Source organism: Arvicola amphibius, chromosome 18, assembly GCF_903992535.2.
Source record: "Arvicola amphibius chromosome 18, mArvAmp1.2, whole genome shotgun sequence".
NCBI classification, from domain to species: Eukaryota; Metazoa; Chordata; class Mammalia; order Rodentia; family Cricetidae; genus Arvicola; species Arvicola amphibius.
The window spans coordinates 28,269,426-28,341,514 of NC_052064.1; the positions used below are offsets into that span (position 1 = coordinate 28,269,426).

The window sequence follows — 72,089 nt, forward strand, 5'->3', positions numbered from 1 at the left end:
AGATAAAGAGCAAGAGTGGGTGGAGTCAGGGAGACATCATGCAGCTGCCGAAGGAAGACACGCTGGAACGTTAGGAAACTTACCATTAGACCACAGCCTCATCGTGATACACAGACTGATAGAAATGGGCTAATTCAAGATGTAAGAGCTAGCTAGGGATACGCTAGAGTCATTGGCCAAACAGTGTGGTAATTAATATAGTTTTTGTGTGATCATTCAGGTCTGGGCAGCAGGGAAACGAAAGATCAGTGTCTGCCTGCACTTTCAAATCCATGTGTAAGCTTTTCCAAACCTACTTTCCAATATTTTTGAAGCAGATACATTTAAATGGCTTCCCGCTTCGGGGCCCCTTATCAACTCAGGGGCTTCCAATTTCATCCGGCACCTTTCAACATGAAATACAAGGAAAACGGCAGCTGGGGACTCAGGCTGACACTGTGCCAGCAGCTGTCATTATCTTGTCACAGTTCCTGTCACAATCCCCACTGTAGAGGCCTTTACTGTCTACACCCCAGAATTCCCATCTGTAAAACAATAAAGGTCGAATAGGATGGGGGGGGGGGGATTAGTGGAGGGATAAACCTCATAATCATGCTGGGAGTTAGACTTCTAATCTAGGCACCCTGTGTTTTCTACCAACCATGAAGACACTACCAAAACCTAAGCAGGGCCTACAGCCTCTCAGGATATCAAATGACAGGGTTTTAGTGACTAAGCTTAGACATTTGACCCTCTTTCTATGATAAAACCATCAATCAAGAAGGAGAAGCAGCCGGAGGGAATCTTGAAGTATAACTGCCCACTGTCTTAAAGCAAGAGGCAAAACTTAACTCTACAATTATCCCGCTGGCAAGGCTAAGGTCTGTAAGAATTCAGGGAAGAGAAAAGGTTACTGCCATGATGCCTCCTCACGCACGTTTTTGGAAAGAGGATGGCCCTCAAGCAGGACAAGGTGGCAGCACCTTTGGCAGGCACTTTCTGAATAGGGCTTGCCTGTGTTTGCCTATATCCTCAAGTGCTCCGGGAAAGATGGCTTGATGGCCCTCTCAATAGAAAATGAACACCCAAGAACAGATGCAGGAGTAGGCAGGTTTTATTTCTTACTAACAAATTAAAGAATTTGGCAATAAATTTTCCCAGCAGATGGATTGGAATACTTTGGGAAATGCTAAGGGGTTGATTTTGAATTGCTTTTTAGAACCTCAAGTTATAAAAATAAGATTTTGGCTAATGTAATCGTCTTCCAAATGCAGCAGTATTTATTACAGGCAGCAGCCATGGCTTTAACTTTGTTCTAGAACAATCTATGAAGCAGTAGTTAGCCTTAATCAGGAATTAAGGTTCAAATGGTTAAGATAAAACTGGACTGAATGTCTTTTTAGTTCTACAACACAAGAGGAATAATTAAAAAATAAACATATGCCCAAGACAAAATAGGCCACCCCCAACACAAAATGGAGCATGCCCCATCATGATTTTGGGGTTGTTTTTGAGGTTAAAAAAAAACCCAGTTACTTCTGCCTTTGAATCTCATCTTTCTTTAGAGAATCTATTTTATTGTTTACATTGTCCATGGTAAAAAATTTAATAAGCTTTCTCTGTAAGACTTGAGTCTGTATTAAACTCAAACTCATGATTCCTAAGAGCCCTAGACAAATTCTTGACCATTCTGGTTGACTACTGATCCAAAAAGACACAACTAAACATTTTCTTTACCCTTTTACTGTAGTGGGCTTTCTTGGACTGCCAGTCCCCAAATCATAACCGGGAGACTTATTATTAGTTATGAATGATCAGCCTTACCTTATGCTTGTCCCACTAGCTCATATAACTTAGTTTAACCTGTTTCTCTTCATCCACATTTGCCTCTGGGATTCTCCCTTTCATTCTGTATGTCCCACTTTCCTGCTTCCTCCATGTCTGGCTGGCTGGTCCCTGAGTGTCGTTTTCTCTTTCTCCCTCTCTCCCTCCCTCCTCCTCCCCCTCCCCTTCCCCCCTCCCTCTCCCCCCCCCTCCCTCCCTCCCTCCCTCTCTCTCTCTCTCGCTGGAGCCTAGATTTCTCCTCCTACTTATTCTCACTGTCCACCAGCCCCGTCTATCCCTCTACTGCCTAGCTATTGGCCATTCAGCTTTCTGCTAGCCCAATCCGGTGCCTTAGGCAGGCAAGGTCAAACAAATGATACACATCTTTACATCGTTAAAAAAATGCAGCATAAACAAATGTAACATATCTTTATATACTTAAACAAATACAGCATAAACAAATGTAACATATCTTTATATACTTAGAGGAATACCCCATTCCACAACGTTTCTCTTTCCCACTGGATATACAATGGAGTCATTGTTTTTTCCTTTGGCTCTTTCCTTAGATCAATCATCTTGCTTATTAAACTGCTCTGTACCATCCTTCAAGGAAATTGCTTTCATGGGCTGTCCAAATATATAACTATCAATCTCTGTTCAAACCTAACCTCTTAATTGGCTCACTAACAAAGTATCTTGTAAAAATCCATTTTAGAAGCCAGAAAAATCATTTTAACAGCTAGCAAGTCTCTTCTTCACAACAATATGCCAGTTTATCAGTTACAAGTAGACCTCCCTACTCTCTGATGTTGATAATGCAGAAAATCACGTTAACTAAATCTGTAAATGAGCCACAAGTGGTCTACTAGGGCTGGCTATTACTGGTTTAGGAGCCACCTTTTCCCAGCCTTCAGAGAGCCTAGCTTGGCAGTTTGAAATAAGGGACCTTAGTCCCTTCTCCAAAAAAGTTATCGGAGATGTTCATTTTGGGGCACTCTGAGGGTAACTATACTTTACTATTTACGTTAAGAGATTACTGCTCCTAAGAAAAAGGACTCGTAAGGAGAAAGTATGATTGTCGGTGCTCTTGAACGCTGGAAGCACTCAGATGCGGGAACCAGACCGAGAAGCACGCTGATGGCAGTGATGGGCAGTAGCACCCCTAGTCACAGGAGAGAGTTCCGAGAGGAAAAGGATGTGAAGCAGATGGTAATTGGTGGTTTTGGATGCTGTCGGCGCGGAGAGTGTAAGTTGTCCTCCCTGGGGGAGAACATGAACGAACAGAAAAGCAGGCAGAAGAGTAAGGCGGGCTGTAAATAGACTTGAGGACAGAACAGGGCTTTGGAGAGCTAGGGGGAGCCACCAGAAATCTGTGAAAGGAGAAATGATGCATTTTAAAGATAATTATTCTAAATACCGCTCAACCCATTTGTTTCCCTGCCCTTCAACGATGATCCCCGATGTCCCAGACCCCTTAGTTTGCAGACTTGCTGAACTGGGATTCATACTTGTGCCAAGGCTGCTGGTACGTCATCTGGTCACTACCTGCAAGCCTCTTACTAAAACAGAAGACTTCTTCATTCCTGCTTTGACTCTAAGCTTGTTAGGGGTTCACAAAGTAATGGTTTAGGATTCATCTCAGCTTAAATTTTATCTTGAGTAATGCGGTGACTATTTTTGGTTGTCAATTTGACCATATCTGGAACTAACTAAAAACTAAGCAACTGGGTACACCTGTGAGGGATTTTTTTTCTTAATTAAATCATTCAAAGTAAGAAGTAAGACATGGAAAGATATACCTTTAATTCAGATCTTTTGAAGACAAACCTTTAATCTGGGCCATGCCTTCTGCTCACAGCATATATTAAGGACATGGGAGAAGGAGGCTTGCTCTCTTTAGCTGCTTGCTTTTATACTCGCTAGTAAGTCTATTATTCCTTCACTAACATTAGAGCCTACTTCTTTAGGATTCTGGTATGTACCAAAGACCAACTGAGATATCTAGCCTCGTGGATTGAGCAATTACTAGATTCTTGAACCTTCCATAGGTACAGAACCATTTTTGGACTAGCTGGACCACAGCTGTATGCCATTCTAATAAATCCCTTACCTATATCTCTATCTCCACATGTGTATCTATATCATAAATATCTATATCAAGAAGAATATCACAGCCATCAATCTATGTGTATATATCTAGATATATTTCATTCTATCAATTCTTTTCCTCTCTAGAAACCTGACTAATACAGATAAGTTGTAAATTATTGAAATCACACTGGAATCAGTATTATAGCTCAAAAAGAACCATCCAGGCACAATCAAATGATAATTTTTTGTGCCATATATCAGTGGTGTCCAAAGGAGAGGGCAATGATATCTCAAGGACAATATTGGAGAACCAGGTAGGGTGATTGATACCTGTAATCTTAGCACTCAGGAGGCAGAGGCAGGAGGATTGCCTTGGGTTCTAGTGCAGTCTGGGATATTGTGTGAGACCTTGTCCCAAAACAATAAAAAAGATAAAAAAGGACTTAATTTCTAAAATAATTCTTCTTCTTTCTTCTTCTCCTTCTCCTTCTTCCTCCTCCTCCTCTTCCTTCGTCTTCTTCCTCTCTCTCTCTCTCTCTCTCTCTCTCTCTCTCTCCCTCCCTCTCTCTCTCTCCATTTCTTCCTAACTGAGGTTCAAACCTAAGCCCTATGAGTGCTAGGCAAGTGCTATAGCACTGATCTACACCTCTAGCCCTATGTACAACAGACAGATTGTGCATTAACTTACTTGGTGTGTGTGTGTGAGAGAGAGAGCCCTTGAGACATTTTGTAGCTCTCAGGGTTCACAACTCATCGATGATGACTTTTGTCTCTGGTAGAATGCATGACATCTTCCAGCACAATGAAAGCCAGCAGTAGAGATGATCCTTCCACGTCAGTATCAGCTGATTTTGCCATCGTCTATGACCCATCTATGTGAGCTACAATAATGATCATTCTGGCAACACAGGCACAAACATGGTGGGCATAACCAACCACTTTCTGACTGGACTTAAGGAAGGCCTGCTCCACAAAGTGAAACCCATATTTAATACCACTATCAAGCCAAGAACCTATGGCTAGAAATATCACAGGTTCTAGGTGAGAACTATTACTCTTCTGCTAAATGTACCTAGTATTAAACCAACTCCTAATTGCTTATACCCATAGATTAAAGCATCACTCAAGTGTTTTCAAAGATGATGATCAACACAGAGATGCACAGCTAGCCGAGGTACAAAAAAGATTGCCGAATATTCAACCTTAAACAGAACAGACACATTGGACCCCTTTCTCCAAAGGGCCATGAGGGCCGCTGCAGAAAAGGGAGAGGAAAGAGGATAAGAGGTAGAGGAGGCGTGGCTACGCGGAAGCTGGGTCTTCTACACCCAGTATGGCGGCTGCACATAGGAACTCACGGTAGTTACGACAGCATGCATGAGACTGGTGAAAGACCAGCCCAGACCGTGTCCCAACACAGAGAGGGGATCTGGGTGGGAAGTTCCTCATCTACCCATAGAGGAGAAGTGTTTTCCCCTTGATAGCCACTGAGAGTGGTGGCTCAAACTAGCCAAGACAGCCGCACATCCAAGAACACCGGGGAGCACACATTGGCTTCCAAGGAGAGAAAACAAGACAGAAAGCCAGATGGGAAGGGAAAGGGGATATGGGTGTGGTGAGAACTGGAGTGGAGTAGGGAGGGTGAATATAACCAAAGTAGGCTGTAGTTCTCAAGGAACTAAAAAATAAGATTTTTGCTGATAGGACGCAAGACTGAAGAAATTAAGAGAACTGTTCACCCAAGTGTCCTCTACTAAAGCGGGGGAGGAAGGGCGAGAAATCCAGGAATCTGAGGCAGGAGGATCAAGAGTTCAGTGTAGTGGCATTTCATTTGTATTTTAATACATAAAGCTTGCCTGAACATCAGAGAGTAAAACAGTCCCTCTGGTCAGCCTTATAAACCAGGCAGTAGTAATGCACACCTTTAATCCCAGTAGCCACACTAGTTGCCATAGAAACCAGGAAGTACATGCTTTTAATCCAAGTGGTGCACGCCTTTAATCTCAGCAATAGAAAAAAAATAGAAGATGGGAGGAGACAGCTCTCAGACACAGTCTCATTCTCAGATTCCTTAGAGGCAGGATCGCCATTTTCAGACTGAAGTCAAGGTAAAAGCCAGTGTCTGGGTGCTTTGCTTTTCTGACCTTCAGGTTGAATTCCAATTTCTCTCTCATCGTGCTTCAGTTCAAAGCCAGTCTGGGCTGCAGAATTAGACCCTATCTCAAAATACAACCAACCAACACATAGATAAGAATAGAAAGGGGAAAAAAGCCCTTTGGGGAAAAATATCCATGCAGGAACGAGGTACAGTCTAGGAACGGAGTACCACTCTCTAATGCAAATGCAAAATTAACTTTCTCCAGCTTAACATAGTTGGCTTCCAGCTATCGATATTCATTTTGGAACCGACAGGACATATTTAGAAAATGGCACATCACCAGAAAATGTGGGTGGGAGTGTAGGATTTTTGCCTAATACAATGTGGCTAGAATTCTTTTCTTAAGCCAGATAAGAAATCTGTCTCCGGAATCATTTAGGTTAGAATAGAATACAGCCCTCCACTAAACAACAACATGAAGCAGGGTAGCATCAGCTCACTATAGGTAGCTGTTCTCAGATGCTATGCTTTAAAACACAGCCTTCTGGGGCCCCGTGGTACAGCATCTGTGGAGCATGTTTGAGTACAACGCTTGATCCCTACAGCAGGAAACAAACAAAACAAAAAACAAAAAACCCATACAATTGAATCATCAAATACAGCCAGTACACTAGTGATATTGATGACTACCAATTATATTTACAGTAAGAAAGGATACAGTTTCACCAAATGCTTCATAATGCATCATAAAATGTACTGCTGATGAAAAATAAGTACTTAAATATACCTACTGATAAAAACGGGATGCCGTATATTAAAAATGTGTAGAAATAGAAGAAGTGCACATCCACCAGCTACCACAAAGGCTTGCATGCTAGCAGAAGCAGAAAAAGTGGGTGGATATTACAGATGTCACCAAGGAATAAATTAAAGGAAATTGATGCCTTTATCAGGATACTGTACCCTTTATTTTAATGATACTATGTTTCAAACTGGATTAAAAAGTACTTTCGAAACAAATCCTTGGGAGCGGATTGCTGCGCAAGCCTGAGGACCCGAATTCATCTCCTCAGCACCAATGCAAAGAGCCAGGAAACACTGCACATCCTTGGAACCACACGACTGGAGGGGTGGAGACGGGCAGATTGCAGGAGCCCTCTGCCCAACCAGAAAGGCGAGTCTTGGATCAGAGAGAGACCGTATCTTAAGGGAAGGAGGCAGAAAGCAGCAAAGGAAGAGAGCCTAAATCCTCCTCTGGATATCGGGGGACACAGATGCTCACACGCATGCCCCCATCACACACACATGCGCACAAAAATACTTCAGAACCATTTGCTTGCTTTTTGCTTCTTTGTTTTTTAGAAACATTTACCTGTTTGCTATCTCAGAACAGTTTCAGATGAAATCATGAGAGGAGAGGAGAAGAAAGAAAAGGGAGAAAGGGAGAGGGAGAAGGTGAGATGTAGAGACAGATCAGGAGGCAAAAGGAGAAAGCAGAGAGAAGCTCATGTCCTGAGGGTGTAGAGCAGGTCCCAGCTGGATCAGATAGCGGCAGATTTGCCTTCATCTCTCGCCCGTGCGTCTCTCTCCATGGTGCTCTCTTTCCGAAAGGTCTCTGCCTTACTGATAGCTACACGTCTGACCAGCGGCTGGCCATAACTACAGTGAAAACACCTTCTCTGTCTAACGAGCTGCACTCAGGTGTCCAGGATGCAAGCTTGCCATTTAACTGGCTCTCAGGGGTCAGTGCCATGTACAAAAGCATCCCTGTGCCTGAGAGGACCAAGAGCACTTCTGATGGGACCAAACAGGCTCACATCCCCCTCACTCTGGGCAGTTTCAAAAGACCAGGTAGGTGCTGCTGCCAAGGCCAGCACTGGACAGCCCTCAGCAGATCTCAGGGCTCTCCTTGTGCTGTCTTTGTCTCCCAATCCATTTGCAACCTTTGCTTGTCCAGGACCCTTCAATCCCCACCATGTCTGTTCAACCCCGGACTTCTCTGCACATTTCTCTAATACAGGAAAACGCCAATTGGTGGAGGGAATGGCCCTAGGGTCCCAAGGCCCAGGTTCTCACCCTGCCTCTGTCGCTGGAGTAAGTTGCACAATCTTTCTACGCCTCAGTTTCCCCAATACAACTAAAGGCAGGTGACAACAGCAAATATAAGTTGCTGGGACGGGAAAAAAAATGAGATGGCACATGCAAAAATGCCCCAAATAGTGTCTAATTCAAAGTTATCACTCAGTAAAAGGTACAGTGTAGTGTGGGGCTGCGGGCTGCGTTCCCGCCGCCCAGCTTTCTGCCTCCTGGCTAGCTTAACACGCGAAATAACATCACACAAATTGTATTCTTTTAAACACTGCCTGGTCCATTATTTTCAGCCTCTGTCTCACATCTTGACTAACCCATATCTAATAATCTTTGTAACACCATGAGTGGTGTCTTACCGGGGAAGATTCAGCATGTCTGACCTGGTGGCTTGCTCCATCGCATCTGTCTCCCTGAGGAGAGGCACGGTGGTCTGTCTAACTTAGGAGAGGCTTAGCATCTGACTGAGCCATCTACCTCACTTCCTTCTTCCTGTTCTGTCTACTCCGCCCACCTAAGGGCTGGCCAATCAAATGGGCCAGGCAGTTTCTTTATTAGCCAATGGGAATCCTCCATCAGTACAGATGTCCAATGTTTAGTTAATTGACGATTAGCGTTGTCTTGCTTGCTTTATTCGAAACCTCAAGGTGCAGTGGTGCACACATCCAATCTCAATACTCATGGGTGAGAGGTAGGAGAGTTGGAAGCCTTCTGGGGCTACCATGAGACCCTGTCTCAAAAAAAAAAAACTCAACCTGTAACTTATATGATATCACATAAGGAAGTAGGTAACATAAATGCATAAATGCTTGGCCACACACAATGGTAGTACTTTCTCTAAGGTGATCCTCTCTAACTTACAATTATCAATACAGAAAGCTGGCAGTTTGACCGTCTCCTTACCAAGCTAGCTAATGATGCTCAATCTTTTTTCAGAGTGACTGTAAAACAATCTCAGTTGATAGCTAGTAATGGTATCTTGGTGCTGAGGAGAGGGCTTGGCAAAGAAAGCCCTGATTGTGCAAGCAATCAGGCCATGAGTTCCATCCCCAGAACTCAAGTGAAAAAATCAGGTGGGATTGCCAAGGTTGGTAATCCCAGCACAGGGGAAGCCAAGATGGGGGACCCAGTGCTCACTGACCATCCAGCCTAGCTGGATCTTGGAATTCCGAGGCAAGTGAGAGGCTTTGTCTCACAAGAAGAAAAAAGGAGGATGAGAAAGAAGGAGGAGGAGGAGGAGAAGGAAGAGGAGAAGCATCTATAATCTTATTTAGTTATTGATAAACCCAGGAAACATTAGAGCTTGGAGTACATAAAACACTGAGACTGAACTGCTAAAAGATTGAGAGTTTTTCCTCCTTTAAAAATATAAAAGTTATTATATCCTTAACTCATTAACAGTAAAAGGTAAATGTATAAACACAAGGGAAAACCCCACCATATTGAGTGTGTAGGCAAATGCTGTAATCAAAACCTTACCAGCTGTTGCACAATGACATATTTTGGTCACTTAATTCATCAAATTGTTGCCTTTTTTTTTTTTAAATCAAACCTAATCTGAAGGTTTCTTTGTTTGTTAAAGGTTAAAAAAAATCGATAAAACATTTGTACGAAATGGGAAATAGAAAGTTTTATTCTTTGGGGGATGAAAAGTTGTTTTCCGTCAGCATTACAAGAGAAAAACTCTAAAAGTTACACAAGGCATTTCCTCTCCAGCCCCTTCCCAGGCTGAAGGAACTGAAACAGCGTCATAATTTAAAAGGAAGACTTTGCTCCTCATTGATCTCCTATTAGCTCTTGTCAAATGCCCTTGTCTGGACACCTGAATGGATGCTTCCTGCCCCTGAGAATGAAATCTGAGCATGAAGAGAAAAGCATTGTGTGTCTGATGGGTGGGGGTGGGGCAGGTACAGCCCACCTAGTATTCCTTATTCCTGGGGCTCAGCGCCTCACAGAGGGCAAGGCAGGAAACAAGTGTCCCGTGAGGCTTGGATTCCTGCTAGGAAGGTGCAGAAACAGCAGAGACTTTAAAAGCAGGAACTAGTAACGTGCAATGGTACTGGGTAGAGAGAGGACTTGACCCAGGCTCCGAAGAGCAGAAAGACGGAGACAGGAAAACAGAGGAGAAAGCACCGCCCTGACGACGTCTTTGCTTGGCTCACAGGGGTCTTGTGAGCGCAAACGCAATTCTGTTGACACGCCTCCTGATGCTGCATGCGATATTATTACTTTCTCTATTGTTCAGGAACATCCACGGCAGCTTGACTATTTCCCGGAGCCTTGCAGCGGCTGTTTGCCTATAGTTTCTTTAGCTTGTGTTCAAATACCGTGCCATTAATGCCCGGCAACGAAACGAACAAAAAGAGAAGTTGGGGAGAACAGTCTTATCGTTATTCAGTTTAACTTGACTCCCTTCCCAGTCTTCTCAAGCATTTCATAAAGATGGGTATCAGGGAAGAAAAGATTAGAAGAGCCGGAGGCCATAATTCTTAACAGATGAGGCAGCCCATTCCCGCAGTGGTGAGGAGAGCAGGCTGAGAGGAGCAGTCCTGCCCTGTGCTGTAACTCCACATGGACACTCATTGACAGCACCTGTAGAAACAGCCAACAGCCGAGACCGAGACAAATCCAGAAATCAGCACCTACACCTATAATCACCCCAAACCCAGACACCTAGACACCAGTGCAATAACACAATCAACAACAACCAGGGGATTATGGCAACATCAGAGCCCTGCTAGCTTTACTACAGCAGGCCCCAAATATTCAACAAGGCTGAAGCACAAAAATAAAAAAAATTGTTTTTAAAACCAACTACTTGAAGATGATAGAGATCCTTAAAGAGAAAAATGAATAGATCCCTTAAAGGAATCAGGAAAACACAAACAGTGGAAGGAAATGAATAAAACCTGTCAAGACCCGAAAACAGAAATTGAAGCAATAATAAAAACCCAAACTGAGAGAACTCTGGAAATGAAAAATTTAGGAATTCGAACAGAAACTACAGAGGCAGGCTTCACCAACACCAGAGATGAAAGAGAGAATCTCAGACATTGAAAATATGATAGAAGAAATAGATACATCAGTCGAAGAAAATGTTAAATCTAAAAAAAAAAAATCGCTGACATGAAACACCCAGGAAGTCTGGAATACTATGACAAAAACAAGCCCAAGAATAATAGGAACAGAGGAAGGAGAAAAATTCCAGCTTAAAACCCCAGAAAACATATTTAACAAAATCATAGAAGAAAGTTTTCCTAACCTAAAGAAGGACAAACCAATTAAGATAAAAATAAGTTTATGGAGCACCAAATAGATTAGACCAATAAAGAAAGCACTCCCCACACGATAATAATCAAAGCAATAAAGAACAAAGAAAGAATATTAAAAGCTGCAAGGGAGAAAGGTAAAGTCACATATAAGGGCAGACTTATTAGAATTCCATCTGACTTCTCAGTGGAGACTCTAAATGCCAGAAGGGCCTGAACAGAAATGCTGCCAACTCTAAAAGATTACAGATGCCAGTCCAGACTGCTATACCCAGCAAAACTTTCAATCACCTTAGATGGAGCAAATAAGATATTCCATCATTAAAAAAATGTATCTATAAATCCAACCCTATATAAGGTGCTAGAAGGAAAACTCCAACCCAAGGAAGTTATCTACACCCATGAAAAAAACACAAGCAATAACCTCATACCAGCAAAACAAAAGAAGGGAAACACATATACACACAACACACACACACATTCACACTTACATGCACAGCCAACACCACAAACAAGTTAATGGGAATCAATGATCATTGGCCATTGATATCTCCCAGGTCTCAACTTCCCAGTAAAAAGACACAGACTAACGGGATGGATGTGAAAACAGGATCCATCCGTATGCTGCACTCACAACAGACACCTCAACATGAGAAACAACTAATCAGAGAAATACTGGAGCTAACAGATGTTATCAACCAAACAGACTAACATATATTTACAGAATATTTCACCCAAACACAAGAGAATACACCTTCATCTCAGTACCTCATAGAAATTTCTTCAAGACTGACTACATACTCAGATACAAAGCGAGTCTGAACAGATACAGGAAAGTTGAAAAACTCCCTGCATCCTATCAGACCAACACAAAAGAAAGCTGGATATAAAAAACACAAACTACAGAAAGCCTACAAAGTTCATGGAAACCGAACAACTCTATACTAAATGAAAAATGAGTCAAGGTAGAAATAGAGAAAGCAGTTAAAGAGATTCTATAATTAAATGAAAGTGAATAATACACAACACACCCAAACTTATGAGACACAATGAAAGCAGTGCTAAGAGAAAAGTTGATAGCACAAAGTGTCTGCGTAAAATATTTGGAGAGATCTCACACTAGCGACTTAACAGCACACCTGAAAGCTCTAGAACAAAAAGAAACAAGGTCACTCAAGAGGATTAGACAGTAAGAAATAATCAAACTGAGGGCTGAAATCAATGAAATAGAAACAAAAAGAACAATACAAAGAATCAATGAAATAAAGAGTTGGTTCTTTGATAAAATTAACAAAATCTGTATACTGCCAAATTAGAAAATCTAAAAGAAATGGATAATTTTCTCAATAGGTATCATTTATCAAAGTTAAATAAAGATCAGATAAACAATTTACATAGGCCCATATCCCCTAGTGAAATAGAAGCAGACATTAAAAGTCTCCCAAACAAACAAACAAAGCCTAGGGTCAGATGGTTTTAGTAACAAAATTCTACCAGACTTTTGAAGAGGAGTTACTCCTCAAATTATTCCATAAACTAGAAACAGAAGGAACATTGGCCAATTTGTTTTATGAGGACACAGTTACCCTGACACACAAGCCAGAGAAAGACTTAACAAAGAAGGAGAATTACAGACCAATTTTCTTATGAACATAGATGCAAAAGTACTCAATAAAATACCCACAAACTGGATCTAAGAACACATTAGATCATCCACCATGAGCAAGTTGGCTTCATCCTATAGATACAGGGATGGTTCAACAAGAAACACAGGATCATCTCATTAGATGCAGAAACGGCCTTTAACAAAATCCAGCACCTCTTCATGATAAAAGTCCTGGAGAGATTAGGGAAACAAGAGACATATCTAAACATAATAAAGGCAATATACAGCAGGCATATAGGCAACAAATGGAGAGAATCTCACAGCAAATCTGATAAAATCAGGAATAAGACAAGGTTGTCCTCTCTCTAAATATCTAGTCAATATAGTATTAAAGTTTTAGCTAGCTCAATAAGACAACTGAAGGAGATCAAGAGGATACAAACTGGAAAGAAAGAAGTCAAAGTATCATTATTTGAAGATAGGATAACATATATAAATGACCCTAAAATTTCCAACAGGTAACTCCTAAAGTTGATAAACACTTTCAGGGAAATGCCTGGATGCATGTTTAACTTCAAGAAAATCTGTAGCCCTCTTAAACACAAATAACGGACTGAGAAAGAAATTTAGGATAGCACCTTTCACAATAGCCACAAATAATATAAAATATCTTGGGGTAACTCTAATCAAGCAAGTCAAAGGCTTGTATGACAAAAACTTCAAGTCTTAGAAGAAAGAAACTAAATAAGGTATCAGAAGATGAAAAGATCTCCCATGCTACTCTTTGAGTTCCTTCCCTGAACTGAATGGTCCATTCTCATCATTATTAGTGCAGTACCCATGCTAATGCATGATGGCCTGCTGCCTACTAAACCCTGTCGTGACTTGATACAAGTGGCCTTCACCAGGACTACCATCATTCCTGGAAAACATTCATTAGTGTCTATTTTCCCCAACCAGTTCCCAGCCCAGCCTGCTTTCTCCATCTCTCCCAACAGTGGCGATGTCTGCTTGAAATGCCCGTCTCCCCACATTTTCAGCCCATTCGTGCCAGCTCAGGGATCCTCTTATGTGGGGAGTTCATCCTTCCCTATGGAAGATTGCTTTCGCTCTTCACACAGAGTACTTTATACTTCCTTCCGTTTTTTAATCCAGTTGTTTTTTTTTATTTATATTAATTATGGAGCCCGGGCTAACCCCAAATTTATGATACCCCTGGCTTCGCGCCCCACGTTCTAGGACCACCAGTGTGTACGACCACAGCCACCACACTTTGTAATTTCTTGCTATAACATATTTGCTTTGCAGTTACTTATCTGCTTTAGCTAAAACCTGTTGGGTTGGGGTCATTCATCCCAGAGATGAACCCGGTTTCTGTTTGGCAACCTACTACTTCTATTCTCGATCCATTCAAACCGGGAGAGACCTCATTCGAGGCTTCCAGAGGAGAACTGAGGATCCCAGTCACATCTAGGTAGCGAGTTCTCCCTCGTGGTTACTGATGGTCTTCGCTGTGCACATCTGTGGATCCAGACGGTGCTCGGTCTGTACAATGGCTTTCTTGGCTGTCCAACTGGCTCCATCTGTAACGAACTGAAACCCAAAAGGATGCATACATACATCGGTGAGGGATTTTTATCAACTGCATCATTTGAAGTGGGAAGGCACATCCTACATCCAGTCTTTTGAGGTGAGAAGAGACACCTTAAATCTGGGCCACACCTTCTGGTGGCAGCCGGTATAAAGGACACAGAAGGAGGAAGCTTATTCTTCGCCTGATATTCCTAACACGCTGACTAGTTCATTCCTTCACTGCTATGTAGAGCCTACTTCTTCGGGATTACGGCAAATACTGAAGACCAGTGAGACATCCAGCCTCGGGGACTGAGCAACGATTGGATTTTGGAGTTTCCATCAGGGAGCAGCCGTTGTTAGGCAGACCATAACCCGTGAGCTACTCTCACGGGCGCATATCTATATTCGTTCTGCCATTCTGTTTCTCTAGAGAACTTGGACTAACACATCTGTTTCTCTAGAGAACTTGGACTAACACATACAGTCTGTCCCACTTACAATTCAGCCCCGCTTTTACTTCCACTGACTGGGGAGGATACAAAAATGGTCAGGATGCAGGACACAGATGAAAAGGAAAGACCTACATCTGCGTGGGCTGGCCTGACATCTGCATCCTATCCGACGAAAGCCCAGACCCAGCCTAGACTTGTCAGTGACACGAGAAGAAAAAATACCGCCATGCTGCTTAAGCAAGTTTGGCTAAGATTGTGAGCACACCCTCGTAGCCATAGACGCCACCTTTATTATCCCTACTGTCCGCCCACCGGGGATACCTCGTGTGCCTTTACCATCTCTCCATGCTTGCTTAGCTCCACTGGGCCAAGGTACACTAAACACACGTGTGCATATGCATCCATGCATAGCGCTGATCGAGGGTGCCACTCAACAAACGTGTTTCATGTGAGCTGGGGAAGAAATATTTTACCTGGAAGGAAACGAAGGCTTTCATTTTAGCCGTCTGCAATCTCGCCTTCCTGCTTGCAGTCAGTAGACAACGGCAAGCATGAGCAAGCTTCAAGACGGCCTTAAATATGTAGCTAGACTCCTTCTGTGAAAACCCGTCCTTGCTTTTAAGATTACTTAAGAACTTGTGGCATATGGGAAAGCAGGTGTTTGGCAGCAAAGTTTTTAAAGATCTCCGAAGACCACAAACTTGCTTCTCGTTCTAAAATTAGGTAGGACGGCAGAGTCCTCGCTTGGCTTCCCCAACTCTTTAAGGTGCAGATTAACGACACTGTATTAAGAAGCCGCAGGCTTGCTCAGAGCTGGAAAGGAGATGCATTCAGACTTGCTCTGTTCTCGGGGCCAAGTGAACACACTTCTCCTTTATGCCCAAAGTGAAAAGGCTTTGGGGAACTATGAGCAGAGGCTCCCCACCCATATTGCGACGCTGCACCTCACAGTGCAAACCGGTAGAAGACTCCTCCTTTCAGGAACCTCACAAGAATTGCTCATCCCATGATGAACTGATCATGAGAGGACACGCGTGTGATTTCCGTGACCTAGCACCACTTAGCGTGCAGCAAGAGGAAAGTACTGAAGAACTGCTGGGAAATCTTGCTTCGACTCAGCGCAGGGTCTCTATCAGAGCTACGTTGTTTTCCTTACATCTTCCAAATACGATACAGTTCAAGTCACCAATTTTAACTCTTCCTTCAGAATATGCATCTAAAATAACTGGTCATAACCCCAGGCTGCCTGGCACACCTGGAGCCTGCACGAAGTTCCCCACTTCTGTATCCCCCCCCCCCTTTCCTATTCCACGACTGCCTCCCAGGTGCAAACTCGTACATGCTTCTTCCTGCCCTTCATTACTCCCGTGGACTTGAACGGGACCATCCCAGGAGTCTCCCACAGAGAATTCTAGCTCTTCTCCTAGGCTAGGCCTCTCTGGAGCCAAGCCTCTCTCAGTTCCTATGCTCACCCTCTAACGTGCACTGAAGGACACGGGAAACGCCCTGATTGGTTCTCCAACTTGGGGAGCAGCAAGCTCCTTCTTCTTGCACTCCAGGCTTGTGTTATCTGTCCTGGGATTCTGCAAACATAAGCCATCCTTTGCCGCTGCCCATGGCCTTCAGGCTATCGAAGCACCTTCTGAGTCTGAAAGTCTCCTCCTTGTACCGCATTTGGGGTCCCTTATCTACCAGGCTGGCTTACACCTCTACGATTCCTCCAAAGCTGCTTACATGGTGGCCTCCTTACCAAAGAACTGCAAAAATCCTTGCTGAGTAGGGAAGGCAAGTCTAAGATTGGGTGGGTCTGGAAAACATCATGCAGAGCTCACGGAGAATTGTGTGAGAAGGGGAGATACCATCTTTCAAACCTAATCCCTCAAACCAGAAATTCTAATTACCCCTGACCTCAGCAACAGTCCTGGGTTCTTTATCATATTCTGCTACTAAGTAATTACTTAGGACTCCAGGTGACTGAGTTTACCTCTCCAAGTCTAACGCCTCCACTGGAAACACCAAGCGGTCCAAGTATACAGTATCTAGAGACCCTAATAACTCTATAAACTTAAATATAAAGGATAAGGCCACCAGCCAGGCAGGATAGATTATATTTATAATACCAGCCCTTGATGGGGGCTGGTGCGAAAGGGTTGAGTTCAAAACCAGCTCGGACTACATGATGAGATGGTCTCGAACTAAAAGAAAAATTAAACATCTTAAAAATGAATAAAACTGCTGGGGACACACGGCAGCTGGCAGAGCTGTGGACTACAGCAAGCCTGAAGTTCAGGTTCAGTCCACAGCACCACATCACCCCGGGGCCTGACGGTACATGCCTATAATCCCAGCACTTGGCAGGTAAAGACGGGAAGATCAGAGACTCAAGACATAGCTCAACTATGTCTTGGCTACATCAGGCTATAGAGGTTAGCCTTGGTGATGTCACACCCTGTCTCAAAAAATAAAAGTAATAAATAAAATAAAGTCACTAGATTCCACCTTGTACCTAATATAGCAAGACTCAAACCTGAAAGTCACTGAAACCTTAAAATAATCATTATTCAAAGAACATTTAATGACTCCTGAGGAGACTAAAAGAACTAACACTGTTATATAATTCTAATATTATTATAATACGAACCTGACTTGCCATATAGACATGTTAATGGCAGGTGTAAGCATCATAGGGTATTATTAGCAAATATTTAGTAAAATAACAGTAATAATTTTAAGATCAACAACTTGTTATTACAAAGTCCAGTGCATGTTTGGAGGCTAAGTATAACCATTCAGCCTATCATGGTAAGATGTATGAACATCTTCTGATTCATTCCTTTAATTAGGAACGCTGCCACCAACACTACTTTGCTCAGACTTTAGACAGTGACTTGCAACAGACATCATAACCTTTGATGTTCCTCTCTTCTCAGAAATTTAGGTATAAATAAGAATTATTTCCACTGAAGGTTGACTTACCTACATCACATTTGGAATGCAGCCAAGGCTATAAAACATATCCAGAGGCAGAAGTGTTTCCAGCACATGGAAAAGGAGTAGAGTCGGTGTTTGTAAACAAAAATCACAGCCCGTTAGTTAGTAAGAAGGACCTCACTGCAGCGTTCTTCCCAGCGGGACCTGTTTGGGACCTACTTCTACCTGGAGAGGGAAGGCCATGACAATGAACCACAGAGCTATGGCATATGAAGGCAAGATGTATCAAATGCCCCAGCAAAAATCTGCCTCTGCTATCATAAAGGTCAGGAGGTAATTTCGGGAGAAAAGTCAAGTTAAAACTGCCACCACCCCTCCTAATGGGAAACAGCAGTACTACTTGGGAACTGAAGGATGGCTTCCATGGAGAGACAGCGTTCTGATGACAGATAGCAAGCCACAGCTAGTCTTCCTTGGCATCGCAAGACTGCCAGACAGAATGGAAAGAAAACCTGGATATTTTGGCCCAACAGCCAGCTCTCCTTCCAGGAAGACTTAAACTTGGTTGAGTCATGACTCCCCTCTGGTTCTCCGATTCCTTAGATCTGGAATGAGAAGGCAGAATCACCAACCTCTAAGATCCTTTGTGAATCCAGCCGGTGTGGATCTGTGTCACTCACGCAAGTGTTTTGGTTGGCACCATTGCAGGAACTTGGGCCAGGAACCACACGGCCAGCCCTGGTCAGCCATTTTACCCATCCTACTGAGGGTAAAAGTCGTTCCTCTTTCAGCTTCACACCGACCCCTTTACCGTGTTTGGAGGACGACACTGTAGGCATTGTTTTATGAATCCATATGCTATGACTAACGAGGTCAAAGTCTGACTCTTCTTGGGCCTGCTGACTTTCGACTGTTCCGCCAGGAGCTGTGCAGGTCATCACAGTTATAGCCTGCCATCTTGTTTCTGAGGTACACAGTTCCACGTACTCGCTTAGACGCCAAGTGTGGCCGCTCTCTCCTTCGGCAAGGGTGACAGCATGGCCAGCAAACTGCACCGTGGTTATTAACTACAGGCTGGATTCCCGCTCTTTAGAATCCGCCATCTCCTACCCTAAGCTGATGCATGGCAAGCCAGCCAGTTAGTCTGCTCTCCCTCAGGTTTCCTGAGTAAGAGGACATCCTGAAGGGAAAAGGACGATCGGCATTCACTGAGGATCTGCCACACGCTAGGCACTATGCCGGCCCTTACACGCTGTGTACTGAGGAAGGTCCCTAAACTACGAGCTTCTTTAGGGCGGTAAGCATTGATCCTGTTATCATCCAATCAATAAACAACAGGCTTCCGTGTGCATTTGTTGAACCTGTCTTATTTAGAACTCACAATAACTTACAACAAAGCTTAAACGTCAGCGAATTGGGCAAGACATGCGATAAACCCCAATTGGTCAGACCCCCTCCAATACTTGAGAACAGCCAATTCCAGTCAGTATTCTTCCTGGGAGCTGAGTTATTGTCACTATAACCCAATAACATATGGCTGGATGCCGTTGGCTTCCCAAATTCCTCTCCCACCTGACAGTTTTACATAAGGCCAAGTAAAATCACCTGAGCCATTGCTATGTCCCAGGTATTATTCTATCCACTCTGTAGATGAAGACACCTTTAATTTTCACAACCCCATGACCACTGACCATTCCCATATTAAGTATCATAAAAGCTTCAGACCCGAAGTCCAAAGATTCGAACATCTTCAAGTCTGGCAGTGCCACCCAGGAGTAGTGTCTCGATTTCAGCCAGAGGAGTGAGGATTCCAGAGCCCTAGGCTGCTGGACCACCTCGATTTTATTCTTGTTCTTTCCTGCATTCGTCTCTAGATGCACGCCTTCCATAAAGTCTGGACAACGGTGTCCATCATTACCAGCATGCAGGAGACTAAGGCAGGCAGATCAGGCAGCCTGGCTACTTCGCGAGTTGCAGTTCTGCCTAAGATAAAAGTTAAAACTTGGGAACAAACGAACAAAAAAAAAAACTAAACAAAAAGAACTTGACAATGAGAACAAATACGTATGCTTGCATTTCTACATCTGCTTTACGATTCGCTAAAATACTAAAGGCCAATCATGTCACTGACGGCCTTTATCATCCTTTTCATAGTCCATAATCCCTTACGGTAAAGACCATTTTCAAAGAGGTTTAAGCCTTAGGCACTAGCAAACAACTCATTCCTATCCCCACCTCTATGAACTTGACACAACAAAGCAACAACAAAATATGTGGCTTTCATTAGTTTATGTTTGGGGATAAGGAAGGATGGGGCTGGGAGGTGTATGGAGAGGTCTGCCATTCACAAGTCCCTGGGTTCAACCCCCATCACTGTAAAAATGAAATTAAAACCTGAGAAGTTGAGACACCAAAAAAACCCAAAAAAATCTCTAAAGTAAGCTTTGTTCTTGCTGACCATTGAGGTTGTAGGCTAACATTTAGAGAAGGGGTGTTGGCCGTATCCTAGGTTAGTAAGACTGTGTTAAATATACTTATTTGTTATAAAATAAAACATCTTATTTTTTGTGTTCTTATTTTCCCTGGCTAAATCTTATCTTGACAATTTAGGAACTGCTAGGGTTACAGTGTCCAGCACCAACAGGAGTGCAGTGATTGTATTATAGAATTTCACTCAAATTGCCCCCAGGGATTATTTTCCTTGTAGACACTTACATCGCAAGGAAAAACAGACAGACGACGACAGACCCAAACACGGGAAGACAAAAGCTCAGGGCCCAATCTGTCGGTCAGACACTGTGTGCAACCGGCCACGCCAGTCTCTCTAAGTGTCTGTGTTCCCACCAGAAATACTTCCTCCGTCACGTTTGTGTTGGATATCCTAGATATTTAACAATCTAGCACTTTCCTCCGGGGGTGGGGGTGATGGTGGGGAAATGTGTATGTGTGCCTCTTTTCTCTGGCCGTGATAAAATGCCCTGGCAGAAGCAGTCAATGGGAAAAAGAGCTCATTCAGGCTCACAGATCAAGGGAAGTCACAGAGGCCACTGACCATGCAGGAGACAAGATGCCACCACAGCAGAAAGCTCTTCCCAACTCAATTAATACGGTTAATTGGCAGAGGCACACCCAGACGCCAATCTTAATCTAAATAATTTCTCACAGATGTGCCTAAAGGTTTCCATGCTAGTTGATTCCACACCCATTGACAATTAACACTAACCACACACGTGTGTGTGTGTGTGTGTATGTATATATATATATTTGATTATTAGTTATACTCAGTTGTTTAAATGACAGGTTTGTCTTATTGTCTTTTAAGATACTACAGCATAAAGTGTGTAAGCAGTTTATTTATACCAAATGGCATCATGTTTATGGCTCATGTTAAATATTTTCATATTGTTATAATACCAAATATGCTTGCATGCTTGCTATTGTGGAGCACAGAGATGATCTTATGAGCACCAAGCTAACTTTGCTCTGTTTTTTTTAATACATACATAGCTTCAAGTGTACAACACTATTACTTTGCAAATTCTCTATGAATCTCAATTTGAGTTTACAAGGTCTCTTTTAGAATCTTCCCAGTTTAATGAACCTATTTTGATCTTAATCTAAAAATATATCGATCATGTGTGGTGGTTAATTTTATGTTGGTATTTCTGGAAGTGTCTATGGCAGTCTTTCAGGGAGAGGCAGACTGGCGTTGGAATCAGTGGGATTGGAATCAAGAAGATCCTCCCTCACCAATATGAGTGGGCCTCTCTCAATCTGCTGATGTCTCAAATAGAACCGAAAGGCATGGGATGTGTTCTCCCTCCAGCTCCTTGAGCTTGGGCACCCATCTGCTCGTGCCTTTGGACATGGCCCCACACCCCACGCCACACTCTAAGGCCTTTGCGCTAACATGGAATCTTATCACCGCTTGCCTGGGTTCATAGCTTATAGATAGGAGGCCATTACACTTTCCAGCTTCCAGAATATTGTGAGACAGCATCTTGAATTAAACCTGTTTTTATGTATCAATATCCATACACCGGCTTCATTATGCCCAAAACTTGGTTAGCACAATGCCTAAACTATTCCAGGCACCTTAGCAATTTACAAAGTGACTTCTCTTGGTGACCCAAAAGCATCTGCACAGGTGCCAACACCTCACTCGCTCCTTCATTCACATAGCAAGGACCTATCTAAGATGGAAGGCACAGAATCCAGGAGAACATGAATCCCATCCTGTATCATGGAGTCTACAGACCAGCCTATCAGTGCCTGGAGCACAGAGACCAATTTTCACGTACCCTGCACACACCAGAGGACAGTCAAGCCAGGCCCAGGGGCTGATGCCGCTGGATGAACCTGGAGAATCCAGAATCCATTGAATTGGGGGGGGGGAGGGCGTGCAAAGTGATCTAACCGGGGCAGTTTTAAAGGAGAGAGGGAAGGCCACAACAAATGCATAAGTAACTTCCATTTCTGAAACTGAAATCAAAGTCTCGGCATCCTAAATTGTGGAGTTACAGTTGACGGCCATCACACCAGGATGAGAACGCTTTAATAAAAACAAAGGAGGCAGTTAGAAGAGAGTGACGGAGAAAAGGGGGCACAGGGAAATGATGATGTGTATGCTGAACCTGAACGGAGACAAGGAGTAGCCTCTGAAGCAAGAAGTTTACTACTTAAAGCTACAGAACGGCCTTCAGGGAGGGAGCATCTCTTCATCCACCCACCTCCCTATTCCATCAATGTTGGCAAGACTGATTAATAACTTTCTAGGAAGTTGACTACTTGGCTATGTCAACAGTCTTACTAAGAAAATTTCACACCACGCACGGTAGAGCATGCCTGGAATCCCAGCATTGAGGAGGCGGAGGCAGGGGAATAGCAAGTTCAAGGCCAGCTTGGGCTGCAAAAAAAAAAAAAAACAACAAGGAAAGGGGGGAACCAAGGAAAAAGGCGGAAAAATGCCACGATGCAGCGAGTCCACAGGAAAACTTGAAAGATGGCTATTAATTCTAAAAATGTTCACAACATGCTGTGCTATTTTCTCAGGCTGCCAAAGCAAAGTGCCACAGGCAGGCTGGATGCTGGAAGAACAGCAACAGCAACAAAAAAGGGTTTTCTCAAAATTCTGAAGGCTAAAAGTTCAAAATCAAGAAGTCAGATTAAGGTTGCTTCATAGTCTCTCTTGTTGAGTTATAAATGGTTATCCCCTCCCTACCTTGTGCGTGTGTGTGTGCGCATGCATGTATGTTTGTGTGTGTGTGCATGTGTGTGTGCGTGTATGTGTGTGTATGTGTGTATATGTGTGTGTGCATGTATGTGTATGTGCGTGTGTGTGTGTGTAATGGTCTAGAGAGATGGATAATGACCCAGCTCTATGACTTCCCTGTAATGCAGTCCCTTTTCTTTACAGACTTTTCCAAATGAATTCATTCCAAGATATTTTGGGTCTTAGGGCACCCACACAGAAATTCTGACAGCACCTAACACATACCCACTCTCCGATAGGCAGTAGAGTGGACATAGGAACACTAACGAGACACAAAACATCAGCGCTCTGTCCATCTCACCGGTACACGTTGTTCATCACGATCTTTCAAATATCTGTCACCCGTCATAAGGGTGCATCCTTGAGAACGAAGTGTGGAGAATAAGGAAGAAATGAGAAGTGGAGGAAGGAATGAGCCAAGCAACCAGCTTCACCCCCGTCACTGCCCGCAGGTTCTCAGTCCCCACCTACAAAGTCACGGACTTCAGCAGCAACAGGTGCTATTGAACTCCACTAACACAGGCAATTTAGACTCACCCTAGCCCTGGCTGAAAGCAAAGTTCAGGTTGGCTTTCCGTACTCCAGATCTGCGTCTTTCCTCCTACTTGGGAAGCAGCTAGTACCATATGGACTTGCAGCTACCTACCTAGTACCATATGGACTTGCAGCTACCTACCTAGTAACATATGGACTTGCAGCTACCTACCTAGTACCATATGGACTTGCAGCTACCTACCTAGTACCATATGGACTTGCAGCTACCTACCTAGTACCATATGGACTTGCAGCTACCTACCTAGTACCATATGGACTTGCAGCTACCTACCTAGTACCACATCTGTGTTTCAGTGCCCCGAGGAACACCACGTCAGTAATGCTGCCAGAGGCCAGGATTAGAGCCTCACCCTGGGGCCCTACAGTTATGCTGTAAGCCCTATAATGCAATAATCTTGACTTTCTTTACTCATTTTGCTCACCCATTTGGGGTCACAAGTTGTATTCATTATAGACTCAAATGAGAAAACAAATTAATGATTTAAGTAGAGAAGCAGATCAGAACTTAATTTTATGAATAAAACGACTTCATTATGTTTACTATGTGAACAGCAATAGCAACGAAGAAAATTGTATCATATTTCTGAATAAAAATTTAGCTGTATACATTAAATTTTTTTGGTCATGAAAACTGACCTAAGTCCATGACTAGGAATTTTCCCTAAGGACTTGCATAACAATTTGAGTGCTCATACTCATATCTCATATGATTTCATAACAGATCTAGGAGGAACCTTGGCTCCCAAAGGCACAGGATGAAGAAATTACTTGATTATGTAACGGTATGACAAACCTTTAAGCGAGAGTCACATTTCAAGCCTGAAATGTCCCAAGCTGCACTACAATAAGACCCACCAGTTCTACCAATACTGCACCTCTTCCAGAGATGCCTTTAGCTTGATCTCCTGATTACAGAATAGAATCTTTGCTTAAGATGAATCCTCATGATCCATGTGCCACACTAACTGAGAATTATAAAAGCTTGGTAGTGAAATTAAAATGTGTCACTCCCAGAGGTCAGCTGGGTCACTGTGGAACTCACTTGACTGTGAGCTATCAGGAGGGAGGGTGGTGTGAAGGCCCGGCAGCCACACGCAGGCTCCCTTGGGTCCTTACTTTCATCTGAGGCAGTAGTTCTGCAGATTTATGTCCCATGTCTTACACACATAAATTCTTCTAATGCCTTCTTCTATGATTGAATCACTTAATTCCCAGAGAGTGATCCAGACAGAAGACAGATAGACAGATAAATGAATGAATGATTGATAGATAGATGGACAGATAGATAGATAGATAGATAGATAGATGATAGATAGATGATAGATAGATAGATAGATAGATAGATAGATAGATAGATAGATAGATAGATAGAGATAGATAACAATGATGAGGATAGATAGATATCAAATAGATATCAGAGAGATACCAAATAGATAGATAGATGGAACGACAGACTTATGGGTGATAGACAGATAGACAGACAGACAGATGAATGGTAGATTTTGGATATTAGATATCCACCAAGCCAGCACTGAGAGTCTAGGTAACCTTGCCAATGTCTTGTGCCTTCTACAACAATGATATTGCAACCAGAAGGCACTGCTTCCTTAACAACTGACATGCAGATGTTCCCCCTTCCTGTACACCTGAGCACATGATAAGGAAACTGGATTAAGCATCATCTGTCCCTCCCCAGTAAAGAACCTGACCCATCCTGCTCAAAGTGGAGTCCTCGGTCTGCGGCCTGCACGAGGCCACATTTCAAAACTGCGAGCCTGCATTTCAGAAGCACTCAGGGCTCTGGGTCCGGAGCCCGACGGCTTTCACCTTTCTTTCCTCTGCCAAGTCAGCTGTCACCCAGTCCTTCGCTAGTGAGCTGTCTCTGCTTTCAAATGAAAACCTAGACAATGAACTCTGTCCGCACTGTTCCTAAACTTAGAGATGCTAGTAGCAACCCCCTGACCCTCCCAACAACCCCCAAAGTAAGCTTTAGTGTCTCCAATGCAGAAATGAGACCTCACAGTCAGCCCTGTCAGAGGGAGCATAAACTCAGGACATCTCCCCGTGGCTTCATCAGATGGCTGACCTCAGGGCAAATCAGAGGCTTTTGAAGGAAATGATCTGCCTAAATCCTCTTATCCAGGTAATAATCTTGTATACTCACTAGATCTCAATTTTCATATAATCCTGGCAATCCAAACCACCTTCAAAGCCGGTTCACTCATAAGATCAAAGCCTTTGATATTAATAGATTAGCTTCATCTTGCACATTATAGAAGTCCTATTTTCTTTACAGAAGAGACTGAACCAGTTTACAGTTGTCTCCTGCATCTAAACTCAAAGCCCCTTACTGGATGACTACTTCAGAATACCCTAGTGGCTAAAACCATTCACTGGGAGGACAAGCAGCCTTAATTTAAGTCCCACTTCATCGTTGATCACCTTTCTAACTCCAGGCAAAATCCCAGAACTTCTGAGTCCCAGCTTCTCACTGGCCAGATGGAGGTAACTGTGGCTTCTTCATTGTGTCTTTGAAAGAAGTGATAGACAAAAGAACACATGGGGAATAATAACACACACAGTGCTTTCCACTTAGTAAATGCTAAATAAATGCCTGTCACCTTTGCCGCGCCTTGTAACTACCAGTTCCAGAAGACTAGCGGGTATGCAGTTAGTTCAGTTATAAAATCCTCTTAAAGCTCGGTCACAGGCTAGCATGCATGGCTCTTCTATGCGCTCTCCACGGTGTCTGCTGAACTTCTGTTCTTCTCCGGAGTGGTGATCCGACAGAAACTCGCCGTGTCTGATCTCAAGGTCCATGTTCGAGAGATCTTTGACTCCCATGGGAATCCCACTGTTGAGGTTCATCTCTACATCTCAAAAGGTCTCTTCCCAGCTGCCATGCCCAGTGGTGCCTCCACTGGCATCTCTAAGGCCCTAGGGCTCCGTGATGATGATAAGACATGCTACGTGGGGAAGAGGTGTCTCAAAGACTAATGAGCGCATCGATAAAACTATCACGCCTGCTCTGGCAGCAAGAAACTGAATGTTGCGGGACACGAGAAGATAGACAAATTGATGATGGAGACCGACGGCACTGGAAACAAATCTAAATTTGGTGCAAATGCCATCCTGGGAGTGTCCCTGGCTGTCTATGCCTCTCTACCGTCACATCTCTGACTTGGCTGGCAACCCTAAAGTCATCCTGTCAGTCCCAGCCTTCAGTGTGATCCATGGACGCTCCTACGCTGGCAACGAGCTGGCCATGCAGGAGTCCACGGTCCTCCCTGTGGGGGCGCCCGGTTTCTGGGGAGCCACGCGCACTGGGGCAGAGGTTATCACAACCTGAATGAAGAATGCCATTAAGGAGAAATAGGGGAACGGTGCCACCAAAGTGAGTGATGAGGGCAGGTTTGCACCTACATCCTGGAGAACAAAGGAACTGTGGAGCTGCCAAAGAACGCAGTTGGGAAGGCTTGTCATTGGCATGGGCGTGGTCATCTCTGAGTGCTTCAGGTCTGGCAGGTATGACCTGCATTTCAAGTCTGATGACTCTAGCTGGTACATGGCATCCGGCCAACGGGCTGGCCTGTGTAAGTCCTTCATCTGGGGGTACCCAGTGGTGTCACTGAGGACCCCTTTGACCAGAACGACCGGGAAGCTGGCAGAAGTGCATGGCTAGGCAAGCATCCACGTGGTTGAGGATGATCTCACAGTAACCAGCCCTACCAGGATTGCCGAGGCTGTCAGTGAGAAGTCCTGTAACTGCTTCCCACTCAAAGCGAACCAGATTGGCTCTGCATCTGAGCCTCTGCAGGTGTGTGTGCTGACCCGGTCCAATAGCTGGGGCATCATGGTGTCCTATCGCTCTGGGGAGACTGAGGATACTTTCATCATTGCCGACCTGGTGGTGGGGCCCTGCACTGGGCAGATCAACACTGCAGCCCTTTGCTGAGCTGAGCACCTGGCCAAGTACAATCAGATCCTTAGAACTGCGGGAGAGCTGGGCAGCAAGGCCAAGTCTGCCATCAGGGCCTTCAGGAAGCCCCTGACCAGGTAGAGTGTGAATGGACATCCCTGGAGTCACCAGCTGCTTAGACCCTGTCCCTGATGTCATCGAGGGGGCTCAAGGCCGGCCCAGTGCTTGCATGTCCCATGTCACTGCTTCCTTGGACATCCTCAAGGCCATACCTGACCACCTGGAGCCCTGCTGGCAACCCCAGCTTTGTAATCATGCTTCAGGGCCTCGGAATTGGTCCATAATCATTGCTTCTGCCATCTCACTTCCCAAGCTGGTGTCTGGAGCCTAGTGCAATCTCTAGGGTTGCCACAAGCAAACCCCCACCCCAGCGGTTCTCCGTGCAAAATCAAAGCCTAAGTGACCCTTAAAAATAGTCTCAAATTACAACCCCCATCACTTATTATGAAGAAAAAATGGAGAGCACCCTAGAAGTGTAATTAGAAATTACACTTCTGAATCAAGAAAACCACAAGATGAAAATGAAAAATGTAAGCAAGTTTTAGCTTCAAAGATAAGATTCTTCTTTGAAGTGAAAATGAAATATGAAGATCCTGAAAACCTGGTATGCTCTCCAAAGTGACAAAGTGACCTGCCTTGAAAAACCTTCCCATCCCATCTCCCGCTTTCCAGTCCAGCTCTGTGAGGGGTATAGTTCTGAGGGAAGTATCTGACACTCCCCAGATCTCCTGTATATGCTGTCAGGATATGAAGCACCCCCAAAACCTACATGTTGAACAATGCAGCACTATTTTAGCAATGGGTTAACCCACTGATGGGTTCATGACTTGGCAGTGCTTTGGAGGAGATGTTTAAAATGAAGGGGCGTGGCCTCACTGATGTAAGGAGGGAGGCACACTGTGGGCAGATACACCTGATTTGTCTCTCCCCTCACCTCCCCACACTCACCCCCACCAGGAAGCGGGAAGCTCTGACATCATGCAGCACGCCCTCTCCATGATGCTCACCATATGTCTGTTACACTGGACAAAGCAATCAGGAGCTCCAAAGAACATAGAAAGCCATGATCCAAGATAAATTCTCCTCCATTAAGTAGTTTCCTTGGACATTTTGTCATGGCAATGAAAAGTTGACTACCACACACACACACACACACACACACACATGCACACACACACATACATGTACATACACACACATATACACATACGCACATACACACATGCATACACACATATGCATATACACACATACACATATACACACATGCACATACACACACATATACACACAGACATGCACACACACATACAGACATGCACACACACATACACATACACTCACATATACACACATAGATACACACACATATACACATGCACATACACACATGCATACACACATACATATGCACATACACACATATGTGCATACACACATATACACATACACACATATACATATATATACACGCATACATACACACATATACACATGCACATGCACATATACACATACACGCATGCACATACACACATACACATATACACACATGTACATACACACATGGACACACATGCATGCACACACATATACATGCTGTAAAGAGTTGGGACTCAGTATCTCATCTGTAAAATGCGAAAGTACCACGTTTTTAACTCACTGGATTTTTGTGGGAGTTGACAAGCAGGGTAGAGTATCTTTTAACATCATTTTTAAAGTATATATTGTTTTCAAACAAAGTCCCAAGAAGTACTTAATGTATATCATTACCATATTCACCACATCACTCTTGGGCACATACCCAGAGAACGCCTCATCCTACAGCAGAGATGCTTGTTCAGCTGTGTTCATTGCGGCTCTATTTATGATAACATACACTGGAAAAAAATCTAGATATCCATTAATGGATGACCGGATAGTGAAAATGTCATAAACTTATACAACAACATATTCAGCTGTTGCAAAGCTGAAGCCATGAAATTACAGTTAAATACAGAAGCGAGGAAAAAATTATCCTGGATGAGGTGACCTAGACCTCAAAATACAAATGTTGCGTATATGTCTTATATGCAGATGCTAGTGTTTAAGCCTTTGGTAGGTACACTGTAATCCATATAAGCACAGAGGTTATCTAGCGGGTGAGAGACCAGGGGAGAGGAGAGGATCTCCCACAGTAGAAGAAATAAAATATATGATCTTGGAGAGACAGGACAGAGACGGAGACAGGAGGCTTGAATGAGGAGACAAGGAAGGTAACGAGGGGAAAACGAGGAGAGACAGCTAACAGTGAGGGCCATCGAGGGGGCTGTATGGTTGCATCGTGGTACATCTTCTTCAGTACTACAATGATCTCAGAGAAGAAAGATCAGGGCGCAAGAACTCAACCTAGGACAGACATCAACTTCCCTTTCCTTTGTAAGGCCCTTGGGTCACTCTTGAGTCATGCCCACCTACGCTGCTCGACAGTGCCACCCAAGAGCATCGCGGCTCCACTTCCTTCTTCGCCACAATTCCAGACTTCCGGCGGCACGCATGGCAGCAGATGGCACCTGCTGGCAAAACAGAAACAAGTAGCCAGCCTGGAAGCAGCAGGCAGAATGGCTGCTTTGGTTCCGAAATGTGGGGCAAAGTGTACTGACATAAAAATCCCCAAACATCAACAAAGCCAGCAACTACCGGGCAGCTTGCAAGCCCAGGACAAAGTCCATCATAACAGAAGGCCGTGGAAGCAGTCCATTAACTGTAATCTCACGGACCAGCAGGTCCCACAGTATGCAGAAGACCAAATAAGAAAACACGCTTTTAACCTGGGTTCCGGGCATGACACATCCGTGTCCAGAGTATGTACAACATTAAAAACAGCCTCCCTAATCCACGGGAAATGGGGTACCAAGGCCCCACATCCTTCTCTTCCTCACCAGGTATGACTGGGGTTTTATGGTTTCTCATTACATTAATGTATGTGTGTTGGGAGATGGGAGAAATAGTAAACACCAAACTCAGCTGTTATGACAGAGAAATGCTCACCATGAATTAGGGCAGCAGCATTCCATGGGCTAAGGACTTTAGACAGAAGAAAAGGGACAAAGAAGGAAGTGGAGAGACACCACCATTTCCCTTATCTCTGCCTCTGACTGTTCTGACGGGACCGCTCTGCCCAGCCACACCTTCCCGATCCTGAAGGACCAACACCTCTGAGACTCCGAGCCGGCATGAGCCTGTCCTTCCTTCGGTCTCTCTGTCAGGCATTTGAGTCAAGCAACCTAAAGGAAGGGACACAGATGGTAACAATGTGCGCACTGTTGTACAACAGAAGCTCGCGACCTGGACCGCTGTGCTGCCTGGACCATCGCTTTTCATCCCTGGCGAGCATCACTCTCTTCTCTGGGCCTAAGCATTCCGGCTACTTGAAAACAGAAGTGTTAGCATTCAGAATGCGGAGGGATTGCTCTCGGAGGCAACAATGCCTTAAATCAGGAAAACCCGCAAGAAGACAGTCAGCGGGAGAAGAAAGGTCAAGAGTCATATGTTGTTGGAACCAAATCAACACCCAAAAGAAAATAAGGAAAACCAAAAGATTAAAAGATGGTAAACGCTCTGTTCATCTGTAAGGAAAAGCCCCCCCACCCGTGTGTGTGTGTGTGTGTGTGTGTGTGTGTGTGTGTATCGTAGTCACCTGTATGTACTATCTGTGTGCATATGAGTGTTGTGTATGGGAACACAGGCTTGCAAAAGATTAAAAGATGGTAAATGATCTGTTCATCTGCAAAGGAAAGGCTCCCCCACCCGTGTGTGTCTGTGAGTCTGTGTGTCGTAGTCACCTGTATGCACTATCTGTGTGCATATGTGTGTTGTGTATGTGCGAGCAGGTTTGGGAGAAGAAATGTATGGCAAAACTACCACACGAAATACCGAGGAAGCCAATGATGACAGGCTATGAAGGTACAAGTAAGATTTTTAACTTTTAACTGAGCAATTCGAGGCTAGAAGTTCTGTTCTAGGTGTCCTGAGTGGGTTCTGCTCTCTGTGTCCTGAGTGGGTACTGTTTGTATTTTGGATGGGTGGCAACCCTGGTGGCAACTGACAAAATTCTACGTCAAAATGAAGCAAGTCTGACTCAACCTAGCATGAGGGCTGGGAGCAGTGAGGACAGAAGTCATGGGTTACTGAGGAGGAAGCGCCACCAGGCCTCAGAGATGGAAAAAGGGTTTGCTTATGAAGAGGAGGAAGACTCCAGAACAACTTCCTATTTTCTGAAGAACAAAGCCACAGGATAAATAACGCGAGAAGGAAAAACGGTAAGAATCACATGGAGATAATCGGGTGAAAACCTTGAAAACGGAGGGAATGATGGGACCATAACCCAGAGCTGACACCTTGGACCGAAGAGGACTGGGTCAAGAACAGAAGAGGGGACTGTCTTGGTGCGTATGACCTGCCCTGACAGAACATCAGAGGCTATATAGCTCGCAGGGAACAGAGATTCCTTCCTCCTTGTTCCGATGGCGAAGAGCCCAAGAAGAAGGTCTGGGTAGGCCTGACAGCTGCTGGGGGCTGGTTCTCGTCGCTCCAAGGTGGCAACTCGCTGCTCTGCCCCCTCACACCAGGACAGAAGATAAGAGAGAAAAGGGCTGGCGTCCGTTCCCGCCACTCTCTTATAACGTCATCTATAAATAAGATCATCCTAAAACCTGTATTTCGTGATACCGCCATGTGCTAATTAACACAAGAAGGTGAGACTGTAGCAAAGACCGTCAGGGAGCAAGAGGACTGGGGACAACGTGCCTATGAAAGTGAATCGAAATGATGAGAACGGGAAAGAAGTATGGGGATGACGTGATTATGAAGGCCGCAGTTTAAGGAGTCACTCAGACAAAAATGGCGAGGCGAACGCTAACACCAGTAGACAGGCCAGTGTGGACAGGGAAAGCCCACGGGGGCCTCAGCCCTACTGGAAGAACCGTGAGCAACAAAGGAAGGCAGGCGGTGGGGGAGAGAGACGTCTTCCCCAGGGCCAGCACACCAGCTGGTTATCCAGTACCGAAAGGTCAGCCCTGGAAACAGACACACGAATAACATTACACAGACTGGGTGCTTTATCTATGTATTAGGAAAACACACGCATGCAACAACAATTAATATCAAAGGAGAGGCCATGAATTTGAAAGAGAGCTAGGAGGGTGGAGGAGAGGGCCAGGAGGGGGGGGGGGAGAGGGAAGGGGAAACGATATAATTATATTATAATCTTAAAAAAAAATAAAAAAATAATTGAAACAAATGACTCATAAGAAGAAGAAAAAAAATGAGCCAAGGTATGGAATAATAGAACAATCATAAAAAACAAGAAAACGAGGCATGGATGCTCTCAGCTGACAGGATGCTTACCTAGCACGCACAGGGCCACATCAATTGGAAACAGTGACGTGTATCTGCAAACGCCAGGGCTCAGGAAGTGAAAACAAGCCGTCATGCTGGCCTTACAGAGATTTGTGAGACCCTACCTAAAATGAAATAGCAAGGAAGTCAAAAGAACTTAAAAAAGCCCACAGCCTCTACAAATCCCAACACTTTAAAATTTAGTCTCTTTAAAAATCCAAAGTCACTTTTAAAAATTCAGTCTCTCAACTGTGGGCTCCTGTAAAAAAAAAAAAAAAAAATCAGGAAAAAACTTTCTTACTTCAAGGGTGAAGAACGGTCACACCTGAAGAAGGCGGAAACAAGCTCGAGGATCCACTCCTGACAAAGTGTTTATTTGGCTTACGGATGGCGCACGCACTGTAGCCCATCGTTGAAGGAAGCCAGGACAGAGCTCAAAGAGAGGAAGAATCTGGAGGCAGGAGCTGATGCAGATGCTGTGGAAAGGTGCTGCTTACTGGCTTGCTCGGCCTGCTTTCTTAGAGAACCCAGGACCACTAGCCCAGCAGTGGCCTCACCCACAATGGACTGGACTCATGGACATTAGTCACTAATTAAGAAGATGCCCTAAATGCTTAACTGGCTCAATTAAGGCATTTTCTTAATTGAGGGCTCCTTCTCTCAGAAACTTGGGTCAAGCCGGCATAAAAGTAGCCAGCATAAGGCCGGTCTACGGCATCTAGAGCCTCTTATCTCTCTCACACACAAAACCATAAATAGGCCACACACCCATGCTGAGACCACGCTGAAGTCACACCCAAACGCTAACCCAACTAGTGAATATCCCCAGAGCCTTGACATCTCCACCCCAAATTCCAGACCCAGCTGAGATGCCCATAACCTTCATCTATGCTAGCTATCCCTTCATGCCCAGGCTTCTTCTAGATTCAAGACCCATGCCCTATGCCCTTCCATGCCCAGACAGAAGTCCCACCCACATGCTCTAACAGTGAATCTGTCTGTTCAAAGCACGTAAGTCAATACATTTAATAAGTCATATGGACTTAAAAACAATTACATAATCATCTCAACTGACGCACAAAGGCCTTTTTTTTTTTTTTTTTTTTTTTTTTTTTTTTTTTGGTTTTTCGAGACAGGGTTTCCCTGCAGTTTGTAGAGCCTGTCCTGGAGCTAGCTCTTGTAGACCAGGCTGGTCTCGAACTCACAGAGATCCGCCTGCCTCTGCATCCTGAGTGCTGGGATTAAAGGCGTGCACCACCACCGCCCGGCTGCACAAAGGCCTTTAATAAAGTCTACACGTTTATCAAGGTAAAAGTTCTAGAGAAAGGACTGGAGGAAACCGACCTTTGTAGTGATAGTTCACTTGTATTTTCATAAATAAAGCTTGCCTGAAGATCAGAGAGTCACACAGCCCCTCTGGTCAGCCTCACAAATCAGGCAGTGGTGACACACACCTTCAATCCCAGTAGCCACACTAGTTTGACACAAAACCAGGGCGGTGGTGGTGCACGCCTTTAATCCCAGCTCTAGAGAGGAAAATAAGAGGGGAGGAGACAGTTCTTATACACGGTCTCATTTGGAGATTCCTGGAGGCAGAAGAGTCATTTCAGACCGAGATAGAGGTAAGACCCAGCGGCTGGCTGTTTTGTTTCTCTGACCTTCAGGTTGAACCTCAATATCTGACTCTGGGTTTGTATTAATCATGCTACATAAATCCACACAAGAAAGGCCATGTATGACAAATGTCCTTCAGTGTCAACCCAGAAGGAAAAAAACTCTAAGCAGCCATATAAATGTCTGGAATGAAGCAGGGTTAATCATTAACCAACCCACTCTGCTTCAATACAGTGCTTGAAGATTTAGCAATGGCAATAAGACAAAAAAAGAAAACTAAAGGAATGCAAATAAGAAAAAAAATCTAATTATCCCTATTTGCAGCTAACATGATTATACTTGAGATTCCCAAAATTCCACCAGAAAATGTCTGGAAATGATCATTTCCAGCAAAGTCCTAGGACCACAAAATCAACTTAGTAAAAACCACAGCCTTTCTCTATATGAATATAGAATGAGATACGCTTCAATGAGATTAAGGAAACACTTCCATCCACAACAGCCTTCAAAATATATATCTAGGAATAAACATAACCAATGAAGAAAAAGAGAATTAAAAACCCTAAAGGTCTGAAGAGAGAGGTTGAGGAAGACATAAGAAGAAAGAAAGATCTCCCATGATCATGGATTGGTAGATTTAATATTGTAAAAATGGCCATGCTACTATAGAAACAAAGAACAAATAATCTCTGTCTCCTAAAAAGGAACATGCAAACAAAGTGAAAGGATCTCATCAAGGCAATTCTTTTCTCACACAGGATGCTCCTGGACAGAAACCAGGCCAGCAACACACTGGGGCCAACATGGTGTCTGTCTTGTCTTTCATCCCCGACACACTGGGGCCAACATGGTGTCTGTCTTGTCTTTCATCCCCGACACACTGGGGCCAACATGGTGTCTGTCTTTCATCCCCGACACACTGGGGCCAACATGGTGTCTGTCTTTCATCCCCGACACACTGGGGCCAACATGGTGTCTGTCTTTCATCCCCGACACACTGGGGCCAACATGGTGTCTGTCTTTCATCCCCGACACACTGGGGCCAACATGGTGTCTGTCTTTCATCCCCGACACACTGGGGCCAACATGGTGTCTGTCTTTCATCCCCGACACACTGGGGCCAACATGGTGTCTGTCTTGTCTTTCATCCCCGACACACTGGGGCCAACATGGTGTCTGTCTTTCATCCCCGACACAGTTGGTGGTTGCATCCCATCCCGTCCCTTAGCAGCCTTAACTTCAAAATCTGACATGATTGGCACAAAGGGAAAAGGGAAGGGAAAAGGTGAAATAGGAGTCCTGGCCAGGCTAAAATTTCAAAGGAAATACATTTTCACACTAAACAAAAACAATGTACAGATTTAATACAATCCTAATCAAAATGTCAGTCAAATTCTTCACAGAAATATAAACACGAACGCAAAGACGAACACCCTAAAGTTCACATGGAAGCACAAAGACCATAGAAAGCCCATAGCACACAGAGAGAGTGTGGCTGTAGGGATTGGCAAACCGGATTTCAAGATATATTACAGAGCTATAGTCATAAAAACACCATTAAAAACCAACATAAAAGCAGATATGTAGAAGAACAGAACAGAACAGAAGTCCTATATTTATATATAAATATATAGGTATATAGATATAGATATAAAACAGATATTTGACAAAGGCACCCAAAATGTACAACAGACAAAAGAAGGTAGCTTGAACAAATGGTGCTGAGAAAGTTGAATATCCACATCAAGAAGAATGAAATTAAACCTATATCTATCACATTGCAGAAAAGCCAACTCCAAATGGATCAAAGACCTCAATGTGAAACTTGTAACTACTGGAACAAAATGGGCAGTCTCTGACATGACGCAGGTACAGTAAAGAAAAGCTTTTTAATATGACCCCATTCACTCAGGAAAATGAACAACAGTTGACCACGGGAGCTCATAAAACTGAAGGACTTATGTAGAGCCAAGAAAACAACCAATCAAAGAAGAGAAATCCCAGGGCATGGAAGGGCACCTTCAGCAACAGCATATTCTTTGGAGCATTAATATCCAGAATATACAAAGAAACAAGAAAACAAGCGACCCAGTTCAAAAAAATGGGCTATGAATCTGAGCTGAGTTTTCAGAAGAAGCACAGATTGCTAAGAAATATCTTTCTAAAGTGTTCGTCATCCTTAGCCATCAGGGAAACTTAAATCACATTGAGAGTCCATCTGGCCATAATCAGAATGACCTCAACAAATGCTGAGTTCCAGGCCAGCCTGGTCTACAGAGCGAGAGAAACCCTGTCTCTTTTGGGGTTCCCTAAAAGAAAAGAATTGGGGGGAAAGAGGATGCTCAATTCACTGTTGGTGGGGATTTCAACTGGAACAGACACTATGAAAATCAATGTGGAAAAGTCTCCCAAAGCTAAAAATAGATCTATGCCTATGGAAATCAATATGGAGACATCTACAGAAGCTGAAAATAAATAACTACACTACTCTCCAGCGGCACCACTCCTTGGCATAAACCCAAAGGACTTGACAGCATTCCCCAGAGACAACATTCCACACCTTCACTGCCACTCTCTCCAAAATGAAAGCAGCCTAGATGTCCATCCACTGGTGCATGACAACAAAAATTCGGTAGATAGACACACTTGAATTACTCGGTTGAAAAGAAAAATTAAATCATGAAACTTAACTGATAAAATTATAAAATATTACACCGAGTCAGGTCACAAAGACCCAGAAAGATAAAAGTCACATATTCGCTCTTATTTGGAATCCTAACTTCAAACATTTGTATTTGAGTATGTAACCTAGAGCAACCACTGTAGGTTTTGTATGTATGCATGTATATGTGTGGGTGTGTATATCAATAATAATCATTGAAGAAGAGGTCATGAACTAAAGATGGAGGGGACATAAGAAGAGTTGGAGAGGGAGAAGAAAGGACAGAAATGATTTAATATAGTATACTCACATACGCAATTCGCAAAAAATAATTTTAGATATATATTAAAATTAATAAAACACGCATTTAAAATTAACCATAGAGAGAGTCTTTTAAAAAATTAGGGGTTTTGAAATCCCATGTACAGTTTTTCCTTTTAACTCTTTCTCTTTTGTTTTTTTTTTGAGAGAGAGGATCTCTCTGTAGCCCAGGTTGACCTCAAAATCATGACAATCTTCCTGCGGAGTCTTCTGAGGGTCAAGATGACAGGTGTAAGCGTGGTAGCAGGTACTTGTAACACCTATACTGGGGAGGCCGAGAAAAGGATCCCTGAGGCTTGCCGACCTGCCAAGCCTAGTCTGACAGGTGAGCACAGGTCTCAAGGAGAGACCCTGCACGGTGGGGTGATGAGATGACCCGCAGATAGTGTTTGCACCAAGCCCGAATGAGCTCATCCCTTGTCTCACATGGTAGAGGGAGAGAAGCGACCCCTTCAAGCTGACTTCTGACCTCCACACGCACACTGTGGCGTGTGTGTGAACATACGTGTGCGCGCGCACACACAATTAGCAAATGAAAACGCAATTGTAAATAACTAACCAAAAAAGGCAGACAGTTCCTGAAGAATGGCATTAAAGCAACTGTGTTCGCAGAGAAGCAGTTTCAAAAGGGAAGGGTAAAATATCACCTTCAGGCTATATTGTATTAAAAACTAACATTAACTAAAATATATGTAGGAGATTTGGAACAACACAGATAAATTAGAGCGATCATTTCTTCCAGTCATCTCAAATCGTTCTTATAAAGTGCATTCACACAAGGGCGTGGTCTCTAGAAATGTGAAATTGCAGATGCATCAAGTCCCTGGCATCATTTTGCTTTGCTGGCCAGAGGCAGCTTGAGGCTGTAATTAGGAGGCCTCTAGGAGGGTAGGAATCCACGTTCTGTTGGTGCGCTTTGTTTTTATGCTATGGGCAGCCATCAGAAGGTTTTCCAACCACTGACGGAGGCAGCTGCTCCCACCCTATCATAACAAACCTATGGTTTTCTGTAACAAACATTGCTTTCCCCGTGAGATCCACAAAGGTAGCTATTTACAGAGACACCGTTGTGATCCCACACTATGTTAGAGGGACACAGCTAAACTCGCAAGGGACTAATGAGTGACCTTAAAAAGCCAGCTGAAGAACCTATAGCACAAATCCACATTAAAATAACAGTCTCATCGGTAGGCTGACGTCCTCCAAAGCCTGCCCTCAGTACCATTTAAAACTTCAAAACCTGACCAGTCTGGGAGTGGGAAGGGGTTGAACTTCAAGCTGGGTTCAAAGGCTTTCCTCAGTCTCTAGCCACTTGCAGAAAAGGTCTTAATGAGGAAATAAGCCAGAGGCACTGGGGAACATGGCATAGAAAAAGATCATGATAAGGGCCCACTTCCCTTTAGTCCTCTATACCTTGGAGACGCTTTAGCCATCCATGGTGAAGAACACCAAGGGAGCAGAGCCGGACAGCCAAGGTGTGGTGATACTTCATTTGTATTTTAATAAATAAAGTTTGCCTGAAAAAACAGAATGCAAAACAGCCATGCTAGTCAGCCGTACAGGCTGGGCAACAGTGGTACACACCTTTAATCCAGCAGCCACACTAGTTAGCCATAGAGGCCGGATGATGGTGGTGCAGGCCTTTAATCCCAGCTCTAGAGAGAGGAATACAAGGCAAGATGCAATACAAGGTGCTCTTTCATTCTGAGGGTTTCTTAGAGGTAAGAGCTCTCTAAAGCTGCTTTGCTTCTCTGATCTCCAGGTTGAACCCCAATATCTGTCTCTGGGTTTTTATTAAGCGTGCTATGCCAAGGGAAATGCAGCTGTGGATCAGATAGCCAGGGAACATGCAGTTTACCCCTTGAAGCCAGTGATGCCGTGTTATCTTCTGTCCAGTTCGCTTCCCACTCCAACCATGACCAGGCCAGAGAAGACGTCAGCAGCCCGAAGTTGCCCACACTCGGGCCCCCAAGATCAAGGTGGGAAGCGAATCAGCAAGCCACTTGCGTGAAACCGGGTAAAGTACTGGACTGAAGTATGAGATTGCTCAGTGAGTCACCCTCAGCCACAAGACTGAGGGCACAGGAAGGAGGTAAAGGCCCAGACAAAGTCCATGTCTCTTTCTAAGGGGTCAAGTTAGGGTGACGATACTCTCGGACGGACACTGAGGATTTTAGACATATAACCGACTGTACAGGATCCAGACATTTCGGGTTGCACAACCTGAAATAACATTTTTCTATTGCTAGCACCCCACCCCCTGTGTAAAACTCAGGGGCATTTCTAAAGAAACTGACGTCAGCAGCCTCTTCTTTCATAGTTCTTGCCGTCTTTAATCTCGCTCCACACACCTCTGAAGTCAGCATAGAACCTGCGACCTCAACAAAAAAAAAAAAAATTTCATTAAAAAATCTGAATAGACTTATTCCACTGACAGAACAACAAAAGCTTTTCAAGTTTGAGGGGAGAAAAAGCAGAGATGGAGCCCTAACAAAGACCTTGGCTCGAAAACAAAACAGACAGAAAGCCTTGCTTTAAAGTCCCAGCCGAGACAGACTAATGGCGGCTTTAAAGTTACTGGGGGTGGGTGGGTGGAATAATGAGGACTCCATTAAAGTAAGGACATTGAGAGTATTGCAGAAGACGAAGTCTGAATGTTTCCATTGAATCGGAACTAGATGACAAAATAAACAGAAATTCAAACATAGCTTTGGCACGAACTCATAAACCATTGAACTACGCTCTAATAACTTCTCAACCCAGTTATTTTTCAGAGTAAAGTAGGGATGCTGGAGTATTGGGTATTGTCCCTTCCTTTCTTTAAAAACACACATTCTCTTCCATGCAAGAGCAAGGGGATGCAACCTTCATGGTAAGCGGAGGTGATCTAATGTGAAAAGACTAACTCGCCAGAAGGTAACAAAAACTGATCAACTGTCAGAGTTATTCTAAATACACTACGCTTTTCCTGTCTGTCAAAGGCTTACCTGACCATAATGGAAGCTAGAGACAGGACAAACATTTCCCGGATGCTCTGATTGCTTTGGAAAAGCAAACTGGGGTTAGAGGTGATTGAAACCGTAATCAGATGTTGACAGCAGTCCGCGATAGCTCTTAAAGCTGAGGGAGAAGGATCCTAGCTATCGCCATGGGCAATTGGATTGCCAAGATAAGCGTGGACTGGATGTGGTAATCCGTGGTTATCTGCTCAGCATTGGGCCACAAAGATGTGTTGTTCATAGTCTCGGGGTAGAAGCAGCCATGTAAAAAGGTCTAACGTTCCTCTCTATGTCTGAAGTGAGACAGAAACACAGGGGCATGACTAATCTCCTCCAGTGACTCATAATGTCCCCCCAAATCACAGCTTTTGAGTTCAGTCCTGGAGGATAAGTAGGAATTAGCCAGGTAGAGTTTGGGGTTTTTTGTTTGTTTCTTGCCTTTTTGTTTTCCTTTTCTTAGGAAAAATGAATTGCATCCATGTAACCAGAGAAGCCTGACAGTAGAACTTATTCAGAAAAATGGCTCTGTGCTGCGAAGAGGGCTACAAGTTGGAATCCAGACCATAAAGGTGGCAATTAGCTGGGGTTGAGGAGGCTCTAACGCAGAGTTTACAGTCACACACAGACAAGATCAGATTTCCATGGTGGATTGAAACCTGAAGGCAATTGTGACAGCCCCAAGTAACGGGAAGAAGGTACAGATTCAGGAGACTGTTTTAAAACATACACTTTTCAGGACTTAGAAGTGAAGTCAACTGGAGATATGGTCACAGAAACACAGGTCTCCGAAGATTTCCAGATGTTACACCTCAATTGAGTAGCTAGTACGCCCTTTACAGAAGCAGAGCTCACGGAAGAAGGGTGAGTACCACATCCCACAGGGCTTGATCCTGGAAACCTGACTGGGGGTGGCAAGGGAACGAAGAAAGGACGCAAAGAGAAGACATACAGAGATACACATGGGGAAGCTGGGATCTGGTGGGCCAGGAGTGCTTTGATGGAGTGGTATCAACACTTGGGAGACAGGGGTAGGAAGAGCTCTGAGTTTGAGACAAGCCCAGTGTACAGAACTAATTCCAGGACAGCCAAGGCTACACAGAGAAATCCCGTTTCAAAAAATACATAACAAACAAACAAACAAACACAATATACACCTTTATTTTTCTTTTGCTTTTTTGACACAGACTCTCTTTCTGCATGGCCGTCCTGGAACTCCGTCTGTAGAGCAGGCTGACCTTGAACTCACAGAGATCAGCCTGTCTCTGCCTCCCCACTGCTGGGATTAAAGGCCACCATCCTGGTCCAACAGACACCATTCTTTATACACAGTTTGTGAGCTGGCGGAAATAAAGAGAAGGTGCCACGAAAAGTACAAAAACCGCGTCAAATGGTGGCCTGAGACAGTAACACAGTATGTGATGTAGAACACACAGCACATAGATTAACCTATGTTTTTGGCTTTGCTTTTTGGGGGAGAGACTCTCACCGTGTAGCTCAAGCTTGTCGGGGAAGATTATTTTAAGGTGTGTGACTTTTGTTTATGCTGTGTTTGTTTAACTCTGTACACCTGCGGTTCTTTGCCTGCCTAAAACACCTGATGGTCTAATAAAGCGCTGAATGCCCAAGAGCGAGGTGATAGCAAGGAGAGGAGGGGCTGGCAGGCAGAAATATAAATGGAAGGAGAAATCAGGGAGGAGAGAGAGAGAGAGGAGAGGAGGATATCAGGGGCCAGCTACCCAGCTACTCGGCTATACAACAAGCCACAGAGAAAGAAGTAAAGAAAGTATACAGAAATAAAGAAAGGTGAAAGTCCAGAGGCAAAAGGTAGTCGGGATAATTTAAGAAAGGCTGGCTAGTAACAAGCCAAGCTAAGGCGGGGCATTCATAAGCAAGAATAAGCCTCCGTGTGTGTTTACTTGGGAACTGGGTGGTAAGAGCCCAAAAAGCCAAAAATTTTGCAAACACCCTTGGAACTCAGCAGAGGGTGTTGGACTTTGGAACTGGAGTCATGAAGTTGTGAGCCACCCAACGTGGGTGCTGGAACCTGAACTCAGATCCCCGAGAAGAGCAGCGAACCCTCTTAACTGCCAAGCCACCCTCCCCCCCACATTCTGTAGAAACCACTTGGAACTCTGTGTCCACAGGCTCTAAATCCCCTGATTCAACTAACCGTGGGTTGAGAATACTGTTCTAAAAATTACACATCTACTGATTTTTTTACATCAGTCCTTAAACAATACAGCATAACTATTTACATGGTCTTTTTATTGTACCAGATTGTATAACTAATCTAGAAATGATTTGAAGTCCACAGAATGTATGCAGCGAACATAGGCAAACACGGCACCATTTCCATAAGGATTCTAAATATCTGCCAATTTTGGTATCCAGCCTAACTTTGTAACCAATCCATCCTGGGTTCTAAGTAACGGCTATCTAGTGTGTACATAGGATACCTATATTTGTATACGGACATGTACATACATAGTAATTCTCATATGTTTATAGTCTACCAGGGTGATGAATCTCAAGCACTTCTCTAACTATCACACATTCGGTTCATAATCTTTTTTGTCTGTTTTCATCCCAATCTTCAGCCCTGTTTTCTTCAGTATTTGCCACTGAACTCCCACGAGAGTTAAAAATAACAAATTTCCAATCCAGATTGTGCACGGCACTCTTCTCCCGCGGAGCTTGAGTCACTGTATAATTAGTCTCGAGTTGGGAAGGCCCGTGAGAAAGTAGGCATGAGGTACTATATGACCTCTGTGGCCCCTGGAAGAAGCGCACCCCCAGAAGAGTGACAGCAAAGGCGGACTGTGGTATCCGCCTGCTTGGACAATGGTAGTAGCTTATACTATTCAAGGGCGGGGAGTCTCTTGGACACCCCTGACAACAACCCAAAAGGAAGTTCCACATGCCTGGCACAGGTTTTTATTGTATATTGCTTTTAAAACCATAAGCTGCTTTTCCCCACACATCTTTGCTCTGGAGATAGCAGTGAGCTGTACACGGGATTGGTAATTCACATCTCCCAACATCTACGGAGGACCCACAGCTTGCCAGACACTCTGCAAAGCCGAGTTCCAGAAGAGTAAAAGATGAGTCACTGTCGGTAACCATCTTTCGGAATTCTCAGTTATGTGAGGGGGACCGGCACACCCCCATAGATAGCACAGACCAATGAATACAAACCAGATGTTTTTAAGATCCCCAAAGCAGAAAGTATGGGTACATTAACAAACATCAAGTTTTATTCCAAATCCCAACCCTAGGCTCTATTGCCCCACCCCCACCCCAAATAAACATGCTGAAAATGTTCAAAGAAGTCCACTTAACATTTCCGGAGGTAACTTTGATCTCCTGGTTTCTTTTGACTGGTTTGTACCATCACGATTCTTAAAGCAAACACAGCTTTTCACAGAAGAAAGGAGTCTGGACAGTGATATTTAACCAGAAGGCTGCAGCTTACCAGTAAATGTTTACAAGGAAATATCAAGTTCCCCAACACTGAAGTCTTGGGTGAATCATCTTTGTGTCCCTGCCCTGCTCAATTCTGGGTATCATAGATGGGATGTGAACGCCTGCTTTCATGACTGAAGAAACGCGTGTCTGTGATAAGTAACAGCAATGCTTACGGAGTTTCCGTTCCCACCCACCGGGACCAACGGGAGCTACCATGACTCTTAATAACTTAAAGCGGCATAAATCTTAGATTTTGATTTTTGTTTTCCTTTATCATTTTACTGTATTTTCTCCATTAAACATTTTCGGCATATGTCACTTAAAGGAAAAAAAAAAAAACGTATGAACATCACATGACTCCATCCTAATTGGTTTACTCACTATTATTTGTTATGGAGTAAATAAAGGTATTTGTTTTATCGGAACTTTGACAGTATTGAGCACTTTTAACTTCTTTTTTGCCTTTCTTCCTTCCTTTCTTCCTCCTTCTCTCCCTCCTTCTTCACTCCCTCCCTTCCTCCCTGCTTCCTTCCTTCCACACAGTCTCACCCTGAAGCCTCGGCTCATCACCTGGAGCTCACTAAGTAGACTAGGGTGACCCACAGCTCACTGAGACCCACCTGCCTCTGTCTCCAGAGACCAGGAATAAGCAAGTGAGTACCAATACCCAGTACCATTATTAATGTTTCAAGCAATATTTGCTGCTTTAAACATATCTTGATAATATAAATGTTTACATCATAAATGTAAATAATGACCTTTGCGTCCAACAGTTACATAGCAGGGAGACCCCTTAAAGGCTTAGGAACACAAGAGGAATCCAGCTACTTAGAGCAGGCTTCATTTGGAGGGTGATGTCAGTTTTATTTTTAGAATCTACAAGCAGATTCATACACGCTAAGTTCCCACTGCTAATTTCTCAAAAGCTAATTTAGGGTCTTCATCCAGTGAACTCTCATACTGAACTAACCAGCACAGTTGGCTTGTTTCTCACTGTTTTAACAATACATTAAAAACCCTCGCATTTTTAAAGGGATAAAATTAACTGAAAACACATTAAATACCTAAGTACTACTGCTAGCCAAAATCTAACCCCTCCCTAAGGATCTCAAGTTCTTCAAGAAAGTTCTTTTCCTTAAGGGCTTAGTTGAAGTTCATTCTTCTTAATTGTACTGAATTACAGATCATGTTCTATGACCTCTCAGAAATAGCTGGCTTGGCTTCAGTGATGCCCCCTGTGTATTAAATTTCTCCTCTTTCTGTTTTTGTTGCTGTTGCCACTAGCGGTGCTGGAGGCACCTGGGGGGGTGTGGGCTAACGTCTACATATCCCAGGCGAGCTGCAATGCATTTAGTTTTACCATCAAGTATCCTTAAAATGTCCCTTTCCAGAAAAACAAATAGATGTTGAAAACCATTTGCGTGTCATTAAAATTTTTAGATGAATAGTACTTCCTTTACCTTTGCGATTCCAACTGTAAAAATAAATGATTTAATGCACATGCAAATATCCTAACCCACAGCTCTTAAATCACAGGTCCTGACCAAATATGGAGTTGCACACCTAAATGCGAGGGTTGCAAAAGATGTTGACGTAGTCAAACTTTTCTGTATGGTCAGCGATCAAAAATTAACTCCAAACCAAACAGGCAGTGAATCTGAACTGTTTGGGGCAGCGTTCACTATGGTTCCATCAAGCGGTCAACCTACAGCCTCAGTTCCCCCACAGCCTTGGTTCCCCACAGCCTTGGTTCCCCACAGCCTTGGTTCCCCACAGCCTTGGTTCAGGACACACAGGCGAGTACTCTACACTGCGCATGCTCTCATGCTTGCGCAAGCACCAATGAGCGAGCGTTGTCAGTAACGTCACGATTCAGCTCTGAAACCACTGTTTGTACCCGCTACAGTCTCTCTACTCCGCACAGTCTTCTGCTCTTCTATGAACATAATGGCTCGGTTACAGAAAACAAAGACTTAACGACAGAACATGTAAAAGAGCTTGCTGCCAAGCCTGAAGATTTAAGTTCAGTCCCAAGCACACACATGGGAGGCGAGCACGGACTCCTGACAGCTGCCCTGTGACCTCCATGTATGTGCTATGGGATGTTTGCACACGTGCGCAAATTGGTTTCTTTATTATAAGTTATTAACAGTATATGTTTGATTTCCGGACTCATCTTACACCTCTCTATGCTCAGAGTTGCATAAAGATTTCTCAGGTGAAAAAGGGTGAGTGGGAATTAAGAAGCCCTGTTCTAAACGACACTAGAACTTTCTTGGATTTCTAACCAAGACCTGACACTTGGATATCACCTTTAAGGGAAGCCAAGGCCAAGATCTCACGCCCCATCACCTGACCTCAAGGTGACGTTTCCATCATTTACATTTTCCTGCCATGCGGTCTTTCACACGTGAAGGATGCGGGCACAGGAGTAATCCCCACGAAAAAAAGGCAGCTCACTAAGAGAGTAAATGGGAGATATGTGGGTTCCGCCAGAGAGTACAAACCCCAGAACATTGTTCAGGTTCTTTATTTCACCAAAGATATTTTAAAATGGTACAGTTAGCACCAGACGCGGTGGTGCACACCTGCAATCCTACAGTCTCGGGAAGCTGAGACAGGAGCATCTTGATTTGAAGGCCTGCCCGGGCTTCACAGCAAATTCCAGGTCAGCATAAGCTATGCAATGAGATTCTGTCTCAAAATTAAAGTTAAACTGAGCAGTAACAACAAAAGTAGCATGATTATATCATTTTGCAATCTAGTTTCTTATTATGATAAACTAAGCTTTAAGAAAAGCAGTCCATTTTCTGTTTTTCCAAACTCACTGAAATGATCTCAGGACAGCACTTGGGAAGGACTTACCTAGACCACACAGGATTTAAAGTGGCCCTCCACCACAGCCCCTTTCCTTGACCATGGTCCTGCTAACTCCTTCTGGTTTCCATTATGCCCCCAAGTTCCCCATAAGTCATTGATACTGACTTCCTAAGACTCTAGATTGCAGAAGCCAAAGTCAAAGAGGGCTTGGCTTGGGAGGCTTGGCTCCAGCAGTGAGAACAACCTTGTTTTCCTGCCCTAATTGGTTAGGCTAAAACACACCCCCCAAATAAAGGTTTTTCTCATCAAAACACAAAGGAAAGAGGGGGAAAAAAAAAGATAAAACAACATTGGCATGAAACTGCCTACTTCACCCTTCTTTACAGGATAAGTTCTTCTCAGACAGCAATCACAGCGTAGAGTTTTTGTGTGTAATAGGAAGTGCCCTGGCAATCATGCAGGAACATAGTTTAATGCCTCCAAAACAAAAAACAAAAAGATACCCTTACAGAGCAGAATGATGATACACAATTACAAGCTATGAAAGACAACTGTTGGTTTGAAACTGTTCCTTGCTGTGAAAATGAGAGTGTAGCGTGTCGGAGAGACAGTCAGTAGCAACACACAACTGCGGAAGTTGACAGAGCAGACTGGTTTCCTTGTTCTTTTATGAAACAAAGCTACCCATTCTCAAATTAACACTGCGAGCCGAACTTTTCTGTGTGCTTCGTATGAGGAGAGTACAGGGTTTCCTCTGCTTTTTATTAAAAAAACAAAAAACAAAACACACACACAAAAAAAACCTCTTTTTAAACGTCAAGGACCCAAGCATGGTTCAGTCCTGTTATCTTGGCACAAAGGACCTAAGGCAGAAGAACGGAAGGTTCAAAGTCAGCCTGGGCAACCCTTCCTTAAAGTAAATAAATAATTAATGAATTGAAAGGTAATGGGCTCTCAAAAACATTAACTCACAGGTGCTAGCCAATACCAAGCAACTCGGGCTTCTAATTAAATGTTCAACCGACTTCTTGGTTGGGAAACATAAACTCCACACTTCTCCTGAGTGTTTGATACAGTTCACTGCACAGTCTCCCAGGCAAGAAACAAGAGCAGCCATAACAATTTTCTAAGCCTCAATCTCTAAACAGTTCCCCCAAAGAACCTCGCCAAACTTGCTGCAAACACTTCCATGATATTCACGGTCCCTCAAGTAAGTCAGCATAAGTGTCCTTTAGGAGAAAGGCCTTGGCTCTCCTGAACTCTGGCTTATACAGTTTTGTTTATTAAATGCTTTTAAAATTTCTGGTGCACATTTGAAAAAAACATATCATAAAAACGTGTCTCGTTTTCTTTTGGGAAACAGTTCCAATGGGCAATAACAATCACAACGGCCTTCCTGATAATGTATTTCTTACTTATTTGCCTCCAACTTTGTCTTTCACGTTTGCAGTGGGGAGTTTGGTTTGTTTGGTTTGTCTCGTCCGACCTCATGAAACTGCATATCATTCTATAAGGGGTGTTTGTGGGGAAATTCAAAATTAAGAAGTTTTACTAGGGAGTTCCCATCTGTCAGAGAGAAAATACGCCACTGGTGAAGAGCAGCAGAAAAACAGATACCAAGTTCACGTAACTGAGAGTGCCTATTGCTACTCCCCAAATTCAATGTTTAGACGAGCCCAAAGAAATCCAGTCACTGGGGGGCACCCCGGAACAGCTGACTCTTTCAGCGCAAGACACATCACGGAGGCCGGTGGCGTTGGCAAGGGTACTTCCCTGGGCCAGACTTCCCTTCCACTAAGCCATGATCTCACAACCCTTCCTCCAGTCGATAATTTTATGCCAGGCATTGTGCTAAGGAGCAATGGTTCCTGGCAGATGGAGCATCTGATTGGGTGAGAGAAGCACGCTCCTCACCTGAGCGCCATCCTCCAGAGAGCTGCAGGTGGGGCAGCCTGAGACTCAGGTAATGTTCTGGGTAGACCTACCTCTACCGTTCGCCAAGTCCAGAGCAAGAGTAGAAGTGAAGGCCTCTGTCCTTCATTTCAAGGCTGTATATTAAGCCAACAAATGTTCCTATTCTCCTGTCTTCAGCATGGAAGACAAGGTCAGAATGGATTACTCTAGACAGAGTGTAGAGGCACTAAATAGACAGCAGGTACTCTCCTCTCTCCACTCAAGCTCTCTCTACCCAACGGCACAGGGACCTCCCCTCGACCTAACTGTGGCCTTCATCGACCTCGTCTGTGCTTCCTGAAATAATTGCCCATGAGAAATCCCTTGGTCCTAAGAAAGTGCACAGTGTTTCCCAGGTTATGCTCAGATACCCTATGAAGACACCCAAGCAAGCTACAGAAGGCAGCCTGAAGCTTCTCATCAGGAAAATCCTGTACCCAAGGTAGCTAGATGGTGTTCCAGAAGAAAGGATGTAGCTCCCGGGGCATGCACTATTAGTCCCTGGGAGGACAGAAAGATCAAAGAGGCCAGAGGAAGGGAAGAGTCTCTGCCTCAATTCTGAGACTAGTAATGAGCTCAGAAAGTCTAGTGGTGGATTAGATGCCTTAGTGTCAGCCCAGGAACGGGTAGAAAGGGGACAAGAGAAGGAAATCTACTGTCCAAGGCTATTGCATGACTATTCACCAGCCAACCTCATGCCTAGTCCATCCAGACATCCCATTGGTCGACAGCAGCAAAGGCGAGGAAAGGGAGAGGCTGGCACTCTGCTAACGGGCGTGGTGTCCCCTGGAGTAGCAACGGTCACAGCCCAGAAGAATCCCATGGATAAAAGGTAAAGGAAAAGGAAAAGTAGACGAGAATTGACTTCCATTAAGACTTACTCAAGGGCAGCCCTATAACCTCAAAAGGAAAACAGCACAAACACAAAACACCTAAACAGCAGCATTTTGCTGTTTTTTTTATTTTATATGTACAGATGTTTGTTCCTGAACATGCTTACCACAGTTTTATATTCACCTCATTTACTCCTCAACTTCACCAACCATTATTACTAGCCAGTTTTATAAAGATTATTTTATTTTTAGTTATGAGTATGTGGTGGGGGGGGCAAAATGCACCCACAGTGGCCAGAATAGGATGACAGATCCCCTGGCATCCCTGGAGAGAGAGAACAGACTTATGAAAGTTGCCCTTTGACCTCCACATGCACCGCCACATAGACCCCACATACACATGTACACGTCATACAGGAGGTTGTGAATCACCCTAATATGGGTGCCGGGAACTGTACCCAGGTCTTCTGCAAGGGGAGTATACACACTTAACCACTGAGCCATCTCTCTACTTCCATGACCCAACATCTTCATGAAGAGATAAACAAAACCCCGAGCTCCCAGAGAGAACTCAAGTCACTGCAAGGCACAAAACGTGTACAGTGCTGCATGAATCTGCAAAATGACAGCGGCTTTAGTTCCACTCCCAAGGTCTGGTCTTGGGCATCAACAGAACAAATGTTCAGCCACGGCTCTATGGTGCTCTAAACAGGATTTTAACCGACAATAACAATGACAAAATATCATAACAACAACCACACTTTACAGTTTAAGAAAAGAACTTCAAGGGTCAACTACCTGGCTCATCAAGTGAAAGCACTTGCCACACACATCCGATGTCCTAAGTTTGGATCCCCATCCCAGCCTGGAAGGAGAAAACAAACTTCTGAATTGGTCTCTCACCTCCACATACGCTCTGTGTTAAATGTACCCCGCATAAACACATACACATCACACACACGCAGCAACAACAATAATAACAGACAAAGTCAAAATAGCTTTTAAAGTCATTATGTGTGAGTGCCTGCGTGCGTGTATGGTGTGCGAGCACGGGCGCCTGCGTGCCACACGGCACGTGTGGAGGTCAGAGGACAATTTCTCAAGTCAGACCTCTCCTTCTAGGAGGCTGAACTCGGGTTGTCAGGCTCACAGGGCAAGTGTACTTACCTGCGGAACCATCGCGCCAGCCCCAAAAGTTATTTTGAATATACCAAGACAGCTTTCAGAAGGAACACTCAAAATAGCAGTCGATGAAAGAGAAAACAAAGAAACCAGACAACTAATAAAAAAAAAACCCACTATTTTGAAAAGACAAAGTAGACAAACACAGACAAAAACAGTCCTGTTTTTAGTAAGAAGTAAAAACACAAATAAGATGCATTTAAAATGAGAAAGGGGACAGAATTGCTAATTCAGTATTACAATCATCGTAGAGCGCTCTACCAAGAAATTATTGCATACAGATATTCACATATACATATGCACTGTGCTGCTGAGAATAATTAAGGGAAATGGAGAGGTTAAAGGTAAAAGACAAAGAAACAGGGATGTGTTGCTAACACAACCATCAGAGAACACAGATACACTGTCAGTCAGAAGGAAGGGCCTGTCACAGGCTGAGCATCCTCCACTGAAGAGGGGCAACAACCATCAGAGAACACAGACACTGTCAGTCAGAAGGAAGGGCCTGTCACAGGCTGAGCATCCTCCACTGAAGAGGGGCAACAACCATCAGGGAACACAGACACACTGTCAGTCAGAAGGAAGGGCCTGTCACAGGCTGAGCATCCTCCACTGAAGAGGGGCAACAACCATCAGAGAACACAGACACTGTCAGTCAGAAGGAAGGGCCTGTCACAGGCTGAGCATCCTCCACTGAAGAGGGGCAACAACCATCAGGGAACACAGACACACTGTCAGTCAGAAGGAAGGGCCTGTCACAGGCTGAGCATCCTCCACTGAAGAGGGGCAACAACCATCAGGGAACACAGACACACTGTAAGTCAGAAGGAAGGGCCTGTCACAGGCTGAGCATCCTCCACTGAAGAGGGGCAACAACCATCAGGGAACACAGACACACTGTCAGTCAGAAGGAAGGGCCTGTCACAGGCTGAGCATCCTCCACTGAAGAGGGGCAACAACCATCAGGGAACACAGATACACTGTCAGTCAGAAGGAAGGGCCTGTCACAGGCTGAGCATCCTCCACTGAAGAGGGGCAACAACCATCAGGGAACACAGACACACTGTCAGTCAGAAGGAAGGGCCTGTCACAGGCTGAGCATCCTCCACTGAAGAGGGGCAACAACCATCAGGGAACACAGATACACAGTCAGAAGGAAGGGCCTGTCACAGGCTGAGCATCCTCCATTGAAGAGGGACAACAACCATCAGGGAACACAGATAGACACACTGTCAGTCAGAAGGAAGGGCCTGTCACAGGCTGAGCATCCTCCACTGAAGAGGGGCAACAACCATCAGGGAACACAGATAGACACACTGTCAGTCAGAAGGTAGGGCCTGTCACAGGCTGAGCATCCTCCACTGAAGAGGGGCAACAACCATCAGGGAACACAGACACACTGTCAGTCAGAAGGAAGGGCCTGTCACAGGCTGAGCATCCTCCACTGAAGAGGGGCAACAACCATCAGGGAACACAGACACACTGTCAGTCAGAAGGAAGGGCCTGTCACAGGCTGAGCATCCTCCACTGAAGAGGGGCACAACCATTAGAGAACACAGACACACTGTAAGTCAGAAGAAAGGGCCTGTCACAGGCTGAGCATCCTCCACTGAAGAGGGGCCCAAAGGGACAGCATGACAAAATGGACCTCTGAGAAGAAGCATTCCAAGCTTAAAAAAAAAAAAACTCAAAAGTTAAAACCATTACACAGACCAATACATTTGACAGTTTAGGAAAGTATCTTTAGAAAACAGAAATTCTCCAAAAATCCTAATTGGTTTCACAGATGAATTCCACCAATCCTTGAAAGAACATATAACCTCCATATGAAGGCCTGATGACCCCTGTATGGAAAGACTGAGCATTTAGGAGACACATAGGGTCTGTGTTAGTTAGGGTTTTATTGCTATGAAGAGACACCATGACCACGGAACCTCTTATAAATGAAAACATTTAACTGGGCTGGCTTACAGTTCAGAGGTTTAGTCCATTATTGTCATTGCTGGAAGCAAGACAGCACGCTGGTGGAAATGGTGCCAGGAAGGAGCTGAGAGTTCTGCATCTGGATCCCCAGGCAGCAGGAAGTGACAGCCACACTGAGCGGGGCTTGAGCATCTGAGACCTCAAAGCCCACCCCCAGTGACAGGCTTCCTCCAACAAAGTCATAGCTACTCCAACAAGGCCACACCCCCTAGTAGAGCCACTCCCTATGGGGACCAAGTTATTCGAACTACCACAGTATCTGAGCATCTTGTGGGAAAGTCAATCAGACAAGGATAAGCACAGAGCTCTGTTTCCAGGTTTATCCCCTGTGCGGGACATACCTGCTTGATAGACAGATGGTCTCCATGGCTCAGTCCTCTGGATATTAACTTCATGACTGCTAGCATCACCCAATACTCGTATGTGTGTGTGTGTGTGTATGTGTGTGTTTGTCTGTGTCTGTGTATGTGTGTGTCTGTGTATGTCTGTGTCTGTGTATGTGTGTGTCTGTGTATGTGTGTGTCTGTGTATGTGTGTGTCTGTGTATGTGTGTGTCTGTGTATGTGTGTGTCTGTGTATGTGTGTGTGTGTCTGTGTATGTCTCTATATCTGTATGTCTGTGTATGTGTGTGTCTGATGTCTATCTCTTTGTGTTTCGGTGTATGTGTGTGTCTGTCTTTGTCTCTGTGTGTATCTATGAGTGTATGTGTCTGTGTGTATCTGTGTGTGTATAAACATTACTTAATGTTTACTTAAACTGACCACACTAAAAGATAAACGTGCCACTGAATCACCTCCCAGGCTCTAAAATTCATATCACTACCAGAACTGGAAAACCCATGTCACTTGCCAGATTAAGAGAATTGCTTAACTAATACAACTTCACAAATGGCTATCAGAATATTACCTAAGAGTAGCTCACAGAGTGTCAGCATCTGCTGCTGGCACAGGGGTGAATTACCTGAGAAACATTTTACAGGCCAGGCTCAACGCTGAGTCCAGGTGCAAAAGACTTTTAAATACAATATCAGAAAATCTTTTGAAGAACAGTTTAGCATGACAAAGGAGATCTTATTCCTGAAATAAAAGGAATATTGAAACAGCTTCCAGAATTGTATTCCAGACCTAAATAGAATAAACCCTTTGCTCCCCCACGTTGCTTTGGGCCGGTGTGTTTGATCACGCCAATAGAAACCACAAGCCTTTCAATAGTGACGAGGTTAAAAAAAAAAGCCTGACCCAGGAAACACAGCACCTTACTCCCAAGTCGGTTTTCAATCCAGAGCCACCGCTGGGTTAACACAAGATCCCCGTAGGAAAGCAAGCACGTTCTATTTAAAACAACTCACTCCAAATCGCAGGCAGGCAAACATTACGCCCAACCAAAAGGTCACAATTAGGAGAGAGGACAGCAAGCTGTGAGGAGCATCCCTCCCGCAGGAGGACCTTTACCCCGGTGAGGAAAAAGTCAACTCACTGTTTCTGCTGCCAGCCCATCCTCAGAGGGTTGGTGGTGGTCCACAGAAGAGTTTGTCCAGGCAATCTTCTCGCGTGACGCAGCCACGCAGTTCTGATCCCGATGAGCACTGGAAATCTGATTTGCTCTTGAAAACGGCCATGGGAAACGGTGACGGGTGCGTGTGGTTTAAACAGTGTTTGCTTTCACTATTTCTACAATTTATGTATTGGAGATAACTGGGCCACTTGACACAGGTATTTTTATCCCCAAGCAGGGCTCTAAAAGAACGCTGCTGTCTGAAACATGGAAGGAGGCATGCACGCACGACTTCTTCTCCGTTGACCTATTTTTACTAACCTGTTTTCTACCCTTTCGCCAAAACAGCACAGCGCAGGAAAAAAAAAAAAAAAAAACGTAAGTGGGCCTGCTGTGTGTGCCCACCAATGTGTACGTACACTAAAGAGAAGTTGGACGTTTCCACCCCGGGTCACGGCTAGAATCTGAGCCACTGAATATTTTCTTCAAGATCACGATTTCAGAGCTGGCAAAAGAAAGCTACTGGGTTCTCCCTGGAACTCATGGGCTGGGAGGGCTGACTTTCAAAGTTCTGGGGACTATAAAAAGCTCCAGTGTTCGCAGAGAGTTCTGTGTAGGATGAGTAGGAGGGGGTATAAAAAGAAAGAACAGTATTTTGGTCCTGGGGCAGATTTTATTCCTTCATCCCAGGCTCCCACGGAGATGGGTGAAGATGTGCAAACCATGCCAGAATGCCCCCGGCCTCCAGCTCCTGTACTTCTGCCTGCCTGCCACCCTCAGTCCCCGTGGGCGTCCACGTAGAGGTGAGTGCTCTCCTCCCTTCCCCCTTCTCTTTACCTTCTTCCTCCTTCCTAAAGAGAGCTTCAGTATCTCCTACAGCATGTCCCCCTATGAGTATGTCACCTGGAACATTCAAAATAACCACAATCATTACCCTATAAAGCACAGAGATAGCAAACTCAAGACAAAAAAATACAACAGGGAATGCTTAAATAAGACTCCAGCTCAAATCCATGAAAATAAAAATGGTTTAAGTGAGACTGTGGTTTTTCTTTTAACAGATGACATTAATTGTCATACTTCATAAAAAAACTTTCAATCCCTCAAAACTAAAACCACTAATTTTTGTTTTCATAATTACTTTCCACAAACATGAGTATTATTATAAGCATATTTTAAAAACTTAACTATCTTTTGTATTATGTGATCAAAAACCTAAAACAGCTTCTGAACAAACATTTTTAATTATTATGCAGCATTGGTTTTAAATTAATAGCATGAAACTAATGTAACCCTGGCATTACCCCTCTCTGCATTATGCCCACAAGTACTCAGTAGGGAAATTACATTGCTTATTTGATCAACGGTGATGGGGTGTAGTAACTAAGCTATTCCTGGAATCATAAAATGTCAAACTACTAAACATAAAACCACAAGAACTAGAGATACAATTAAATAAATAAGAAAACATCAATCACTATTGTCATCCATTCTTCTAGAACCATTAAAAGAGAAATCAACTCTGGATTAAGATTGAAGGCTCAGCTGCTTTGTAGAGGTGTAAATTAATTCCACTCTCTACCCTCAAGCCCCTGTTCCAAGTCATCCCATTCATCCAGCAAACATCAGGGCCTTCTGGACACCAGACTCAAAGGGAGGAGTTGAAAATTCAGAGAACAGAGCAGCAATAAGCCATGATCAGCCTCATGTTTTGGGTTAAGCAAGTAAGCGCATAAATGCTTGGCTGTACAAACTCTGACCGAAGAGACAAACAGAAATGAAAGAATATTTCAGAACAAGGAAAACACCCAAAGACAGCCACCAGATTACTGCATTATTAGCATCCCATGAGAAAACTCTGCGACCCAGGGGCTGAGCTCTAAGAGGCAGGAGGCAGTCAAGGTGGATAGAATGAAGACATTTCTGGAGACCAGGAAGGGGAACAAAACTTCACTCAGCATAAGCTTTAGCACTCATGGTGGCAGGGGTTATGACATCCCTTGTGAGGCAACCTGAGGGATGCTCTTTAACGGTGTCCCTTGACAAAATATTCTAATGCACAACACTGTACCAACGTTAGCACCAACATTAGCAGCCAAAGGGACCGGGCAGGTGAGGACAGCTAATGAAGGCGTTTGTCAGTCCTGGGTGAGAGATGGAGATCGTGGGGTCTGGACACCGCAGGGAGTAACTAAAACACAGGGATGAAGGTCATGGAAAGCTAAACGCGCAGGAGTTTCGTCCACTGGTTTTGTTAAAGACAGTCAACAGAATGGACAGAAGACTCAACAGTGGACAGCACTCTCGGCTCTTCCAGAGGACCCTGGTTCAATTCCCAACACCCATGCAGACTGCTCACAGTCATCTGCAGACTGATCTGACCCTTCTGGCCTCTGGGTACCGGCACTCATGCACACAGATGTATATGCAGACATGCGACATAGCAACGTACATACAATTAAAAATAAGGTTAAAAATCTAAAAACAAAAGTAAAATATCTGAGCTTATTTCCTTTCTTGCTGAACTCTCCAGGCTGTTAAGATTATGTGAGGCATAGAGCAAGCCTGAACAATGCTCCTTTGCAACTTCAATATTTTACAATAGCTAACGAGATACAACGGATGACACCTCCACAACCAAGCCTTTCAACTGATTCAACTTTCCAGTAAACCACTCACAAATGATTTCCAACCAAGATTACAAAACCCGATAGGACAAGCCATCCATAATTGTTCTTTATTTTATAAATACCGCAGGCATGATTAACTTCACAGAAATTACGGTATATTGGGGGATGTTTTATTAGATTTTTTTAAAAATTTTATGTGTATGAGTGTTTTGGCTACATATACATGTGTACACCACATGCAGGCCCGGGAGGTCAGAAGAAGGCAGAAGATCCCCAGGAGTTGTGAGTCGCTATGGAGGTGCTGGGAATTGAACCCATGTCCTATGGGAGAGCATCAAGTGCGTCCAATCGCTGAGTCATCAGTCCAGCTCTAAGGATGGCATGTTTTCTAATCTCCTATATTATACATGTAGGTTTTGCTGTCTCGAAAACATAAATCTACCGTGATGGTTGGTGGTGGTCATTAACCTTTCTTAGTGATCTACACAGAACAGTCAATAAGTATTCACTGCCCACTTGGCACATTCCCAACTCTCTATCCTAGAAGAGCTCCCCTCGAGTCCCATTCGTGAGGAAATACTCCCATAAGCGATTAGAATACAATGCAAAACAGTATATAATTAAACAGTTAACTGCAGAAAGAGACAGTGAGCAACCTCAAATTCTGAGCGGCCTGGTGTAACTATGAAGGATTTGGATGGTAAATGCCCAGTGTGGAGGCAGAGGGGTGAGGTAAGGCCATCATCCATGTCAGGTCAACTCAGAGGGACCTACAGACCCAAGTCGGCTGGCAAGCGGCTTACCATTGCTCGGGAAAGTCAGGGCAAGCATGTATCCCAATGCCTTGCTAGCCTTTTGACACTGCTCTGACATCCTAGCTTTTGACATGTGTCCTGCAGCACTGAACAGGTCATAGACCAGCCAGGACAGTGTCAAGTACATGGGGGAGGGCACATGTGGTATGAACCGCCCGCCAAAAAGGGGCAGCAGGACCATCTAATGACATAGCATGATTAACTGACAACCACAAACTCAGCATAAATAGACATATGTGTATATATATGTATATACATGTATATATGTATATGTATGTATCAACAATTATCTTTTCCAAAAGAAATAAAATATTTGAAGTTGCTAAGAAAAGATGGAAGATTAGTTTTGAGAACAACAGCTTCACTTTGGATGAAAGTTTAAAATGAATATCCAGAACGTACGAAATGGCTTCAACAATCTCTTTGGCTTCAGATATCCCCTCTGTGCGTGTGGTGTTTCTGTCATGGGTATTGGCAGGGTCGGGGGTGGGCAAAAGCCAACCTAGACCCCTGTTTCCTGGACACCGTCCCCTGTGAGAAGCATCGTCGTTAGTGTAAGCTTCATTAAGCCCATAAGCAAGACGGCAGCTCACCGAGGGTTCACATCCCGATGTGCAAAGCCATAATAGAAAGGATGGCAATTTCACTAAAACGGCCGCTTTGAGCATATTCTAGGTCAGCGAATTTATGGACTCAGCAACAAGTCTCTATTGTCTTTTCATATCCTCTTAAAGAACACACATAGATGCTTTTTAATTGTGACTTTATAATTTCTCGCTTTTTTTCTCTCTTCATTTGGTCTTTGTGTTGTTGGGATGTAACTCGTGCACCAATTTCTAACATTAAAGGACTCGAGCTCACATTGTGTCTGAGTTCTCTTACCTTCTTCTTCTACTAATTCATGCTAACAGCCCCCTTGCCCTGAGAATTTAAACTCTAAAACGGAAAAACCAATCCTCCGCGCGTGATTTGAGAAATAGTGTTCTTCCCTAGATTTACAGAAACCTTCCCGGGGTTGTGCAATCACAGCTTTCCTTGGGCCCATATTTCCCCAAATTCAAGATGTGTTGCTTGGTAACAGACTAAAATTAAAATTATTGTATCCAACAAGAATAAAGTCATAGACATCTGTTCATCATAAAGCGTGGGTCCTTTACCAAGCACCAGGTAAGCCATGTGTCGTACAGTTAATTCCACACAGATTTATAACTGGGTAGCTATCACGATGAAATGGAGCCATGGACTAAACTCAATCATATACACATTTACTACCCAGCAAGCACCAAATGTTTCATAACTTAAGGCAGTCCCAACTGTTCCTCAGTTACTTTCAACTACCAAAGATGACTGTTAATAATGCCACCTTGACAGTTTCTAGAATCACCCAGGAGAAGCGCTGGGCATGCCTGTGAAGGATTGTGATTTCCTTCATTGGGTCAGTCAAAGTGGGAAGACCCACCTCTCTGGGCAGAGCTTCTCCCTGGGCTGGATGAGGGGAGAGAGGAGAGCAGTCACCTGCTCTGTGCCTCAACGGCAGATGTGACGTGACAACCGGCCTCGACCCCCTGCCTCTGCCTCCCTTGACATGACGTACTGAACTCCAAGGCTCCAAGCCCGGATGAACACTCCTCTTGCCCGTAAGTAGCTTCTGTCAGGGGTAATCCATCATCACCACAGGAAGAGTAGCCGAGAAATCTCCTAACTTGCGGGACTCAGTCCCAGGGAGACGCCAGGGTGTACTGGTGACAGGACAAGCCGTCATCCTCGGGACAGTGCCACATTGGTCACCTGGCCTTCCATGCTTCATACACACAATCTGACATTCATTTCACAGATGAAAATACTTTCTCAATATCACTGAGGTTAATTCAATTCTCCAAGATAGGTCTATCACGATATTTGAAGTTCTAGATAATCATGAGTAATGTATTAATTCTTTACTAAGATGCTTGAGACCATAACCAAAGATGAAATATATATTTATATATAATAATAAATATAATAAACATATATTTATATATAATAAATAATTTATATATAACAAATAAATATTTATATATAATAATAAATAATTTATATATAATAAAAATATTTATATATAATAACAAATATATTTATATATAATAATAAGAAAACAAGCTGAGGAGTCCACGATTTTACTATGGTACTATCAAAATAAATCGTCAAACCTGCCATGTAAAACTTATATTCCAATAATTCTGAAATAAACTCTGTTGAATGATAGAAGGCCATTAATACATTGTCGACACTTGCTAACTTTTTCATTTTAACAAGAAAGCAGAGATTTGGCCGAGGGTCTTCAGCAACTCTCAGGATCCAACTGGAGTCCAAGCCGTGGTTTTCTGCTCGCTGTGACGCCTGTTACTGCTGGCTTCTCTTAATCATGTAAAATGATGAAGAGAAACAAATTTCCTTAAAGGAAGTGAAAATGAGCCACATAATCAAAGAAGAATCAGCACTGGGCTGAAATGTAAGGCAATTTTGTTCTGTCCTAAGTTAGGACACTCTGTTCCAGTCACCTCCAGCCTCACCTCCTCAAATCTCAGGGTATGGCAGTTCACCAGAAACTAGGGAGGGGACTGACGGCCATGGCTAAAGGCTCATAATTTCTTGCCATTTTAACCCAAAACACTGCCCAAGAACAAAACCTCACGGGATAGTCTCTCAACAAGGCAATCACCTCTGTTTGATATTCTTTCGTGAACGTGTGATTTACAATTCAGGCTTACATTACTGTTTGCATTAATCAAACTTTCCTAACCTAAAATAGAAAGGGGGCGCTTAGACACACAGGGGGGTAATACGAAGAAAGATGGAAATCACCTGCAAAAACACAGCCCAGAACCCTTGGGCTTCTTGCCTTTTTCTGCTTTTAATTTTTTTGGATTACCTTTATAGGTCTCATGTAATCCAAAAAGGTGTCAAGAGAAAGTCGGACTACGGCTGAAACTCCCTCCGGAGGGCCAGCCCAGCATGCCCAGGGCCCGGGTTTGATTCTCAGCTCCACCACAGGGGTAAAAAAAGACACAATAGTGAAAAGCCTCTGCAGAGACATCAGAGTCTAGTATGAGGGGAAATAATGAGAAGCCTGGGCCAAACTAACAAGAGCTAAGCCCAACACGGGACGGCGCAGGCGACTTTTTCAACATTTCTGCGGCTACAGTCTCCCTAAGAGCAGATGCTAAGACGGTTGATCAGTGAAAGATTTTGTAAAATACAATAAAAGACTTTCAAAGGAGTTTGCGAAACATATCAAATGATTTTTATGGATGAAATTGCACAATGTGTCATGTAAACTAATGCTCAAAGACATGACAAGCATCTAGTATCTTCTCGGGGAATTTTGACATTTTAAAAATACAGGAGGGAGGGCCAGAGGTGTCGCAGATGAAAGTGCTTGCTACACACACTTGGAAAACTGAACTTGATCTTCCAAATGCACATGGCAGAAGGAGACCCAACTCCTGAAAGTTGATCCCATGCCTTCATGCAAACAGCATTGCACAAACCCACACACAAACATACACACACCACCACCACCACCACCACCACCCCAATAACAAAAGTTAAATTACATTAAAACATAAGGCTTCCTTACCCTTTTGTTTCTGGAGGCTGTGAATGATTAAGTCATTTTGATCTTAGGCTTCATGCCATTTCTCTAGAAACCGAGTCCCACAACAACTCAAATGGCCAGGACTGAAGTGATGGCAGTTATAATGGTGGGGCTAACCTAGACTCATGTTTCTCTAACCATGAGTTAGAGCTTCCCTAAATAAACAAAGCCTGGATTTTCAAGTACATGTCTTTAATTGACTCAATTATATAAATGTAGAGATACTGCCATACAAGAAATTAAATACTAAGTTAATACTAGCGCCTATATTTTTTTTGGAGATGTAGTAAGAACAGCCTCCCCCACTTAAAATTAAGTAAACTTAATTTTAACTTAAAAGTGATTTGCTTTTCATTGTTTTTTAAAAGTTAGTCATGTTTAAAAGCTGATAGATTTTCAAAGTCAGAGCTGAAGGGTTGCTGGCCGCATCACTGGAGCTAGAACCCTGATGTCTTAGAACGATCACCCCAGGCTCCAGAACACCATGCTCTGTCAAAATAAGCGACCAAACAAAGCATAAAAGAAGGCTTCTCTTTTGTGCAAGCCCAAGGCTTTGCCAGAGCATCCCTGCTATTGTTCTGTGTGCTCTCCATCAGAGCAGTGCGAGTCGCGTGGTCATGCCTGCTGCTCCTCCTGATCCCAGCACTGCGAGAGACAACTCCACATCCTTCTAACATCCCACCCTCCAGTGCTCCAAGTTCACTATTTAAAAATACCACTCAAAGTCTTAGGCAAACGTGAAGGACGGCGGTTAAGCATCTAAAACTTCTGTGGCTTTCTCTCTCTTCTCGGGTTCAGTGAGATACCTCCCAAACTTTCAAGTGGAACTTCGTTTATCTGGGCAGGGGGTTGTAGTCACCCAGAAACGGAAGAGGAAAAAAAAAGAATTGAGCTAATAATAGTGATTCTGTCCACACTGCTCAGAATAGTGTCCTCAGAAACAAATGGAATGAAGACGAGGGCTGTAACCACTCAAAGCAAGCACACCGTGTGGAATAGTGCCCCTGTACCTAAATAAACTGTAGCATGGGCAGTAGGGGAACAGGCTGGTACTTTCTGAGCAGAACCGACCAGCTGGGCACTGGAGCACCATCTTCATGGAGCATGCCCAGCTGAGCACCCAAAGGACTGAGGACCGTCCTTCACGGAGCATGTCCCGTGATGCCAAAAAGGACCAGAAATGAACCTTCAGGAGAACATCACTGCACATCCATAAAAGAAATCTAGCCCTCCATATTTTATTGTACTTACTTAAAGTAATACTAGTAAGAGAAGAGGAGATGCCAGGCAGTGGTGGCGCACGCCTTTAATCCCAGGACTCGGAAGGCAGAGGCAGGCGGATCTCTGTGAGTTCGAGACCACCCTGGTCTACAGATTAAGTTCCAGGACAGCCAGGGCTACACAGAAAAAGCCTGTCTTGAAAAACCAAGAACAGAGGAAAAAAAAAAGAAATAAAGCCTCCTCAAAACCCACCCCCAAACTTAAGAAGACCTTCATCACACAGACAAATATAATCCAGGATAATTCTCTGAAAATGCCGTGTGAAGTAGACTCTCACCAGCAGAACAGCTATAAGCAGGATTTGGTTGGACTCTACACTACTCTATGTGGTAACATCGGGAGGTTGGAGAATAAATTGCCTGAATAAGAATCACTACCAAACAGCGAGCGCAGTTTACACAGGCTTGAGTCCTCTTCGTTTTCCAATAAGGATTTGGGGTCTGTATCAAGAAGTATTGGCATGCTGGGTGGCAATCATTACTGGGACAAAGAGGAAAGGGAAATAAGTTCTACATCCAATGCTTCATTAAAATCTGTAGGAAATCACGGATTCGCCAAACACATTCAACAGGGTAAGTCAAGTGAGAAGCTCTTGCAAGCAAACAGACTCGCAAGAAAGTCTGCTTAGAAAGTTCAGAAGAAACACTCTAAAGAAAATATACATTAAGAAGTATCAATGTCCTCTGCCTGGAATTTGTCCCTGCAGAAATGTGTTGTGAGTCTCTGAAAGGAGGCCATCTAAAACCATTCACTCAAATGTTTTCTGCAAGCAAAAACTTCTTTTGTATTTTAAATAAACATAAGATTACAACAGGCTATATTTCCCATTTCTCAGCTATGTGTAGTTTTTGAAATCCCTAAGTCAGCACGATCTCAGATTAGTTTTACTTCATGACTGTGTGATCAGGACACTTTAGAAAAAAAAATGGTGAATGAATTACCCTTATTTTCAAAAATAACGAGACTTTGGAAGTCATAAAATGATGCCCAAGATGGATTTGGTCCTCCGCTGTATTTCAACGTTATTTTATGCGCACATGTGACTTTACTTTCTAAAACTTTGGTATCAAATGTAGATATCTGTGCCCACAGCATTGCAAATGTTGCTTAAATGTGTGCCATAAATAAAATATCAGTATTTTATTTTTTTTTTAAAAAAAGAAATATGTTCATGTCTGAGAGTTGACTTTAGCTATACAAGGATAGGTTTAGCATGACTGAGGACGTGTAATCCCCTGCGTTGCCCCACAAACAGAGGTACAGACAAGAGTCTAAGTACTGGGGGGAGGGAGTTGAGGAGAATTAATAGTCACCTTAGCTATTTTTTTTTCAGATCCAAAGTACAGAGGCCAGCTGCATAGATAGGCCATGGCGCCTACATAACCTCTATAGTACCTTAGTCCTTTTCCCCCTTAAGACTAAAACCACTAGATCTTTTTGTAACTTTTTCTTTCCTTCTTGACTTCTGTCTCGCTTCTTTCCTTCATGTTCTTGCTTTTCTCATCAATTTCCAGGCCGAGGGGTGGAGAAGCTCCTATTCCTGAATCTCAGCGACAGCAGACATGTCCTCATCCATGACGCCAGAAAGGGAATATAGAGAATATAAAGGTGTAATCTTATCCCCAGTTTTCGGTTGGCAATGCTTAGGCGCGCAGATCTATTACTGCCATCTTAAGCCGCACCGACTGGTTTTTTTTTTTTTTTGTTTTTCCCAGTTCAACTTATTTCACTATGAAAGCTAAGAGGGCAATGCTGTCTTTGAGAACTCACCTGCATGAGAAGAAGTCCTCACCATCAACAGTCAAGTCACTTCGTTTTGCATAGGGACAAATACGAGAGTAGCCCTGCTGGAAATGACGCGCATAGCTGATCTCCGCTGTGTGGCCGCGAGCTACCAGGTGAACTCGTCTGAGACTCGGACCCTGGCTGTGGGCCGGGGGTTTGTTTTTCTGCTGGTGCCTCCTTCCCCCACCCCCACATTGACTGCCGCACCAGTTCCAGAAATCTGATTTCATTTACTTTTACTGATCATGTGTCTGCTAAGGAGTTGCAGCGCTGTGTCCCAACCCGAATGAGATCAGACTATTTGAAATTGGTGTGCGTGACCTTTGACATCTTTTGTAATCAGCTAAGTATCGTCTTATTTCAGAGATGTATTTCCCGGCCATAGGAAAGCACCAGTCTCGGTTAGTCTAGCTGTAAGTGAATTTCTTTAGTGGGTGTCAGGACCTCCTGGCCATGTGGTATGGAAAAAAGAATGTTTACCTTGCTTCCCGTCTTAAATCATATACAGGGCTAAGTGCTCACATGTTGGCCTCAATAACAAGGCATACGCTATTAGGACAACATACCATGAGATCTTAATTCTCTGAGCATAAAACAAATGAGGGGAAGAGTTGTTTTCTGCCCTTGAAATGATGCACACCTGGTAGGAGCTTTTCAGCCTCACAAAGAGATTGAAACAACAGATAAATCTTCGCCTGCTCTGCCTCGCTTCATGGCTTCATCTCCCATAAATATCAGAAGAGAATGCGCATATTCTGGCGAATGTAGGCCAGCTGCTGTGACGCAGGAGGGAGATTTGGGACTTGAGATATAAATTTTTCAAAGAGCTAAAAGTAGCTCCTAAGAACCGTCTTAACACAACCGCCTGCCTGAGCCTCAGCCCTCTTTTGCTGCCTTTGGCCTGTTCTAATGCAGGGGGCCAGGGGCCGGCTCACCACCAGCCTCAGGAGGTAGGATCAAACCCTATTCCAAGTCCCATATAGCCTCCCACATCTATCCAGAGAAATTTAAAATGGTAAGTATGAATTAACCAAGGAGGCACAGTCTCCGGGACTGGCCCCTTCCTTCTGTTCCAGTTTGCCCAACAAAATGATGAGGCAGAAAACAGACCATCAATAAAACAGTAGAACACCCTATTCCACTGCTGCCCCAGTTGACCCCTAAAGAGCCACGCTTAGAGCTTCCTAACCCTTGCTTCTTGGAGCATTACCAAAGCGGGAAACAGATTTCTCAGTTTGTAGAAATCGGAGTTTCTTCCAGAAAACTTGGCTCTAACTGAAGAAATGCAAAGTCAAGGTCTCGAGGGTCCTAGCCAGATGTGAGCTGACTGCACTCAGCATTGTGAGAAACACACAGACTGCCCCACACCAGGCTTGTGCTGCTTCCGACATAATGGGCAGGAAACGAGAAGATCCTGAACATGGATATTCAGAACATTTACTCTGTAGCCCAGCAAATACACAGGCCGAAGGCACGGGCTCCAGAAAACACTGTCACGTTTCTCAAGACAACGCTGAAAGAGAAAAAGAGACCTGCCAGAGACAAACTTTAAGAAAATGGAATTATAAGCCCACCGCACGCAAAGCCTACGTGCGAGAAGCCTGCATCCTTAACCTCTTGCTGTATCCCTGTCTAGGCCTAAGGTCTGTGGCACCGTCAATCATTCTAAACGTTAAGGGACCGCCATGGCCATTCTTCCCTTCCCTGTCCTCACCAACCTATACCTACTCCAGTCCCTTTGGATCGCTGTCCCTGGAGAAGTGTGGCACCAGGAACGTCAGGGGAAGCGGAGCTGTGTAAAAGCTTAGCGCTCACAGACAGTCTACCATACCTCAGGTTCGTGTTTGTCCCTTTGCTACTGGCTAAAAGGTCTGGCATTGTTCTTTCATGACTAGACACTCTCTCATCAACTAAAGATCTGAGTTAAGGTACCCATTCGAAAAATAAAAATCCCAACTCCACAGTTGGGATTCTCCTATGGAAGAGGAGAATCAGATTGCTTTCTGCTGTAACACTTAACCTCCAAAACTACTCCAAGGAGGGAAAATAGGAATGATTTGGGCTTAGTAATTGCAGAGCAGTTTAGAATAATCAAAGAAAGTAATGTGGGACTTTCAGAAGTATAGGGCACCCTGGAAGCCAAGGTTTTAGGAGGGGAAAAAAAATACCTGTATTTCTCAATGGTCAAAAGCAGAATTGTAAGATACACCAAATAAAGGAATTATCAATGGATTCTGTGAGGATAAAACTTGATTGAAAAAGACTTTGGTTCTCTTATTAAATGCATGAAGCCCTCTGCCTTTATCCAACTTGGTATCTGTTTATTTTCTTGGTACATGCTTTGCCACTATGAACTGTGACAGCATTTTCCATGAGGGGACACAGTAGGTCTCCACAGGACCCCTGAGAGCTGAAAAGAGAGGGCTGGAAAGGACAGCAATGTCGCTGGACTCTGCCTGTCCTCCATGAGTATTTGATGCTCCATTCCCTCTACTTCCAAAATTCTAAGCTAGAAGAGAAAACATAAAAAAAAAATAGTTTTCTTGGTAACCAATAGAATCTGGCTTTTTCTTCCTCACTCCCACGATTCACCGCCAGTTTGAAGAGGGAAAAAGAGATCGTGCAACATAAAAAACACACACAGAAGAAGATCTTCAGGAGACACATGAGCCTGCTTTCTAAACGAGGCTGAGTACCACAGGGTCATCAGCACCCATCATTGCTCTGCCTCCACAAACTGAGTGTCAGCCCTCCCAGCAAGAAGGCCTAGCCACTCATCTGACCGTTGAGGCTGCATGCCTGGCACTGCTGGACAGGGGACAGCAGCAGTCGTAACTGAACAAGTCCAGTGTGCCCCGGACACAGATCAGTCCTCAAATGTGCCCAGGACATACCCCACACTTCCATCCACTCAAGTATGGAAGACAGGAGAGGTTGTGCTGGCAAAAAAAAAAAAAAAAAAAAGAATTTTCTTCAATTATGAAGCTAAAAGAAAATTATTCTTTGCTTCTTCTCCCTCGATGTTACAGGCATTCTATTTCTAAAAAAAACAATTGAGTTTAGAATCTGAAAGGGTACTGTGTCCGTGAGTCCATGTGTCTCTACTTAGGAACAGGGAGGATAGAAATGCCCTAGGTAGACTGAGGCGACAGATCCGAGATTCAAACATCCCACTTGAGACCAGCCAGCAAGATCACACGGTGTGGCAGGATGTGCGGAAGTTTAAGGGACAGAGCAAGGGCAAGAGCAAGGCAGAAGACTACCTGAGGTAGTTTTTGCTCAAGTCTCTACTTTGTCTTAGCTTCAGGGAGAATCTGATGAGTTACCATCTTCACAGCACGACTAGCTCAGGCAGTGTAACTCAGAACACACGGATGGTGGTGTCATAACATGCATATACCACAGAGGACAAGACACATGCCATTGCTTCTCTTTAAGTAACTCTCCTTTCGTTCTGAATCTAACATTTCGCTTACGGGAACTTCTCGTTCATTGTGAGCATGCGTGGAGAGGCACGCGGCACATATCGGGACTGGCTAGCCCCAGTAGGACCAGGATGCTATGAGATCTGAATAGCCCGGCTTTGCAGGGGGCCACCCGGAGGAGAGGACAGTGACGTGAAGCATAGCAGGTGAGCGGAATGGAGACAGAAAAATGTTGGCTACCCGTGTCATTCATTATGTATTTACTTGTGTGTGAGTGTGCATGCATGTGCGCACGTTCCTATGCACGCTGCATGTGCATATGTTTCCATCGTGGCGTGTGTAGGGAGGTCAGAGGACAACTTGCAAGAAGTCAACCTTCTCCTTTAGCCAGGGATCGAACTTAGGTTGGCAAGCCTGTGACAAGTCCCTTGTCCACAGAGCCATTTTATTGACCCTGGAAGGGTTTTAAATGACATTTATTTATTCATTCATTCATTCATTTATGAATGCATGCATGCACACGTGAGGGGTGGAGTGGGGACGTAAGCGTGTGATAGTATTCTTTAATGTCAAGGTCCAACTATGCCTGAGACCAAATAGACTTAGATCTTTCCCTTAGGAAAGTCAAAGTACTCTCTTGACTTAAGCCACTTTTAAGTGAGTTATCACATCTTGCAAAACACAAAAAACATCCGCCCCCTACACACAAAACCTAATTGACACATAAAAATTCTAATCAACAAAAAAGAGACTTCTTCTATGTAGAACTTATGCATCAGTCTAACATAGCAACTGTATTGGTATTTACTCCTGGTGGCCAAGGCTCATCATTTTGTGTGTGACAGCTCACCAATCCCCCTTACCACTGATCCATTCTCTCCTAAGCCCTGTTTCTATATTCAGCCAGCAGAACGGGGCTGTAGCTCTTTGTCTGTGCTATTACACAGCATCTTGAAAGTGTGCCACTCAGAAGGCATCAGATTCCCCTGCTCCCAAGTTCTTAAGGGGATGCGTCACCGGATCCCAAGCCTGAGAGTAATTGAAAACCTCTTAATAGATTATTAAATCCTATAGTGCCCAAGAGGACTCATAAATCCCCTGAATTGAATGCGATAGATTCCTTTTAGTAAATTCTAGCATTAAAAATCACTACTGGAGCAAAATGACACACTCATTAGCTTCCAAGCGTCAGGAGAGACTCATGCTGCGTTCAGGAGAACAGGCAGGCAACTCTCGTGTTAGTTATGTCTCTTGCTGCTGTGACCAAAATAGATGAAAAGAGGTGACTTCAGAGGCAATGGAAGGAAGGAGGAGCCACTTTGGCTCACAGTTCAACGGGATACAGTCCAGGGTGGCTGCGAAAGCATGTGTAGGCACAGCGACAGCCATGTGAGAGGGGCTCACATTGCGTTCACAGCGTGGAAGCAGAGAGACTTCTTCCTGGTGTTCTGCTTGCCTTCTCCTTGTATTCAGTACCAGACCCCAGGCCGGGAAACGGGGCCTGCTCACACACTTAGGGTAGGGTCTTTATATTCCAGTTAATCCAAACCCAGAAACACGTACATAGACACACCCAACATTTACCACCTAGATGTCTCTAGATTCTATCAAAATGACAGTGTTAACCACACAGCTCATGTTTTGACCCTAGGGTACTGTCACCCGCATTTTTTCAGGTACCAAGAGTTGTTCCTAAGAAAAATCACAGAACAAGGCAAAAGTATATGCACTTGGGTGTTTAGTTCCTATTACAACTGCTGGTTGTACAAATAAAGGCGTCATATAGTCCTTTCCTGTTTCCTTGTAAGCATAAGGTTTATGTTTATGGTTAGATTCATTGAGGGCCATGGCCAGGGACACTTCCCAGCTCCTAGTCCCAATTAACGGGTTCCACGGGGAGAAGCAAATTGTCATTGTCTCCTAAGTAGTAGCATCATTTATTTATGTGTTCCCTCCACCAGGCTTTTTCCCTGGGTGACTTGGTGCTGAGTAGAGCAAGCATCTGGCAGATAATTTAGAAGCAAGAGTTGGATGAATGTAAATAACTACACTTGCCAGAGTTCTACCAAACTGTTGTGGGAGCTCCTTCCGCTCCTTCAGCCAATAGCCGCTGAGATACCAGCCCATTGGGGCGTGGTCTCTCTTTTAAAAAGTGGCCACTTCCCTCCACGTGCTCTCTTCGGCTCTGCTTCCGGCAACTAGGCTCCCTTCCTGATTGCGGAGAGGGCTGTCGGCTGGGATGGTGATCTATAAGTTTTTCCCCTTTAAATAAATAACCATTCTATTAATCATAATTCCAAACTGGTGTGGGATTGTTTGTGACTTACGCCTTCATCTGGCGCTCAACGTGGGGCTTGAACCCACGACCCTGAGATTAAGAGTCTCATGCTCTACCGACTGAGCTAGCAGGGTGGCCGGGAGCTGGGAGGCAGGAACACAGCCCGCCACTCCTCACTACACCGAACTGTATAGTCTGTGGCTCTTTTGTTACTGTGTGGCTTCAAGCATCAAGGAAAACATTGCAGGCTTTAGAAACGCGGTGTCTGGGCCAGGCATAGCACACCTGGCCTGTAATACCAGCCTTCAGGAGGCAGACACAGGAGCACCGCAAGCTGGGATCCGGTCAGGGCTACATAGTGAGACCCTGTGTCAACGAAGCAAGAAGCAGGGTACTAGTATCACTTCAAGAACAGAGAGTACAGAAACAGCTCCTCGCAATAAAGTTTCAACCTTTTCATTTATATCATGCAACTTCGCCACAACTGTCTGACTCAGGGCTCAGTGACCGCTAAAAAAAAAATGTGACCACTAGACTAGCTGTGAGGAAGACCATCACCTTGAAGCTGGCCATGAAGAGAGATGAGCTAGACCCCAGGACGGGTAGAGGGGAGTGAAATGATTACGTAAGTCAGTGTAAGACTTCCTTGAGTTTGTAAATGCACCATGGACCAAAAGAGCTGTCAGACAGACAGGAGACAGGGGTGGGGGCGGGTAAAAACTGAAACTCTAGAGCAGAAGAAGCCAGAGACGAGCAAAGGTTGAGAGTCCTCAGAGAAGGGAGCCTACAGTACTGTAGACAAAGAACGGGACCTGACCGGAACCAGAAGCAAGGGTCAGGAAGTCTTACGTGGTCCCACACTCCCATTAAAAATATAGTGCCCAAGCCGGGCGGTGGTGGTGCACTCCTTTAATCCCAGCACCCGGGAGGCAGAGGCAGGCGGATCTCTGAGTTCGAGGCCAGCCTGGTCTACAAGAGCTAGTTCCAGGACAGGATCTAGAAACTACAGGGAAACCCTGTCTCGAAAAACAAAAACAAAAAAAAAAAAAAAAAAAACAACAACAACAAAAAAAAATATATATATATATATATAGTGCCCAGGGGCTGGAGAAATGGCTCAGCGGTTAAGAGCACTGCCTGCTCTTCCAAAGGTCCTGAGTTCAATTCCCAGCAACCACATGGTGGTTCTGGCCTGCAGGCACACACACTGACAGAATATTGTATACATAATAAATAAATAAAAATAAAAAATAAATAAATAAATATTTTTTTCAAAAAACGTAGTGCCTGGTTGGGTGGCACAAAGACTACATTAGGATACAATGTGGCTTTCACTCCTCCTAACAGGCAGTGCCAACAGTCCGTGAGGAAACACGGATATGAAGACTTGGGAAAGCCCGCTGCAGGGGCGCACACCCCTAACAACAGTGCTAGGGAGATGGTCATCTTCTGTTGCATGAGTCTGAGGCCACCATGCACCACTACCTGAGATTCTGTGACTTGCCTAGAAACCCCTCAGGAGTGCCTCGCCATTCCGGGAAGGGTTAAAGCCTGCACGTTCAAAAGGCTGGATTCTGTCCTCGGCCGGGATTGGCTAGCAGTATTTTGGCTGCCCATTGTCAACTGTGACTTCCGCTGAATCCTGTCTCTATGATAATGTCACCGTTCCCTCAATCAAATCTCTTAAGCAACCAAAGAACCCCTATCAACTCTATTTTCTATCAAATCCACAAAATAAGCATAGACGTATTTTTGTGCACTCTTACAAGGAAGATTTATGCGTGGGGTAGAATCGTTGCCATGAGATTTA

At 44.2% G+C, this 72,089-nt stretch overlaps 1 pseudogene; it reads left to right on the top strand.

The window, feature by feature from the left end:
- The first annotated feature begins 9,887 nt into the window (after positions 1-9,887).
- Positions 9,888-27,803, top strand: LOC119803822 (annotated as a pseudogene).
- The last annotated feature ends 44,286 nt before the right edge of the window (positions 27,804-72,089 follow it).